Below are 69,781 nucleotides of genomic sequence, written 5' to 3' on the forward strand. Positions count from 1 at the left end.
CTTTCCCCGTGGCCACTCCCCTTCCCCGTGGCCACTCCCCTTCCTCGTGGCCGCTCCCCTTCCCCGTGGCTGTTCCCCTTCCCCATGGTTGCTCCCCTTCCCTGTGGCCGCTCCCCTTCCCCGTGGCTGCTCCCTTCCCCATGGCTGCCCAGGAGCACAGGCTTTCTTGCTCATGGTCCCAGCTTCCCCCACGGCTTCCCAGCGTGACTCCTGGTCCTACTCAGGGACTGGAGGAAGGCCCCCATCTCCTCCTCCCAGGTGAGTGAGCCCTGCTACTCCTCCACTGGGAACACAGGGAAACTGGGCAGCAGGGTCCAGTGGGATGCACCTACGGGGGGGGTGCTGGGTCTCTGCTACCGCTGCTGGTGGACCCGCAGGAACAGTGCACAGGCTCCTCCCCAAGGGTGTCCCAGCAGAACCCCACTCCCACATTCCACCAGGCACCTTCCTGTGGGCTGGCTCATGCCAAACACAGCTTCTTTCATGGTTTCTATACGTGACTCATCCTCTGCTTTCCTGCTGGGTGTGTGGAGGTAGGTGCCGGGGCTCCGGCACGGACAGTGGAGCAGGGCCCTCACCCTGGGGTCTCTATCAAGTCAGAGAGAATGACAACGGCAAGGGGTAGGGTTGTGAGGCTATGGTGGCCCCACGCAGTCACCCTGCACCTCTGAGTGCCTCCCCCAGGCCACCTGAGACCACAGAGCCACCTGATGGCCCCAGCCCCACCTACAGGCCCCTTCTTCCTCTAGAAAGCTCTCCTGCAGCTCCTGCCCTGACCTGGGGTCCCCTCTGCTCTCCCCTCATCCCACACTCGCCCAGTCACCAGGCCCACTGTGCCTACCTATGGCCCCAGGTTGTGCCCCACTAGCTGTGGATGCTGTGACAGTCCCCTCCCCTGGTAGCCAGAATCCTCTCCCTAGCTCATCAGTCTGGCCTTGTCCACTTCTGCTGAGAACCCTGAAGCTCCCCACCCTTAAGCCCCCCGGAGTGACTTGCAGACTGCTCTCTGCTTACTCCTGTGATGCTGGACCACTTGTCCTGCCCCTGATCTGTGCAGCCCACGCAGCCAGTGTGTCCTCCGCCCCACAGACCTGACCTGGAAGAGATACATTCCTCCTTGGGGCTCCCATGGGGCTCTAGGAGTGTGTGGGCCAGGGTGACACACACATCTATCTCCCCCAAACTGGTGCTCTGTGAGCAAGGCCACCTAGTCTGGTCCCTGGTGGAGTCCCTGGCACCCTGGGTACTTGGTAAAATGGCTTGAATGAGTATGTGAATGATGACTCTGGGGCCCCTGGGCCCTAAAATGCCAGATTCATGGCTGCTGTGGGTGGGGGACTCCCAACCTCCACCACCCGTGAGGCTGCTCCACCTTGCCTCTGCCCCAGGCGTCCCCTTCAGACCTCTGCCCTCCTGCCTCCAGAATCTGCAGCTGGGCCCCCAGCCCCTGTATGGGGCACTGGGGAGTGCTGGTCTGGCCGCTGCCCTGATGGCTGGTGACCGGTGAGCCTGCCATTGTCCACGAGAGGGCGCTGACAGCCCGCCCATGGAGGCTGGGAGGCTGGGTGGCGCAGGGAAGGGGCGGGAGGAGCCTGAGCAGGTTCTCGGGGCCTGAGCGGGATGTGCAGGTATGCGCTTGTCTACACAGATATGGGGGTCTGAGGGCGGTGGGCCAGGGCAGCCAAGGTGGTCCATGATGGGCGCAGGTCAGGAGTGGGGTGGGCCCGGGGCAGGCGGCCCCCTCGGCACTGCCCTCTGCATGGCTTTAGTCAGGGACCCCACCGGCCTCCGTGCTCTGTGCGTGGGCCTGTGCTCCCTGGGCTCTGCCTCTGCCCCGCATCCCTCAGCCCCAGCACTCAGGGGCACGGCCCTGCTGCTTGTGGAAACCCCAGTTCCTGGGCCCTGGGGACCCTGCATCTGTGTTTGGGGCTCTCCTGGGAAGACTTGCGGCCACTCCTGGACATCCTACCAGGTCCCCGAGCCATCTGATCCCCGGGGATGCGGGGTGTCAGGCAGGGGAGGCAGTGGGAGCAGGGTCGAGGTTTAGCGGTGGTTGACCTGGGGCACAGAGACTGGCATCTGGAGGTGGTCCAGGCTGAGAAGTGCTGGTGGTGGGTGGGGTGGAGGAGGCTAGGGGGCACAGGGGCATCATTCCCAAGCCGAGTCTAAAGTCCTCCAGGAGCAAAGGAAACCCGAGGATGAGGGTGCAGAGGAGGTCCAGGGTGTGGGTCGGAGCGAGTCTGTGGGTGAGACAGACAGTGGGGTCCTCCTGGAAGCAGGTGCGGGGGCAGGTCGGGAGCCGGCACTGGATGTGGGGGCACCCAGGAGATGGGCCTGGGGTCACAGACTCTGGGGCAGCTCAGGGCCCCACGGTGCAGAAGGCCCAAGGTGGATGGCGGGTGAAGCACTCAGCACGCTGTCAAGCTGAGCACTTGGGAGGGGCCACCACCTGGGGGGTGGGCAGGGATGGGTCCTCGCCCTCCACCACCAACCTGTCCCCAGGGTGCGCCCCTAGCACATCTGTCCTCTTGTCCCTGGTCACACTGCCACTTAGTCTAGGTCAAGGGTGTCTGCGTCCCCCTACACCTGGTCCCTTCCTGGTGCAGCAGCCGCTGCGCTCCCCTGGCCACAGGCCACTCCGAGACCCCATCCTGGCTGTCGCCCCCATCCTGGCTGTCGCCGCCCAGTGTCTGCCTGCACCATGTCCATGTGCCTCGGCCCTCCCTGTGCCTGCTGGCCTCTCCGGCCTCCGGGGCTCGTGCTGTCTCTCTGTCACTCTCCTGGGGGCAGTTTCTCGGCCTCAGGATGGGCTTAGATCCAGGCCCATCTGCTTTGCCCGTACCTGGCATTTCTCCCTGTGGCCTCCATGTAATTACAGAGTTGTGCATGCGCTCCCCGTGCTGGCTGCCCCCCTGCCCCTGATGCAGTCTACGGGGTGGGGGTGGGGCCGTCTGCTCTACCCAGCCCCAGCCCAGCCCCCAGCCCCAGCCCCCAGCCCCAGCCCCCAGGCCCTAGCTCCCAGCCCTCAGCCCCAGTCCCCAGGTCCCCCAGCCCACAGGCCCCCCCGGCCCCCAGCCCCAGCCCCCAGGACTCCCAGCCTCCAGCCCCTAGCCCCCAGGCCCCAACCCCCAGCCCTCAGCCCCCAGTCTCTGGCTCCCAGCCCCAGTCCCAACCCTGGACGAGGTCTGTAGGCCCACAGAAAGATCTGTTGAACGAATGAACGGAGAAGCTCCCAGCGCGGTCAGCTCTCTGAGCCTCAGTGTCCCCACCTGTGAAGCTATGAGAATGTCATTTGTTGTGAGGGCCGAACAGTGATCCGGGTGGAGGCTTATGGCAGTGCCTGACCCTCAGTGCTCAGCAGCGTGGCCGCTGCCACCGTGACCTCTCCCACCGCCAGCACCGGCTCCCGCCATGGCCCGAGCTAGGAGTGCTGACCACGTGCCAGCTACTCGCTGGGCTGTCCTGGGGACGAGGCACCTCTAGGAGGCGGGGAGGGCCATCCCACAGTGTGAGCCCTCGTGGCCGTGGGCAGAGTGGGGACAGAGCTCCTGGGAGGGGCTGAGGGCCCCCGCTGGGATGGGCCCTGGCCCCGCCCCACGTGTCCCTGCTCTGTGCTTGAGCCAGAAGTGTGTCGCTCCCTAAAAACTGACTTGGCACCGGGCAAGCTAGAATAAGACAGCGCCTGCCTTCCCCACTGGGCTGGATTCCTTCCGAATGGAAGACAAATGCATTTTAATTTGTTCCAACTTGACACAACTTCCACCCCACCCCCACCTTGAGAAATTGGGTCACCAAGCAAAGAAGTCCTTAGCTGGCTCAAACTCACAATTTTTTCCCCCATGAAATGGCCCTTGTGCCTTTTATTACACAGAAGGCTCCTGTGGGGCTGACCCTCTGGACACTTGGTCCTGGGCTCAGAGAGTTCTAGAAATGGATGGGCTTTGGGGAGCTGTAGGGCAGCTCAGGAGCTCGTTACCCCGGGAGCTGGAAGAGGCCTCAGACAGGGCTTCACCTCTGCTCGTGCACTTAAGGGGAGTGGAGGACGGGGTGCAGAGCAGGGGCTCACCCCGGGTCCCTGGGTGTGGTGTCGCTTCCGGTGCGAGGTGCTTGGTCAGGAGGCTTCGGTGCCAGGGCTGGGAGTGGCTCTCGCCTCCTTTTCCTCATCACACCTTAATGAAGACAGGGCTGCTGGGGCCTGGGGGTCGCGCACGCAGGCTTAGTGACTCCGGGCTCCCACTCGGCCTCCCGGGGCGTGCAGGCCCCGGCCTCTTGCCCTGGCTCCAGGCCTAGGATTATCCCTCGGCTGATGTGCCGTGGTCTCCAGCCACCAGTCGAAGCAGCCATATACCTTTCCGCCCGTTGATCCCCCATCCATCCATCCTTCTGTCCACACTTCTGTCTGTCGGCTGGTCTGCCCACTATCCATCATCCATGTGCTCATCCGGCCCTGCACCCACCCACTCGCCCGCCCACCGCTCCCTCCTCCGTCGCCCCCATCCATCCATCTGTCCCTCTGTCCCCTCGTTCTATAAATGTTTCCCTTGGGCCAGTCACGATGCCACTTCAGGGCCGTGAGCAGGGAGGGAGGGACCCCGGGGGGACAGCCAGGGACCTGCCCTCACAGAGACAGAGGCTGGTGTGGACAGCGAGCCAAGTGGCTGCACCCGGAGGGGTCGGGGAGGGGCCTGGCGGAGTGAGGAGCCATGCCCACGAACCGGAGGGCTTCCCGGAGGACAGACAGCTGCGCGGAGATCCTGGAGGCCCGTCTCCCGGGCCACGCCGGTTCTCCCCACGGCGTCTCCCAGTATGTGTGGAGGAGGCAGCAAGGAGACGTCTGTGTCGCCCGCCCTCACGGGTGGCGCCACCAGCCTGCCCACAAGCCATCTGCCTCTTTCCTCTCCCGGGTGAGTGCGCTGGAGCCCGTGGGCTGCCTGCCTCCTGGCACAGTCGCCAGCTGCTCACGTGGGCCCTGGATCCCACCCCACGGAGCAGGGAGGGGGTCTCTCTTCCCGGTTGGGACGGGGCTGGGCCTGCAGAGCCCAGCGGCACCAGCGGGCTGCTCTTCCCGGGGGCACCGCACTTCACAGTTTAGGAGGTTCGCTTTTGTGACAGTCCGGGGAGAGGGCAAGGCAGTGACTGCGGCGGCCTGATGCAAGTGGAAACTGAGGATCTAGGAGGTTGGCGGCTTGCGGCCAGCACAGAGTCCCCAGGGACAGGCCGGAGGCTTCTTCTCCACGGGATGTGTGATCTGTGCAGCCCGGGCTGGGGGTGGGGCTTGGGGGAGGGCGAGGGGCACAGAGCTTCGGCGGGAGGGTGGCCTGGGGTAGGAGCGATGAGCCCTACCCTCTGGTGAGCTTCTCACACGTGTGTGTGTGTGTGTGTGTGTGTGTGTGTGGTCACAGGGACCCTGCCCGTAGCAGGAGGCCATCACTCAGCACTCAGTGAGGGTCGGCTCAGTCATTCACCACTTGAGCTCCTGCTGTGTACTTGGTCCCGGGTGGCCAGGCTCTAGCAGATTTCTCCCCCTCGGCTCTGTTGCTCTTGGGGGCTGGTCCTTCCTGGTCGTGGTTCCTGTGTATTGTAGGGGGGTGAGCAGCATCCCTAGATGCCAGGACATGGCCGAGTGTCCCTGGTGGTGAGCAGGGTCCCCGTTGAAAACTGCTGGTCTATGGCGGTGAATACCACAGAGCCCCGGCTGCCTTCCTGGAGCTCGCAGGCCGTGGCGGATATGGGAACACTCAGCTCGAGCTGCAGGGGGGCCCCTCAGTGGTCGGGCCTGAGGGCTAGCAGGTGGTGGGGCAGGGAGCTCTGGATACAGGGTCGGGGTGTCTGGAGAACAGAGCCTCTGCTGAGCCGGGGAGGCCAGGGGAGGTGCCAGGGTGTCGTGCACGGTATCCTGCATGTGGAGGTTCCTGAGTCCAGGGGGCAGGGCCTCGCCTTTTCCCTCTCTTGCCAGGTCACCTCTGCTCTGGGATGCCCCTGCCCTGTCTGCACAGGTGGGAGGCTGTGGAGGGGGGCAGCCGACTGCCCAGGGATCACTGAAGGTGGTGATCAGAGGCTCAGACCCAGAGCCTCATTAAAAAGGACACACAGCAGAAAGGCCCTCCCTGGGGAGCGTGATGAGCCTCCCGCCTCACGGCCCGGTCCCCGGATAAGGGCCACTGCCACAGTGGGCGGGCAGCAGGCAGGCTGGTCTGCTGGGCTGGGGTCCACCAGGCCTCAGGGGCATCTCAACACCTCAGGCTCCTCTGAGGAGCCTGGAGGGGTGTGGAGGGGGCAGAGAGAAGTATAAGGCAGGCCCCAGCTGAGAAGGAGCCAGGGGGAGGCTGGGCTGCAGGTCGTGGAGACCAGGGGCCCCTTCTGGTCCTGGTGATGTGATATCCCCTTCTGAGCTGCCGTCCCATCCCTCAGGGCTGTCCAGTGGAGATAGGGCAGGGCCAGCGGACTTTGGGGGACACCGAGCATTGGGGTTGTCCACCGCAGTGGAGACCAGATTGCCTCATTCTGCCTCCCGTCTTCCCTCCCGAGAGGACACAGGGTTTGCACAGGAGGGCTGCTCTGGGATCATGGCCTGGATCCTGGGTGGGGAGCATGGGAGGAAGGAGATGAGGGCAGGACACAGGTCGGGCGCCTGTCTCAGATGCCCCATGTCCTTACGCGCAGAGGGACAGAGGTGGGCAGAGCAGCAACCAGACATGGAGGCAGCGCGGTCGAGGTGCCAGGGGTCGGTGTGGGGGTGGGGCTGGACTCTGAGAGGGGATGGGTTTGGGGCACCGGGCTCTGGAGTTGTGGCAGAAAACTGATTTGGGTCAGTTCAATCTTTTCTAAGTATAAATAAAAGTCAGAATTTCTTCTCTTAATTAATTTTGGCTGTTGGACTGTGAGTCTTTGAGCGTGACTCTAGCCGAGACGGGCTGCCTGGGTCTCACAGCGAGTGTACAGCAGAGGGAAAACCTCGGCCAGGCCCAGGGCCTCCGGGAAGGGCTGCTCGCTTGGGAAGGGAGACACGGGCCTGAGCCACGTCTGCAGGGGGTGCTCTGCTTGGTCTGGGGAGGGCTTTCCTTGGTGGGAGTTGGTGTCTGGCGGGCACCAACACTTGGAAGGAGCTCAGGATTGGGGCCCCCCAAGCTGGGCCCAGCACTGTGTGCATTCAACCCCTGAGTGGGGCCCTGTGCCCCCCAAGCCCCCAGGCCAGAGGGGAGGTCTCCTGCTAAGGCCCCCCTGCTGGCAAGTGGCCTCAGCAGGATTTGAACTCAGCTCTGCCACAGTCCCTGCCCTCCACTAGTGGCCATGCCAGAGCTGTGGGCCGGCCACCCCGTTTCCACCTTCACGGCTGCCCGCCAGGGGTTAGGCAGTCTGCCTCCTCTTCCCCAGCCCCTGCCTAAAGCACCACCCATTGCTCCCTGACCACTCTGTGACCCTGCATGGGTCACCTCTCAACACTCCCATCTCTCACCTTTTCTGAGCCTGCCCTCGTGGCTGGGAAGAAGGCCGAAACCTTCCCAGAGGCCCTGGCTTGCTGCTGGGTGGTGCAGGGGCTTGGGAAGGATATCCTTCCTTGCTGGGTGCCGGGACGGGGGTCCAAGGCAGAAGGAAAGCAGGGCCCTTTGTTCACAATTATGAAGGAGTTCAGCATGCAAGAGCAAGACATGGCCCTGGGTGCAGGGACGCATGGCTGCCTGCCTCCCGGACCTGCCCGGCCCTCGCTCACACTCCCCAGGACGGCCTCTGGGGCCTCTTCCAGGGGTAGAAGGGCAGCACGGGACCCATCCTGCAGTCAGCACGGGCCCCACTGCTCCTGAAACCACACACAAAGGGTTTGGACCAACGGCCATTAGGGTGATGCTCAGTGGACCCACAGGTGGGAAGAAGGGTGGGGCCGGGGCCAACTTTTCCTCTGCCTCACCCACAAGGCTGGGGGTCCCCGCTGTGCTGACACAGGGGCTGAGACATGTGAGGCAGGAGCAGGGTTTGAGTTCACACACATTCAAGCCCGTCTCTGCCACCGAGAGCAGTGGGGCCTTGGGCAAGTCATGGGGGCTCTTGGGACCTCAGGCTTTTCATCAGGGAATCAGAAGCTGGACTGGTCCTGTGTGTTGGGAGGCACTGAGGATGACCCAGGAGCCAGGTTGGGTCAGAGCCCTGGAGCCCTAGAGGTTCAGAGCCAAGTCTGTACGAGGAGGGGGCTGACTTCCAGGCCGCCCCTCCCTCGGCCTCTGCTCCCTCTGTGGTCCCAGCTCCACAGGAGCTCTTCCCCGGACAGGACCTCCTGCTCCTCATGGCTCGATGGTCATATTTATTTTATTCTAGGCTTTGATCTATAAAATGCCTGTGTGTACCCAGAAAAATCTCCAGAAGGTGCTGGCTCCTGCCTCACATTTTAGTAGTGAAATATGGGGTTTAAACATTTTACAGGCTGGCGGTAACATTTTACTAGAGAGACCCATTGGCTGGAGGTCAGTGGCTCGGTGTGTCTCTCCTGGGACTCAGGGAGAGGCAGAGCCAGGGGGATGTGGCTGGCTCCGTGTCCAGAGACAGCCGCCGGGGGCCCCACCCCGCAGACCCGGGAGGGGTGGAGGTTGGGTGGATGACACACAGAAGGGCTGGCTGGGACAGCAGCAAGCTACTCATGATGATGCCTGTGATGAGAATATCACTGTGGGGACCTGGGGTTCCTCCCTGCACCAGGGCAGATGCCCCCCTCCCTTCTCTTTGGGGCTATCAGACCCTTCTCCTGGCCCCTGTCTAGCAGGTGCTGGGCATAGGATGGATGCTCAGCTCCACCATGGGGCTCTGTCTTCATGGTGGGACTGTGTACTCCCTCGCTCTGAGCCTGCCTGGCAGTCGGCTCCTTCCTCTGAGCGGCCTCAGAGACATGGGAGCGGTCCCCTGGTTCACCCTGTGCCATTCACCCTCTCAAGAGCACCAAGAGGTGAGGATGGGCCAGACATCATGTGTGAAGGCACAATTTTCAGGACACTGGACGCTGGGCAACAAAGGACAGTGATTTCTGGGGAGTGGAAGCAAACAGGGGAGCCCCTGACGGTGCCCACTCACACCCTGGATGGAGTTTTCAGGCCGTGACACAGGAGGAGCCTGCCCAAAGCCTTGAGTTGAGGAGGGGGCCCTGCAAGCCCAGGGAGACCAGGGTAGCTGGAGCAGATGAAGCAGAGCCCCGGAGGAGAGAGCACGTCCACAGAGGAGGTTTGCGGGGTCTCGGGGCCTTCATCTGAGTGCCAGTCACTGTGTGTGAGTGACGGCAGCTCCTGGGGCCGAGGAGAAGTCCACCACCTGAAGGATGGGAGCAAACAGCCTTGGGAGCCGACCCAGGGAGGAGCGGGGAAGGAGCGCGCCTTCCCACCAGCCAGACGGAAAGCCTCGCAGTTCCTGAGTCCCCAGGCACGCGCTCAGAAGGGTCTCGCCTCAGTTGCCGGGAATAATTAGACCTGATGGAGCATCGTTCTGGTCCTGCATACGAAAGCTTAAAAGGAAGACCAAAGGGTTCAAAGTGTTTCAAAATAAATGCATCCTGAAACAAAGCTCGAGACTGTGGATATGGATAAAAAGGATTCGGCACCCAAAAAGGTCAACGACACGATGCTGGGGGTTCAACAGGAAATGACCAGGCACACAGGAAGCAGGAAAACGTGACCCCCAAGGAGGAGAACCCCAATCATGAAAACCCCTCCCCATCCAGTGTTAGAGTTGGCGGGTGGGTGTGAAATCCACTGCCGGGATGGCTTTCCAGCCATCCGAAAAGCCAGAGGAGAAGCAGCAGCATCATAAGTAGAGTCATGGAAGCTATGAAAGGCCTGAATCAGACTCCCAGAGACAAAACCTGCAAAGTCCGGTGTCTGAGATGAAAAACACACTGAGGAATGAAACATCATGGAGAAAAGATTAGTGAACTTGAAGATGTATCGGTAGCATTGATCCGGACAAATGAAGAGCCATCTGAAATACGAGCAGCCCCTGAGGGGATTTTTGTCAAGTAGCAGAATACACACTCCACGGGGTCCTGGGGGGAGAGGGGAGCGAGGGGGCAGGACACATTTGGAGAAATCACAGCCCACAAATGTCCACGTTTGACCTCACAGATTCGGGGAGCTCGGTGAGCCCCAGGCACAGGAGCATGAAGGCCCCCAGCGAAGCAAATCACGAGCCCTCCTCAGCCCTGGGACACAGGGACGTCTGACAGGTAGTCCATGGGAAGTACGGGGACGAGAAGGGATCTGTCGTGGGAACCAGGAGGGACAGCAGAAGCGGCTTGGAAGCAAGACAGAAGGCTCATAGCCAGGAGTCTCTACCCAGTGAGGCTCCATCAGAGACGAAGGCGGGAGGAGGCCCATCTGGGAGCACAGTGCAGAGGGGGCTGGCCACCAAGAAGCCAACCGCAGGGAGCCCTGAGGCGACTGTCAGGAAGAGGGCCGGTGCCGGGTGGGACCGCAGGCCCAGCCCAAGGAGCCAGGACCGTGATATGGCGACAGCGAGGGTGAGCATCCACGTGTACAAAACGCACAGTGTGTATGGACACCGTCCTCATGGTTCAGGTCAGCAGAGTGCTGCCAGGGGCCCAGCCCCTCACATTCCAATTTCCACAAAACCCTGACAGGGCAGGTTGCAGTTCCTGTCTCCATCCTGCTGCTAAGGAAACTGAGGCTGGAGCGGTCAGGTGCTCTGGACGCCCAGCAGAACAGGCACCGGCCCAGGGATGAATCCAGCCCCCAGCCACCCTGTTCTCTGCTCCTCTTGCATCAATCTGGTCCCTTCTGTCCCCCGGCGCCCCCCATCTCGGGCAGTGTCCCCCCATCCCCCACCATGCTCACAGGCCCCTGGGGCTGGCCAGGGAAAGGCGGGATGCTGGGCCCTTTCCCTCTAGGCCCCACACTCTGTGGCACCGCCAGAGCCCCAGCTCTCCTGAACCTCCAGGATATGAAGTAGGGGCGGGCTGTTGCCATGGCAACCACTCATCACTTATTGATGACCTAAGGAAGCACTTGCTCCAAAGGTGGAGGGCGATTTGCAGGTGCTGCCTCCCTCTGGGCGGCTCCACTGGGGGCCAGCTCTGCTCGCAGGCCCTTCTGGGCTCAGGGTAGGCCCCAGGTGGGTGGAGGGCTGGGGTGGGGGGAGGTCGGAGACCCTGCTCTTGGCTCCTCCTTTCTGCTTCTCCTCCCAGTGCTTGGTCACACAGTGGGTCCCTCGGGATGGGTCAGACCCCCACCTGCGGGCCTGGGTGCACTCAGTACCCCAGGGTCCATGTCTGAGCCCCCCAGACCATCTGTCCATCTGCACCCCACCCGTTCCATGGGGGTGGGGGTGGGCTCATGCGCCTTTGTCCGTTTCCAGCTTAGAGAACGTGTGCTCATGTGGAAAACCAAGAAACAGGCAATTGAGTTGGAGAAGTGATAGTGGCCGGCCGTCAGCACCGGGCCAGAAATAAGCGTGCCCTCATTCGGCACACACGCTTCCAGGGAAGTTTTGACAAAAATAAGTACATGTGTAATGGGTTTATATAATTTCTTAAATTGTGGAAGAATGCAGATAACACGAAGTACACCACTCCAGCTATTTTTAAGTGTGTAGTTCTGTGGCATTGGGCCCGTTCACATGGTTGTGTAACCCTGTCCCCGTGACACGAGGCCCCCGCCACCCCCAGCCCCACCCCCACCCTCCTGCTCCTGCGTCTGCGGATCCCACTCCTTTGGATAACTCCTATAAATGGAATCCTGCAGGATCTGTCCTCTGGAGACTGGCTTCCTTCATTGAGCATGACGTCCTCCGGTCCTTCCATGCTGTACCGGGATGGCCTTCCTTTTAGAGGCTCCGTCACATTCCACCATACAGATCTGCCACATTGTGCTTATCCATTGTCCCCGGGGTGGATGCCTGGGCTCGTGATGGTCTTATTGGAAGAGCCGGACAGGGGAGGTGGGCCTCTTGTGCCTTCCCACTCTTTCCAGGCCAACCTACTCCCTCAGATACTCCTCTCCTTGCCCTGACGTCTCTCGCGTTGTCTGGCCCCATAGTCACACACCTCCAGACACTCATCCGACATCAAGTCCTTGCTTTTTGGGCTGAGGTCCCTCTGGGCGGGGTGCAGTTGCTTCCAGGGGGCTGTCAGCTGATTCTCCAAGCCCTGCCTGGTCTCCCCGGCACCCAGCTCCAGAGAGAGGCAAGGGGCAGAAAGGTGCCCTGGATGGGTGTACCTGTTGCCGGGGGCCCTCGTGTGGGTGCTAGAGAGACCACCTCTGAGGGTCTCTCACCTGTGGGGGATCTCTCCTTGACATGGGGAAGCCCCCTCCTGAGGTCACCTGGCCACTCCAAGTGGTCCTCATGGGAAGGGCCTCTTTCAAGATGACCCAAGCCCAGCTCCCCTCCTGGAGAAGCCCATTTGAGTCCTTGCCCCCAAACAGGGCCATGCGGTCCTGCCACAAGCAGTGAGGACTCTTTGCTCTCTGTCACAGGGGTGCTCCAGACACAGCCCCTGGCCTGGGATAGCTCGCGTGTGGGTGCCCAGCCCGGGGGTCCCCCAGCTTGACTCACAGTGACAGGAGGAGCACCTACCTCCCTGCCTAAGGTGGGGGGTGCAGGACACAGCACATGGTGATGTTTCCTGCAGGGACATGCCCATCCTATTCTCCTAACCCTTGGCAGGCTCCTGATGTCCTCTTACAGGGTCGGAGGTGTGGGAGGGTGGCAGGTGTAGGCCCCTGGCTCGAGGATGTGTGGATCACTTGGAACCTGTTACACAGGGGTTTCAGATGAATGCTCAGGCGATGGTTCCCATGTCCAGGTGCATGTGGAGAGGTCACATCCAGCCAGGAATGGGGTCATGGCACTAGCCAGCCTTGGAGAGAGCCTCACTCAAGAGTGGGTAGGACTCCTGGGGGCCGCAGTGGAGGCTGTGTTCAGGAGACAGCAAGGGTCACACTGTAGTCGCCACGCAGGGAAACAGGTGAGTATTTCAGGAGCAGCAAAGGGCTGGCATGGCTGCAAAAGCCCTGGGGTCAGGAGATTAACTGGGGACGCTGGCCGCTCAGACTCTGCCTTTGGCGCTGTTTGCCTGAGTGGGACTAGCTGTCGGGCACACAGGGTGTTTGTGAGCAGAGGAGAGTCCGTGTGCCGGGGCCGCAGGGCGGCTGGGGCTGAGCTCCAGCAGGCTTCCCGGCCAGCCCCGGGTGGGGAAGAAGACGGCCACCCTGTGCTGTGCTCAGTAGCCGGATGACAAATGAATCTGCAGAAGGGAAGTTAAGGGTCTTCAGGGAACCCACCAGATTTTTTTTTTTGCAAGGAAAGAGCCATAAATTGAGGCTGTAGTTTAGAGCTATTAGGGCCTAACTCCTGCCCTGGTAGGCACATGTGCCCATTCAGGGGGCCGGCTGCGGGTGGGGAGGAGGTGGAGGGGCCGAACAGGAGATGGAGATCCTATGCAGGAGTGGAGGCTGCACACCCTCCTGTCCTACGTGGAACCGAAGGTGAACACCAGGGCCGCTGCCCTCAGGTGACTGTGGCAGGGCGGTGGGCGTGGGGATCCCAGACCCAGATATGTACATACAGCCACACGGGGAGCCCCCAGGGATGCCCTCCATCCTAGATTGGCCGCTCTGCAGACCTGCAGAGGCACACAGTCTGGTGCGGAGACCCAGGGGAGCCAGGACCAGGGGGCACAGGCTGCAGCCCCAGGGCCTGGGGGTCCTTCTGGCTCACTGGGGGCCACGATGGGGTTGGGGGGCCCCCGACCTGGCCAAGTAGCTTGGGTCAGTTACTTGTGCTGCCAGTTCTTTGCTCTCTTCCCATTCATAGGTGGTGTCAAATCCCTAGCCCCTGGGAATCTGGGTTGGTCCCCCTGACTTGCTTGGCCACCAGAAGGCAGAGGAGGCCAGGTTGTGGGACTTCAGAGGCAAGGTCCTCGGAAGCCCCGAGCTCCACCCGGCCTGCGGGCATCCTGCTCTCGTGGCCTGGGCCAGGCCCTAAGACTCATGGGGAGAGGCACCCACAGGTGAGCCGCCCTGTGGCTCACCCAGAGGAGGGCTTCGAAAGGCAGGAGTGAGGGAAGATCCTCCATGAGTGGAATTGGGCACTGCATCTGCTCATCCTCTGTGTAGGAAGACAAGTGGCCCAAAGAGGCTTACAGACAGCGGCAAATGGCCTGGCTGGTTTGCCTGTGGCCTGAGGGAAAAGACTGGGGGGTGGGGATGATGTGTCAGCCTGGCGGGCCAGCTGGCACCCAGGTATTTGGTTAAACACCATGCTAGGTGTGTCTGTGAGGGGTTTCGGGATGGGATTAACTAATTCGAATACATAGACTGAGTGGATCACCCTCCCCAGTGCAGGTGGGCCTCGTCCAATCAGTTGAAGACCTGGCTAGAACAGAAGGTGGGGTAAGGGAGAACTTGCTCTCGATCTGACTGAGCCGGGACATGGGTCTGGTCCTGCGCTCAGGTTGGAACTTATGCCACTGGCTCTCTGAGGCTCGTGGGACTTCTCGGCCTCCATAACCTCACGGGCCAATCCTTATCTATCAATCTATCAATCATCTGTCTCTCTGTCATCCATCTCTCCACCTGTCCTATTGGTTCTGTTTCTCTGGAGAAGCCTGTCCAGTACGACTGGGTCCTAGGAAGTCTGGGGTACGGGCATGTGGGGAGAAGATTTGGCAGTGGCCCCGCGGTCACAGGTTGAAGCCAGCAGAGGAGCCTCAGTATCCAGGAAGACAATGTGACTCAGCTGGGGGATGTCATGCAGCTTCGGTCATCAGCCATTCCAGCATTAGCACAGGGAACGCGAGGACCAGTGGCCGCCATGGTGGAGAGGGAGGCTACCCATGGGCCCTGGAAATATTTAGCTGCCGCCACCCCTGAATGTCCAACCAGCCTGCAATAAAGGTGGGGAGGAGCCCTGGGGTGACACCTGCTCCCTGGGAGGCTGACTGGCCACAGGGCTCGAGTTGACTCTTGGGAGCTCAGCTGAGCTGCGGGGTCACGAGTTCAGAGAGAGGAGCCAGAAGGAGGGAAGTGGCCCCGAGCTTACTGGCTCCTGGCCAGGGTATAAGGAGGGGCTGAACCAGAGAAAGCACCTAGTGGACAGGTGCACCCAGGGAAGCTCAAGCCGGGCCTTGGGGGGAGAACTGGGAGGTGGGAAGGCCTCAAGTCTCAGTGGATGGCAGTGTCCTCCAGGCCCCCAGAGGAGATCTGGGCACAGGGGCCTGGGAGGACCCATGCCCGAGGCCCACTGAGGAGCGTCCTGAGGGGAGGTGGGCAGAGGCAGGAATGTGCAGGAACAGGCCTTGCTGGCCGGCAGAGTCCTGGCCCGCAGCCCCCTCTGAAACCGTGGTGTCTGGCCTATCACCTGGTGTGGTGGTCCCTGGTCCAGCCCCTGTGGTCACCTGCGGTCGGGCCCGGAGAGTCACAGGGAAGGGATGGAGTTCCTTTCTCAATAGCAACAGAGCCCTGTTCCAGGCCTGGGGTCACCTCATCCACCTACAAGGCCCTGCCAGCATCGCTGTCTGAGGATGTTGGAGTTGGTGGCCCACGGGCACAGGACCCCACATAATGTCCTGTCTGACCCGGTGCCCGTTTAACAGCAAAGGAGGTAGAGTGGGCAGGTACTCATGGCCCCTCGGGGATGAGGTCCGGATCACATCGCTGGCAGAGGGGTGGTGGAGGGTGAGGGGATGACGAACAGAGGGTGGGGAGGGGGAGACCCTGAGACCAGCTCCAGTGCTGTGGGCTGTGGTCCGGTCCTCCAGAGCCTCCTAAACCAGCGACTGGTGGAAGGAGGCTTGGGGAGTTAGAGGCCCCCTCAGCTTCTTCCTCTAGGTGCCTCCAATCTTTCCCTGAGCTAGAAAAACCCAGGCTGAGATCCCAGACTGACCGTCCTGACCCTAAGGTGGACTGTGCCTGCTGCCCAGTCACAGCGAGGCTCCCCCTCCCGGCTCCCAAGGAGGGGAGCTAACTGGCTGCCAGCAGGTGTGGCTGCAAGTGGATTTCAGGGTTTATGGCGCTGAATCCCCTCCCTGACCTACCTGACCCAGAGCCTCCCTTAACCCCCAGCTGTCCTGCTCTGATGGAGGTAAGCACAGGTCCGTGTGCCGTGAATCGGAGAACTGGCAGCAGGTGACTTGATGTCCTGGTGCAGACCATCGAGAGCTCGCTGCTGTCACCCACGCTGGCAGGCGGGAGGGTGTATTCCGGGCCCTGAGATGCTCCAGGCCTCCAGGGTGACTCCCCAGGTCATCTCCAGCCTCTGACTTCACCCACCAACTCCCCTGTTGTGGGGGGAGCATCCAACTTTGACACCACTGGATGCACATTTCAGTAATGACCCAGGTTATGAGGCTTCAGAGCCTTACAATTGCATTATTAAAAAGAACTCTCTGAAGGCGCCTAAAATGCATCAAAGTACTCAATATTCCACATCTGATCATAATTAAAAGTAAAAAATACGGCCCAGAAGGGGGCTGCTTGTGACAGATTTGCTGCATGGGGCTAATGGGAGCATTATTAACGCGCGGAAATTGCCGGAGACAGGCCTGGCAGGACGCCCGGTTTCATTGTACGCGTGGAGGCGAGAGGCCGGTGGCGATGAGGACGGCTGACCCCCCGCCCCCCCGAGGCTGGGCGGAGTGGCAGCTCTGTCCCTCGAGCTCTGCCCGGCTCCCATTCTGGGGACCCAGGACCTCTGTGCTGACTGGGAATGGGGGTCACCGTAGTGGTAGGCCGTGCATCTCCTGGGAGGGTACCTGGATGAAGGTGGGAGGTGGGCGCTGGTGGGCAATGGTGGGTGCTTGCGGGTGCTGGCAGATGCTGAGCCATGCCGCCTGGGGTCCCCCTGTTGCTGCAGTGCCGGTACTCAACAGCGGCCCTCGGGGGTCCCTCTGCAGACTCGCCCTTGGCTAAAGAGAACAGCCTGGCCCAGTACCTGCCTTCTTCTGAGGGCAGCCAGCATCCAGCCTGGTGGACGTGGGGTGCGGACAGTCTGGGCCCCTCACCCGGGCCTAGGATGGCTCTGAGCCCTTGCAGGGTGAGCTGCTGCCTGGGTCGAGATTGTGCCTTGAGCAGATTATGCTGCCTGCTCCATTCTCTGCCCGATCCTGCCTCCTGCCCCCCAGGGGCTCATCCTCGGGCGCCCCTGCCGACCCTCCTGCACACCCGCCTCTGACTCATGGACAGTGGCCGGGCAGCTGACCTGTGGCGGGGGAGTAGAGCCATCCTGGGCCCCGGTGGGAACGGTATCTGGGCAGTGGCTCGGGATGGCCAGAGGGAGTAGGGGTCAGGAGACCCTGGCAGGGGCCTGCCTTACCTGATCTCAGCCTCTGACAACAGGCCAGGGGGGCGAGTGGCTCGTTTCCGTGGGCCCCACCTTAGGCACCTGGTGCTCAGAATGAGCTTGCATCACTCCTCATAAGCCCAGCACGGCTGCCTGATTTCGGCTTCCCCGTCCCAGCTCCCAGAAGCCGAACCAACAGTGCCGACGCCGAGACGGGTGGCCTTGTGACCCCCCCTTCCCCCACCCCCATGCCCTGTGCACAAGGGCCTGGCACGTGCACAGATCCTAAAGCCAGAGTCCCGGTTCAAGTCCCACCTCAGCCACGTGCCAGTTGTGTGCTCCTGGCCCAGGTATGTTACTTCCAGCCTCAGTTTCCCAGTCTGGGGTATTATACGGGATTAAATGGTGAGGATGAGGAGGGTCATATGGGGAAGGGGGAGACACACGGTGAGTGCAAGGTCCTGGTGTCAGCTGCTATTGCTGTCAGCACAGAACTGAGGCCTGCATCCTGCTCTGCCTGGAGGTGCCCGGGCACCAGACAACCCTCGCCCGCACCCTGGGACCCGGGGGTCTTGTTAACACTCAGATTCTGATTCAGGGGATGGGTTGGTTTCCTGGGGCCACAGTAAGCTTGGCACACTAGGAATTGGAGATTTATTCTCCCTGTTGTGAGGCCACCAGTCGGAACTCAAGGCGTCACTGGGACTGTGCTCCGCTGGAGGCTCCAGGGAAGGGTCCCTCCTTGTCCCCTGCAGCTGCTGGTGGCTTGGGGTGTCCCTTGACTGGGGGCTGCAACCCCGCACTCCCTGGCCTCTCTCTGCTCCATCCTCTCGTGGCTTCTCCTCTCTGGTGTCACGTCTCCCTCTGCTCCCCCCCCCAACCCGTTAGAAGGACACTGGTGGTGGCAGCCAGGAGTCACAGTCACAGGAGGACAGGACTGCGTGGGGCGGGGACTCTGTGATGGGAATCAGATGCAAAGATACACAGTGGCACTGTGCCCTCTGAAAATCGGGGGGGAGATGATTTACGACCACAGCTTTCCTGGCGGCTTGTGTCTTTGCTGAGGCTCCTGGAAGTGGATAAACAGGAAGAGGATTTAATTAGGTGCCAGGAGCTGAGGAGTGGTGATTAGCACACGGACCCTGTAATGCCCGGTGTTACATGCAGTTAATTACACAGATTGCAGGGGAATTAATGTCGGGCCTTGCTAATGATTTTTTTTTTTTGGAAGAATAATTTTATTTACACAACATGGGCTGAAAGACTTATTGAAAGGAGAGGACTGGGGACAGCGGGGGGCCAGCTGCTCCCAGGGAAGCGGTTCTGCGGTCAGACAGGGCTGGTGTCCTCTCAGCTCGGCCACACCTGGCAGAGACAAGGTGGCCCCAGGTAGATGCCTGCCTGACTGGTGGGCGATGCTGCTCACCGTCCTGGGTTTCTCCAGGAGCTGCCCAACTCAGGTCCCTCCGTCCTGCCCCCTCTTGCCACTAGCGGGCATGTGTCCTGGGCGCCAGCACCTGCAGGATGCTGGGGAGACCAGGGTGGGAGAGCTGCAGTCCTGCTCGCAGGGCATTTGTTTTGTAGCCAGAAAGATACAGAGAGATACGCTGCTCGGTACGGGTGATACGGAGCGGTAGAGACAGAAGCAGGTCTGTGCGGGCAGATGTCTCAGGGGAGGGTGGGGTGGGGGGCGTGGGGTGTCTGGGTCCGCAGGGCCCTGCATCAGCGGAGCTCAGTCAGCCAGGCCTTGTCCCCAGGGAGCCCGTGGGTGAAAAGGCCGCCTCAGTGTGCAGCGGTCCCCAGCCCCGGCCTTCCCTACAAGAGGCACAAGAGGGTCTGTCTCTGCTGCTCGGGATGGGCTGGGGTCTGCAGGCTGAGGGGTTCCTAGGAATGAGGAGGAGCCCAGGGCCAGGAACTGACCCAGGCTTGGTTACGCTCCCGCCAGAGTCAAACAGAGCACCAGGGTCACCCTTGGGCAGGACAGGCCACAGACCTGGGGCAGGGTGGCAGGAGAGGGGCAACACCAGGGCCAGAACCTGGCGCCCAGAGGTCCAGACAGGCACGTGTCCTGCATCCCTGAGAAACAGCCTTCCCAGGGGTGCAGTGGGGCCAGGCTGGGAAGCTAACACCCTGTGGTCTGGGCCAGTCCTGCCTGGGGTGTGGCCTGTGGCCATGAGCACATCCACGGAGCTGGAGCCGGCCGCTGTGATGTTCTTGCCTCCAAAGGGAGCAGAGACGCAGGGAGGAGGAGACGCTGGCTGGAGCCAGAGCTGGGAGCACCTGCCAGAGCCCATCCAGTCCCCGGCCCTGCTGGCCAGTGCTCCTGCCTATCCCAGCTCTGGCAGGTTGGGTGAGAAGGCCTGAGCAGGTGGGTGTTCACCCCTCCTTCCTCTCTGTGTTCTCTGTCCCTCCTCCCCTCCCTCCATCCTCCCCCTTCCCTTCTCCCTCCTCCCAGCATCCAGCCCACTATATGGACACTGACGGGACCAGGATTCTCTCTTCACTCACCCCACCGGGGTCCCCCCACGCTGACTTTCCCCCACGCAACCTGGCCCCGTGACCACTACCGCCCTCTGCCCTGGAGCTCTGAGCGGGGTGTGTGTTCCGTGTCTCAAGTGGCATGCTCTGAGCCATAGCACCCACCCAGGCAAGTTGGGTGGGCCACCTGGAGGGGCATCTGGTGTGTCCTGGAGTGCAGGCTGCACCACCCCTGGACTCGCCTGGTGTGGTTGTGGTGCATCCCTCAGTGGCAGTGGCAGGAGGGGGACCCAGCAGCTGTGACGCCCTGCCAGGTACCCCTCCAAGGGTTGGAAGGAGTACCCCTGGGGGCGGCTCCTGCCTGGGGGACCCTCTTCCTCCTCGGAGCCTTCCTGGGTCTGGCTTGCCTTGTCTCTGCCCAAGTACGAGGTGGAGGCATTGCTCAGGAGCAAGCCGAGAAACACAAATCAGGTCATTTCTGTGGTTTTACATGTGAGTAAGACGCTCGGATATAACAATCGGAGAAGAAAGAAGGAAGAATGGTCAAAACTCATGCTAGTAATTTACATTTAGGATTTTTCTCAGAATGACATTAAATAGCAAAACACATTGTGTGGAAACCAAACAAAACTCTGGATTTCAGCCCCACTAATGGCCCATTTTCCCACTTTGTTGGGCTGGAACCCTGCATTTTCATTTTGCTCTGGGCCCCTGCACATAGGCCTGACCCATGTCCCCACCCTGGGCTCACCCCTGTCTCCATCCCTCCCCACTCTGCCTCTTTCCTCCTTAGGCTCCTGCTCCATAACCTTTCATGGTTCCTCCCACTGTCTGGCCTCACTGTGAGCCCTCGAGGATACCTTCCAACAACACTGTGCTCCACTTCCCGCCGCCTCCCTGTTGACCCCTGGACCCCACAATTTATAAGGGAGAAGGGCCCCTTTGTCCTCCTCATCTCCCAGACAGGGTGGGATTTGGCAAAGCAGAGAAGGGAGCCCGGGACCTGCCTGGTGGTGCTGGACACGAAGGCTCGTGTCCCTTCTCTGCACACATCATGGAGGAGCCCCTGTGGTATTGGGGCCTGGCAGTCTCTGCACATCTCCACTGTGTGACCCAGGGAGCCTCCCCCAGGACACTTAGCCTGCTCCGTGAACGCCCTCCTCCCAGGACCACTCTGGGGCCTCCAGATCTCGTGGGAGGCCGCACATGGTGCCCCTGGCTGCCCCTTGGGGGCCTCTACTACTGGCAAGGAAAGAGAAACTGGTAATCGGTGCTCCCAATGTGCATGGCAATGCCACTGGCTGGCCAGGACCTGCTCCCGGCGTTTGAAAGGTCCCCTGAGCTCATCTGCTTGTTCATTTGCACTGTCTATGGAGAAAGCAAATGTCAACTTGTGCTGCCCAGACCGCTGCTTGCACTCCCCTCATTAGTGGTGTCTGAAATCATAGAGTTTCTCTGTGTTCTCGTTATGTGCAAATGACCTCCCAAAAGCACTTCCGAGGGGCATGTAGACCCAAGACGGCCCCTTCTAGAGGGGCTTTGGTTCTTGGGACGAGGGTGCCTCTGCCTTGGGGAGGGACTTCCAATGGATCGAAACTGGAGGGAGGGACCCAGCGGGGGGTGCCTAGGATCCCGAGTTTGGGAGACCCTTGTGGGCACACCTGCCTTGAAGGGCCGGGACCTAGGGGTTCCCACACAGCTGTGAGGGGAGACAGAGGTGGCAGGTGCAGGCTGATTCCCACCCCGGGGAAGCTCATTGTGGAGGCACACGTAGCTCACCGTAGCCCCTGCTGCTCAGCTACGCTGGATATGCCCAGTCTGCGCAGGGCACTTCTCGCTCTCCACTTAAAAGGATGCGTTTGGCAAACCTCAGGATGTCGTTAAAATTTCATGGGCTCCCCCTAAGCGGAGGACCATCGGCCGTAACCTCGATCGAGTCAGATCTGTGCCTGGTCCAGGTGTGTCTCCTGTTGGCGAGCACATCTCTCCTCGATGTCACAGAAATGAGACACCATCCCGGAGCTGGCAGGACAGGTTGGCCGGGCCCTGACTTGCTGGCGGGGACACTGTCAGAATGAATTCATTTCCAAATAAAGCATTGTTAACACTGCTATTAAATGCCTGATGACTCTCTTTTCCTTCTCCAAACTATATTTCAGGGCCAGGCGTATGCCAGCCATGATGAATATTTCATTGTAAAGTGAGCTCTCGCCGCTCCTGCAGCAGTGTGCACATCATGAGGCGTGGGGAGGCCACGCCAGCTGGTCCTGCTCCCGCTGCCCTGAGTGGGGGGCCACCGGCCCACAGCCCGCATGATCTAGATGCGGAGGCCCCCACCAGCCCCCTGACTCTGTGGCCGCCAGCCTGCACCGGCCACCTGAAGGGCTCACTGTCATAGGTGCCTGGGCTCTGCTTGCCACCGGGGGTGCCATCCACCAATCCTAGGGCCGGTCCCAGCCTCCCCATCCTGGAGTGCAGAGCCCCCTCTTCAAGAAGCACTCCCAGACCCTCCCGACCCTCCCACAGCTCAGTCCCTCTGAGCCCCAAGTGAGCAGTGGGGTTGAACACACGTGAGTGCCTGAAGTCTGTGGATGCGTTGATTCATAAATAAGCGTGTGGGCTCATTACGAAGGTGCTTGGCGCATAGCAGACGTTCATTAAACACTTGAAAAATGCACCCATGGCCGATGAATGAATGCACGAATATGAATTAGTTAATTAAAAGGCATGGATGAGCAACTGGATGTCTGTTTGTCCTCTGCAGGCAGTGGTCACCAGTAAACAGTGTTATGGGCTGGGATGAATGCCAGCTGACCAGGCCCGTGACCCCCGCCACTGCCGAGCTGCCCCTGCTCCAGCTGGTGGACCCACTCCTGGAGGTGTTCTGATGGGTGCCAGTGCCCGGGGAAGGCCAGGGGCTGCCCCTCCTGGGGGCTGCTTGCCTAATTGACCTGCTCCGGGCTGCTCCTCTGAGCAAGAAGCACCTTCCTGGCAGGTGGTGGCCCTGCCCACTGTACTGCAGACAGCTTCTCTGAAATATTTCCCCAGTAATGAGAATCTGCAAAACCTCATTAATCCTGACAGCCATAATTAGGGTTCACAGACATCGTGTCTGGGCCTAGCTCAAGCCACTATTTGCTTGCTTCTCAGACAGGAAAGGGCTGACTGCAGGAGTCTGTGAATCAAGGCCAGGCACTCGGCCGGCGGGTGCTCCGTCAACGCTCTGAGAGAAGGAGCATGCTCGGGTGCCTGGGCACCGACTAGGGAGGTAAGTGAAGTCCTTGGAGAGCTGTGTGGTGGCTCTCGGGTCCTCTCACCTGGGTCCCCAGCCCTCTCATGGTCCTCACGGGAGACTGCTTGATGGAAGACATTCCAGGCCCACCTGGGTGGCACCAGTCTTGGGCAGTGCAGAGGGCCAGTCACCCACCTGCTGCCTGAAGTGTCACCCCTCTGGCTTCTTTCTTTTGGCTTCTTTCCTACAATTTAATTTAATAGACTTGTGTGTGTGTGTGTGTGTGTGTGTGTGTGTGTGTTAAGCAGTCTTGAGTTCACAGAAACATGAAGGCACATTTATAGACGGTTGTATGGCGACACGCACCTGTCACGACACATCACAGGGATGGCTTCTCTGTCCTAAACACCCTTGGTGCTCCATCTATCTACCCCCGGAAACTCCTAATCCTTTCACTGTCTCCAAAATGTGGCCTTTCCCAGAATGCTGTAGAGCCACCAACACACATGCTTGGCCTTCCCATGCTGGTGTCTCAACAATACACTCGTGAGTTTCCCCCATGTCTTTTCGCGGACTAATCGCTCATTTCTTTTTAGTGCTGAGTACTATTCCACTCTCTGGATGGACCACGCTGTATTTATTCACTCACCTTCTCAGGGACATCTTGGCCACATCCAAATTTGGGAAATTGTAAGCAAAACTACCATCAAATTCCACGAATGGGTTTTTTGGCAGATATGAATTTTCAACTAATTTGGGTGAGTGCCAAGGCGAATGGTATGGGAATAACACTGTCCAATTTTGTGAGAAATTGCCAACTCGTGTTGCAGAGTGCTGGAGAGTGCTGGCCAGGCTCCGCGGGCGCCCCACGCTGACCGTTTGCCCCTCGCAGCCAGCATTCTGGAAGCTGGCTCTTCTCAGAGGTGCATGGTGGGGTCTCGCTGTTGTTCTGGTTTGCGTTTCCCTGAGGACGGTGACGTGGAGCATCTCTCCACGGGCTTGTTGGCCACCTGTGTATCTTCTTCACTGTCTGCTCAGATGTTTTGCCCATTTTTAATTGGGTTTTCTGTTTTTCCTCATTGTTGAGTTTGAAGAGCACTTTATCAGACGCTCTGTGGGTATTTTTCCCATCTGTGGCTTATCTTCTCATGTCCTAACATCGTCTTTTGCAGAGCAGAAGGTTTTAATTTTAACAAGGTCCCGCTTTCATGCAGAGGCGGTGCCTCTCATGCTGTCGCTGAGAAGTCATTGATGTGCCCAGGGTCTTCTGGGTTTTTCTTCTCTGATCTAGAAGTTTTCAGACCTTACGTTGAAATCTGTGATCCATTTCAAGTTGACTTTTATGAAAGGTGTTAGGTCTGTGTCTAACTTTCACTGTTTTGCATGTGGGTGTCCAGGGCTCTCCTTTTAAAATGTGGTCCTTGCCCTGCCTGCACACGGCCATCCTGCTCCCGGCCCAGCCTGGAGGCCGGGGAGGGGGCATGGGTCACAGCCTTCCCTGGGGGGCACGCCTGCACCCTGGTGCCTGGTCTCTGCCCCTCAAGATGAGAAAAAAGCCCAATCACCAGCCCTGTGCTCAGTCCTCGTGCACACATGTGGCTGGGGCAGTGGACCCACAGAAGCCGGTGTTTCGTTCCTGTTCCCTTCCAGGCAGGTGCCCGTGGGCTGTGCAGGCCCTCATGCTGATGATGCTGGCTGGTGGGGTCCAGGCTGCCAGCCACTCTTCCCTGGGCCAGGCCCCTGCTTCAGGCCACAATGGGTCTGCGGAGGAGACACTCAGCTGTGGCATAGCCTGCTGGGGACCCCGAGAGGGCTCAAGGATGTGGGGGCGCAGACACAGATAGGAAGCCATTTGGGGGGGTAGGGAAGGAGGAGGAGGTACCATCCAAGGGAGACTTATGGGCCAGAAAAAAATTAGTTGAAAGTATCGGTGAGAAGAGAGGGGGACACGGAGACATCTCAGTACTTCCCTGGAGGAGGGTCCGGCAGGAGCACATGTGGCAGTGCCACAGGATATGGTGTTGTTGGCTGCTTCTGCCAAGGGCCACCAGGGGTTGTACAGCTCTGGCTCATACTGGCATTCACAGTGAAGAACCCACATGCCGGGGGCCTCTGGGGCGTCCCCGCACAGGGTGTCAGAAAGGGCTAGTAGTGGGACTCAGGCTTGTGTTAAGTGATTCTGGGAGGTTCAAGGAAGTGGGGTTTACTCTGCATTGGGTGCCATCAGAAGGCAGGTGGGGGGGGGTTTTGCTTGCAAGTGCAGTGTTGCACTGCAACAGTGTTGCAGTGTTGGGAAAGGCCGGGGGGCCTGGGATGCCTCTGGGTGGTTGGGGGGACCCCGAGGGCCTCAGTAGAGCTGACCAGGGGCAGGGAGCACCAGAAGTCCCCTCACTCTGGGGTGGAGTCCCTGTGTCTAGGTTCTGGGAGCTGTAAGGAGGAGAGGCTCTCGGGGCCTGCCTAAAAGCAGCCACCTGGGGCCTTGCTCTCTGGGACCAGCTATGCAGCGTCAGGTGCCGGAGACACAGTGGGGAGCTGGACAGAGCCTGAGCCCTGGGCTGAGGCTCTGCGTGGACACTTCAGCCTTCAATTCCGGCATAGTTTTATTTATTTTTATCTTAATGCATTTTTTTTCATGGTTGAAAACACAGTCTCATATCGCCCACCATGAATTGGCCCAGCAGGTGTGGTCATCGGCCTCTCTGGGGTCTCCTCTCCTGGAAGCTCAGGGGCACAGTCAGGCAGGCTGGGCAGCTGGGTCCCAGGGTGGCCATCCTCACCCTTCCATCGCCAGGTTCCCCAGTTCTCACTATCCCTCCCCCACCCCCGTGTGCCTGGAACCCAGGACCGGATGGTTCCACACTCACATCCCGCACCCCTTCCTTTCTTGTAAAAACCAACAGTGATTGGGGCTGAATGGAACTGCACTGGGCACTGCGTGTGACATCCTTGCTGTTCCTGCGAAGGTAGGTGATGCCTTCCCCACCTTACAGATGAGAACACGGAGGGTCGGGGTCGAGAGTTGGTGCCCAGGGCTCTCTTTCCTCTCTGCACTGCCTCTTGGGCACAACTGGTGCTTTGATCGTACCTGAGGCGGGACGAGGGGGGCACCCTGTCCACCCCAGAATCCCTGGTGTCCCGTTTTTCCCGCATCGGGGGGCACTCCTGGGGACTTGCTTCATGGCTTCCAGAGCTCAGCTGCAGGGGGGTGAGGGCTGTGGGGGGGGTGAGGGCCACGGGAAGGCAGCCCTGACTCCGGGCAGCTGGCAGCAGTTCCCTCCAATTAGCAGGAATGAGCAAGCGTGGCACACGAGGGACCTCCGTGGTTAGGAGGTCATTATCTTGTTCCTTCTTTTAATTACCTGTGGGCAAGGGCTGTGGCAGCAACACCAGGGAGGGCTCTCTGCTCTGAGGCAGGCCACATGGAGCGAGATCTGCGGGCTCAAACCTAGGTGGCGCTCTACTGTCTCCCAATGTGGTCTGGGTGGGGGAGGACGCAGCTGGGCACCTCGGGGCCACTTGAGGCCTGAGCCTCAGGGCTGTGGTTGTGAGACTCTGGCTGGGCCGTGGCCTGATGAGGCCTCAGAGGCCCCTTAATGCTCCTCTTGCAATGACCTGTCCATCCAGGCCCTGTTCTCAAGGAAGCTCCTGAGCTAAGGCGAGCACGAGTGTCTGGGGAACATGTGGGCCTGGAATCATGTGGATGCCTGTTTGGAACCCAGCCTGTGCCCGGTGCTTCCACACGTGGACACTTGTCTTGCCAAGACTCAACAAGCTGGCATCGTTGTCATACTTGCCCAGAGTCACCCAGTTATTGACTGTGGAGGACCAGATTCCAGCCCACGTCTGTGTGGCCCCTTGAGCCTGTGTTGCACGCGGTGCCACCCACAAGTGAGGGCAGTCCTGTTTGTTCCACTGGCTTTGGGACCCCGGGCAAGGAAGCCCCTCCTTGGGCACTATGGCTGACAGTTGCTCCCAGGGATACTGGCTGGGACTTGATCTTGGGGCCTACAGGGACCTCAAGAGCTGGTGTAGGGACCCAATGACTCACCCTAACAGGGTCTGCAGGGCTACACCCAGGCCACGCCCCCCCCCCCCAATTCTACTCCTTGGTGTTACTGAACCCAGGAAAGCCAGCACTTCTACTCACGAGGTCACATGCAAGGTCAGTGCCGAAGTCTGGCCCACCCATCGCGGGGTGGGGCCCCAGTAGGGCTGCTCTGGGGACGCCGTGGCTACCCCGCTGAGGCCCGAGTGACTTGCCCAGGGCAGTGGGTCAGCCCTGTGCTGACTCTCCCCACCCCGTTGGCTGATGGAGTTGGCTAAGCAAACAGCGGCCCCAGAGAACCCTCTGGAGTTCGGAAATTCCGATAGCATTTCTGTAAAGTGTCATAGCTGATGCAGCAGGTGCCTCTGATGGTTTCAGGGGGAGGAGAAAGTAATTTGGAGCAGAGAAATAGCTATTGATTGAGGCCAGAAGTTACCACCGCCAGCCATCTCCGGGTCCCTGGCTCAGTCTCCCGCTGCAACACCCCCATCCAAGGGTGTTCCCAACACAGGCACGGCTGTGAGGTCGGCACATGCCGTGCCAGCCCCACTTCTTAGGCGAGGAATCCAAGGCCCGGTGGGCTCTGCTCTCCCCGCACCTACCTCTCGGGTCCTCTTGCGCCAGAGACGTGTTGACCCGATGCACCCGGCAGGTCTCGGAGGTTTGACACTTGAACTGGAAAGGCTGGCGTCCGTCTGTGTGCACGGACAGCAGGCAGTGGGCAGCACAGCAGCCCAGTCTCTTCCCGTAATGTTCTCCACATATGCAAACCACAGGTGGGTCCAGGGTGGGGGGTGGCATGGAAGCCTCAGCAGGTTCTCTGCGGGTGGGGGGTGTGGGGAGCCCCAGTTTCTGCTCTGCACAAGTTCAAGTTTGCATGATGAGCTGAAATATCTTCATCAAGAGCAAAGGCCGTGTTCTTGGCCCATGAGGGGGTCTCTCAGGGTCTGTGCTGCCCTGGCCGTGGGTGGGGAGGGGCAAGGGGCGCTGGGCTGGGGGCAGCGAGGAAGGGTGTGTCAGGTCCCCCTGCTGCCTCTGCATTGGCTCCTTTAAACAAGCATGACCCAGAGGCAGGAGGCACCACAGCCCACACGGGACACTCAGGAGGGCAATTGCAGCTGGGAGTGCAGTAGGGAGGCACTGGGGCGGGGGGGGGGGGTGGCACCCAGGACTAGGAGGTGCTTGTTTCAGGGCCCTGGCAGAAGGGAGCTGCTGTGGGGGCATCACCTTGACCCTGGCCTCCTCCGGGCAGGATGGGGGTCCCTATAGGCTCATGGTGATGCCAGGGTGTCCACCCAGATTTCCTCTCTGGGCCCCAGCACCCACCCCCCCAGCTGCGGGCAACACCTGCTGACACTCCTGGTCCAAGGTCACTACCCTCTTGGGTCGGGGGGATGGCAGTCTGTGCCAATGATGCACGGGGTACAGAGGCCTGTCCGCCTTGCCTCAATTCGGGGTGAGTCTGGGGGGGCCTAGCTCCAGAGACTGCCCTGGGCCTGTGTGGTTGGCTGCAGGCCAGCTCAGCCCTCTGCCTGCCCTGCCTCCCCCAGCTCCTAGCAGGTGAGCCTCCAAGGACCTGCTCCCCCAGGAGCCTGCTTCTTGGGAAACCAAGAGGGGACAGGCCCTCCGCCAATGGGCAGGCTCCACTTGTCCTCTCCTCCCCAGAGGGCGCAGGCCCAGCTGGGAGCCTCTGCCTGTCACCCAGGAGCTTCTGCACACCCCAGGCTGCCCTGGGCTGTGCCCTCGGACTCTGCCTCCCTGCTCTATCAGACTGTCAGAGGAATCCCCTTCCCTGCCTCGCCGGGGGACATCTGCAGGGGTCTGGAAGCCTGTGGCCCAGGGTGGAAGTCCCATACTCAGCCATCCGGGACCCTTTGCCACATGCCTGGGAAGGCAGGGTGGCTGGTGTGCGGGGCACAGCTCTGCAGATGACACCTTCCCGGGTCTCAGTGCCCCCATCTATAAAGGAGGGACGCCTGACTGGTGCAGGGGTAAAGGCAAAGGTCCCCCTGAGCAATCAGTAAGCGCTCAGTTAACGTCAATGATGTTGCTCTACTTGCTGCTGTCGCTGGCCCTCAGTGTAGTCTGCGTTGCCATCAGGATGGAGCACCCCGGCCTCATCCCCCTGCCCGACCCGGGGCTGCTGTCTAGGTGGCAGGTCCTGACTCTGTCCCTTGCAGTCTCCTTGGCAGGGCCATAGAGGGGAGGTGGGCCTGGGGCTCGGGCTGGCGAGGAGGGTGCCCCAGCTCAGGCCGGGCCCCGGGTGTTGAACGGGGCTCTGTGCCTGCTCCCAGTGCTTCGCGCTCCTCGGGAGGAAGCAGATGGGGCTGTCAGCTTTGCTTATGCCCAGCCTTCCCAAAACCAGCCAAGCGTGCCCCGGAACAGGGGAGCGGCTCCTCAGAGCAGCTGGTGGGGCTCCAGGCTGGCATCTCTTGGGGCCCAGTGACGCTGATTAGCAGGAAATAATGTGCAGGCAGAGGGAGCGGGCCCAGCGAGGACCTGCTGGCCCGGGGCCCAGAGCTGTCATCCGGGCCGGTGTGCCCAGGAGGCCGGGGGGGTGCGCAGCCGGCTTCCCTCACCCACAGCTGGCCCCTTCCATCAGCGTCTGCCTCGGGCCCGCTGGGGCTCAGCCCCAGACCTGGGATTCCAGGAGGGATTTATCACTTACATTTTGTCCATGACGGAGGCCCCGAGAGGCAGGGGGGCCAGGGGGCCCCACGCCAAGTGTGTTCTGCTCAGCTCTGCTCACCCGGAGCTCACTTTGTGTGCTCAAAACAAAGCCACGTTTCTGTGCGCTCTGGCACTTACCTGTCTTCCCCTCCTGCCTCCTGCAAAATGTAACTCACTCCAGTTTGATGTACCGGTCACACAGGTCATGATACAAAAACCAGAGAATCCTCAGAATTGGAAAGAAAAAGAGGAAGGAATCCTCCCGAATCTCTTGTCTGGAAGGGGACCTTGTGTATGATGTGGTGACCTAGCTTCCATGCACGTGAGGCAGGTGACTTTATGGCACCCCCACGTGCTGTTTGGTACTCGCTGATATCACAGCAGTTTATCAAGAGCCCCACACCCGCACCACAGGAGCGTCTCCACCACATGGCTCGGCCTGAGCAGCGTTCCGGGAGTGCATGCGTGTGTGCCCACATGTGTTCGAACCTCTCTCCTTCGACATTTAAAGTGGTTTTTAAAGCATTAAACAGCTGTGTGCACAGCCTTAATTATTTCCTTGTGAACAATTCCTAGAAGTGAAATTGCTAGGTCAGAGAGGGTACACATATGTGTGTGTTTTCTGGAATAAAGTGTTATTGTATGGGGTTTGTTTTAAAAATGGTTTTATTAAAAAAAAACGGTTTTATTGGGACACCTGGGTGGCTCAGCAGTTGAGCATCTGCCTTTGGCCCCGGGTGTGATTCTGGGGTCCCGGGATGGGGTCCCGGGATTGAATCCCGCATTGGGCTCCCTGCATGGAGCCTGCTTCTCCCTCTGCCTGTGTCTCTGCCTCTCTCTGTGTGTCTCTCATGAATAAATACATAGTATCTTTAAAAAAAAACAAACCAGTTTTATTGAGATAGGATTCATGTGCACATGGTTCTGTGATTTTTAGTGTCTTCACGGGGTTGTGTGACCACAATCACAATCAATGTGAAGACATTTTCATTGTCCCCAAAAGGGAACTCCCATCCCCACTGGACTGCCTTGAACCCCCGTGCCCGCTGCCCCCTGCTGTGCCATCCATCTCTGTGAACCTGCCTGTTCTGGACGTTCCTATGAATGGCATTCTGCAACATGTGGTCCTGCGTGCCATTCTTGAGCTCATCCGTGTCATAGTGTGAACCAGAACCCCGTGCCCTGGTGTTGCCTGGAATCTCCTCTGGAGGTGGCACGAATGTTTTTCAGGCTTCACGGTGCTCCCCAAAAGCTGCATCCCCTCCAACGGCTAGCGGGAGATGGGGGTGTCCACTGGGCCTTGGTCCTGTTGGGCTTTCTGCGCTGGCGTGCAGACAGGGTCCCAGCTAGGGTCACATAGAGCCCCGGGAAGGCCATCACTCTCTCCACACTGTCACAGCAGTCTTTAGAAAAATCTTCAAACCAGAGAAATTTTAATTCACTTTAATTTTAAAAAATGCCGTGGGATAGAGCAGCCCTTTTTGGGGGGGTTGGCATTGGAAAAATTGACGTCAATCTCATCACACTTAACACAATAGAAGGTGGGATACTTTTTTAAAAACTGTAGTTGCTATGACAACATGGGAGGAGGCCAGTTGCATTTGCTGCCTCTGAGGGACTCAGACACTGCCCCTCCTTTGAGGCCATCCAGTGCTCGGCAGCCTTAGGGGGGCAGGGACTGCCCCTTGGAGGCCGTCATCCTCTGCCGGTGCTGAGGCCCGCATCGCCCCCCTCACCAGCCTGCACGCTGATGGTCAGCTCTGCAGCAGCCTTACATGTGACTCTGTGCCTCTCGCGTTGTCAGGCCAGCAGTTCACAGGCAGGGAATGAGGCCTGAGGAATGGCGTTCCCACCCCGGAACCCTGACCCCACCTGGAGCTGGCCTACCTGGACTCCTCCTGGCCCCAGAAAGACAGGCTCCTGGGCCCCAGTCAGTGGAGACGAGACATCAGCCCTGGCGGGGGCTGGCCACTGCACCTGGAACCATCCCATCCTGCATGCCACCGTGACTGGAGCTGGCTGGAGGAGGGGAGCACGTGGGTTGCCAGCTGAATGAAAGGAAGAGAATGGTCAAGTGCTGGAGGGCTGCTCTTGGGGTCTGGAACGTTCCAGGCTATGGAACAGGCCGTCTGCGTGGGCACCTCGCAACAGAAAAGGCAGCCTCGAGCCCCACCTCCCAGGACACAGGACCCCCCCTGGATGGAGACCCATGAGAATGGGTGCTGAGCTCCCCTACACTTACAGGGATCTCCCTCTTCTCTGGAAGTGGACTGGGAGAGGGGCCGCAGTGTAAGCCAGCCGCAGCCAGAGGGCCAGGGCCCCAGGGAGCAGGGGGCTCTGACCTCGTCGCAGGGACAGGAGTCTCACCGGTCACTCGGCCACGTGAGAGAAGGTGCAAACAAACCTCTGTCTCCGGTCGGGGCCTGGGTGCGATTAATATTTCATACCCCAAGAAGGCGCTGACATTTTGCTGGATGGCTTCAATTAGCTCCCGAGCCTCGTTCCCGTGCTGATAATCAGCCTGCTTATCATAATGGTTTATTAATCTGTTTCGCAGTGTGAACCAGTCACGCGGCATGCTTCGCGGGTCCCTCCTGCTGCCGCCTGGAGTGGACAGAAATGGCTTGGGCCTGCGGTTGCTTGTTAAGGGCGGGGGTCCCATTCTTGGAGGGCTGGGCCAGGGAGCGGGTATGCAGGAGGCTCACAGCATTGGGGAGGGGGCTGCCCCCGTGTCCCTGAGCTCAAGGGGCCCTTCTGGACCGAGTGCAGGGATGGGAGATCCAGGCCATGGTGTACCCCTCTCTTTTCTGCCTCTGCCCCTTGCTGCCACCCCTTGACCCTCAGGGGAATGCTCTGGAAGAAATCTCTACATGGGAAATTTGAGATGGGGTGAAGTAGAAGGGGAAACAGGAGACAGTGGGATCATTTGAGTGGGCAGCTTTTTGGTTCTAGAAAGGATTTTTATGCAGAGGCTGTCACATTCTGTGTTCTGTGGACCTGCTATCCCGGCCAGGGTGGGCCGCATGACCCCAAGGAGCCCCTGCTAGACACGCCACGAGGGCTGGAAGCAGGGCCTCCCGGGGCAGCGGGTGTTGGGCTCCCCCTTATGCCACGTGGCCAGGCAGGGGGGTGAGGGTCCTTCCTCCTGTGTCTCCCTGGAGCACCTGTGAATGAGCTGCTTGCGGAGGGACAGAGGGCCAGAGGGACGGTCAGAGAGCTCTGCTCAGTACCGGTGGGGGGCTCAGGGCGTGGGGGAAGGGCTGGGAAAGGCAGAGGCAGGGCTGAGCCACTCGGGGAGCGGGCGGGGGCCAGGGGGGCCAGGCCAGAGTCCAAAACAAAGTGTGGCTAAGGAGGTGCTTTCTTCACTTGGAGTGATTTCAAAATAAAAACAGAAGTTGTAAAGCAGGACGGGGATGCTCTGTATGGCTCCCCTGTCATGTCACAGTCCTAGGAAGCACGAGTAAGAACTGAGTTGGTGTGTGACAGTCTGGAGGCCTCTGAGGTCAGGGGTGGGGGTGGGGGTGGGAGGGGCTCACCTGCTGGGTGCCGGGTCCCTTCCTGCCGGAACGCCTCCCGCCCTAGTCCCACCTGGCCTTCCTTTGGGGCAGCGCCGGTCCCTTGTTCTATAGAATGTCTCACAAACTGGGTTTGTCAAACACTCTTTCACGACTGGATGGACACTCTATGTTTCCGCAGGAGGACGGGGTGGGTCGGGGTGGGGGGAAGCCAGGGGTCCTTCTCGGGGTGGGGGAGACGCCGGGGCCATGTGTCTGTGTGCCATTCCTTAAGCTGCTGTCTTCTGGGCTTCTCCACTGCAACTTTTTCTCTTGAAAAATTATTTCAAAATATTTTCTCTTAAAAAATACTTTTATTTTTCTCCTTATAATTAATGAAGGGTTTGAGGGAGATGCTTCAAGCCTATACAAATGCATGGCTCCTTCCCAAACCTTCATTTGTTGTTTGGGGTGCCCGTAGGTGGATCTTGCTGGTGGCCAGTCTTACCGTGATGCTTGGATGCTGTTCTGCTCCCTTGTCCCCTCCACATTTAGTAATTAGAATCTTCTCTAAGGAAGAGCCATCCCTTCCCCTTGGTTAATTATTCAGGGGTTTGTTTCTGCCAGGACGGACCAGTGGACGTGTATTTTGCTGTGGGGTAAAATGTACCATTCTCCATATTTCCGTTCTTGCCAGGATCGCTCCAGCCTTGGCCGCAGCAGCTCCATGGCTCTGGCTCCCGTGCCCCAGCAGCACGCCTGCACCGGATTTGTGCACAGATTCCCCGACATCACAGGATGCTCCGAGCTTGGCTCCACCCCTGGAACCTGCCTCTTCTCCAGGGAGGCCAAGGGGATTCTAGAAAAGGAGGCCAAATGTTTAGCTTCGGATCTTCTGCAGTACAGCTTCCATGCCCCTGCTTCCACCCGGGGGTGTTACCGAGTCACCAGCCAAAGTCCAGGCCCTGTCTCGTCCAAGGGGCTGAGTCCCTCATTTGTGTTGGCAGAAAGGTGGAGAGAAGGAAGCCGGTCTGGCAGGTGGAGACAGAGAATGGATCTAGAGACTCAGGGATGGCTGGTGGTGGCCAGTGGGGGCTGGTGAGGGGTCTGGTCATGGGCAGTGGGGTCAGTGGGGGCTGGTGGGGGGTGTGGTGGTGGGCAGTGGGGTCAGTGGGAGCTGGTGGGGGGGTGTGGTAGGGGTCAGTGGAGGTCAGTGGGGGGTGTCAGTGGGGGCCAGCGGGGGGTTTGGTGGTGGGCAGTGGGGGTCAGTGAGGGCTGGTGGAAGCAGGAACTTGAGGCAGAGAAGACTGGCACATGGCTGAGCCCCTGTGAGAGGGTACTGGGTGACCTGGCTGTGGGGGTAGTGAGTGACCTTGTCAGACTGAGGAAGGGACCCTGGCTGAGTACACGGAGGAGAGTTCTCCCGCCCATGAACACTGCCCCACGACACTGCTTTGGCCACGGCTGCGCTTCGCACGGACCCTCCTGCTCGGTTCTCTGGGCTCCTCGGAGGCTTCATCAGACCTGAGCTCAACCTTGGGCCCCAGCAACTGAGAACTCCAGGTGGAGCCCCTGTCCCTCCCCGTAGCTGGTCTCTGACCCTTCCCTCTGCTTGAAGCCTGAGCTCCTGACCCTGCTGGCACTTTTCTTAATCACCAGTAAATCCCTGTCACGTGCAAAGCCTTTCCTCATACACCTGGGAGCACGCACCTGTGAGCACACACCTGCAAGCTCTTGTCTGTCCACTGCTCCCTGGGGACCCCTGAACCATTTTACTCCTGACTGACCTGTGGGGTTTCCCTGACCATGCCTGTTCTGATGCCAGCCCGAGAGCCCCTCCCGATGCCTGGCTCCTGCCCTCACCTCTTAGCAATGTCACCAGACTCTCCTTCCACCCCAGCTTCCACCACTAGACCACCGGGGGTCCCCCGGGGCTCTGGGAGCTCATCTCTGTAACCAATATCCTTCCTCACTGCTGTCGACTTGCATCTGACTTTTAGTGCCAGGCTGCAAATCTCGGCAAAGGCCGCCCATAAAAGCCACCGAGGCTCCTGACAGTAGCTTGACAGCCCTCCTCCTCAGGGCTTTGCAGGGGAGACGGGAACAGGGAGCTCTGGCTGTCCAGAGGATAGAGGGAGGGGAAAGGAGTGGCCCCGGTCCAGGCTTGTCTCGGGATGGGATTGAGGCCACCCTGGCCTTGGCACATACTCTCAGATACTGGGACTTGGGACCTGACCAGAAACTGGGCGTCTGAGTTTGCAGAGAGAAGGAGTAGACAGGGAGGTTTGGGGAGGGAGCCCAGGGTGGGAATCAGTGAGGCATGGAGGGCCAGGGGAGCACACTGGGTCCCCCCTCCCTGAGCTTTGGGTTGCCCATCTTGAGTGGAGCTGTGTGCCCAGGCTGCTGTGGTGGGGAGTGGGTAAAATACTGTGGTGAGTGTGGGCAAGAGACCAAGGTCAGGCAGCTGTCAACAGGGGTGATGCACGACCGCGCGGGACTCTTTGCGGGCCAGGCTGGGGACAGGGCCTGGGCAGGATGGCACGGCAGCAATTCCCTCTCCCTTGCTCCCATGCATGCAGGCCCCTCTGGTCTCCTCTTGTCCGGACTACAGCGAGACCTCCTCCTTCTCCCATCCTGCCCATGGCTCATGACCCCCACAGCCCCAGGGATCCTTCTCTTGCACAGCAGCTCTCAAAGTGTGGTCTCTGCCCAGCAGTACCAGCTGGGAGTGTGTTAGAGATGCACCTCTCAGGCCCCACTGCACACCTGCTTAATCGGAGGCCCCTGGGTCGGGTGGGGGGCTGCGCTCTGGGGATCCCGCCACACACTCTGGAGTGGGGGGCACTGTGCCGGCACAGGTCAGGCCAGCTCCGTCCCCAAGGGATCCACCATGGGTTCCCATCACAGCAGGGGGATTTATCAGTGCTTTCCATGGGCTGGGAACCTGCTCCGTCTCTGTAAGTCTCACAGATGGTGGACAAATAGACGTTGTATATCTCCTGTAGTGGGGTGGTGGAGACCCAAGGCAGAAGGTGGGGGCGGCGGTGGCATGTTCCAGGTAACCCAGCTGGCTCCTCCTGTCCTCCTGGGGACCGAGGCCTGGAGGGGAAGGGGCAGCCCCTGTGTTCGCTCCATATGCCTAAGGCTGGCCGCCCTCCCTGCTGCCCCAGCTCCGACCTTCACCCGAGTGGCACAGGATGATGGGTTTAGGGCTGCATTCCGTCTCCCCACGCAGCCCGCAGAGACAGCCCCATGCCGCCTCCTCAGTGTCGCAGGCATTTAAATTGCCGTTTTATTTAAATTTATGTCCGAGGATACAGGCGGAGAAAGGGCCATTTCAAAGTCAGTTTCTGCTTTATGGCTTTACAGGGGATCACATCGGGCAGCTGTTGGAAATATCTTGCTGCTCCCAGCACAACACGGAATCACGTGGCTCGCACAGGCTCTAGCGATTCCCGGGAAGAGATTCCACCTCCCAGCCGGGGAACTCTTGCTCTGTACCCCAGCTCCAGCCTGACACCTGTTCCTCCCTCCTGCTGAGCCCTGACCCCAGTCCCAGGCTTGGCCCTGACGTCAGCCCCAGGTTGAACCCTGACCCCAGGCCCAGGCTCAGCCCTGAACACAGCCCCAGGTATGGCCTTGACCCCAGCCCCAGGTATGGCCCTGACCCCAGGCCCAGGCTCGGCCCTGACCTGGAGTACATTAACTCTTTACAAGGCCACGTGATTGCATGTGAGGGCAGTAGGGTCAATGGGAGCTGACACAGTTCCACAAACAGCTTTACTTATTTATTTATTTTTTAAGATTTTATTTATTTATTCATGAGAGACACAGAGAGAGAGAGAGAGAGAGAGTCAGCGACACAGACAGAGGGAGAAGCAGGCTCCATGCTGACGTGGGTCTCGATCCCAGGTCTCCAGGATCAGGCCCTGGGCTGAAGGCAACACTAAATCACTGAGCCACCCGGGCTGCCCCACAAACAGCTTTAGACCGACCTACTATGCAGAGGCTCAGCCCAAACGCTTTGCGGTTCTGGGCAGCTGATTTCCACAGCTGGAGGAACATCTGCCCACGTACCCCGAGCTGATGAGGCTGCACACGGTTGGCCGCTCCGGACTCCCCTCCCTCGTGCGCGGAGCAGCAGCTGCAGCCCACGGGGCCCGGCACCCGGGCAGCCAGGCTGAGACGGGGCTCGGTCTGCACCTTGCAGGCAGAGTGCGATCACATATGGGGGAGTGCTTCATGAGCCCCGTGAGGGGGGCTCCTGGAGTCTGTCTGGCACCTGAGAGGAGGGAGCATGTGGCAGACGCCAGGTCACGATGTTCCAGAGGCGACCTTGGGTTCCTCCAGCGCTCTGTAGCAGAAGCGCGTTCCTCCAGCACCTGTGAAGGGTGTACCCAGGGGCAGGGGGCTGGTGTGACGCACGCTGGCGGAGGAGGCCTTCCTAAGGCGGGGTCCTCGCCCCGGGCTCCAGACCCCATGCTGCTTCAGCGGCAGGTGCCTCAGTGTCCCTGCCTGTGGAGTGGGCGCAGCCCGGGGCAGGGGCAGTGTTTTCTTCCTCTGACCCAGGCGTGGGCTGGCTTGGGTGAGGAGGCCTCCCTGCACGTATGTTCCTGACCCTGGGCAGCCCAGCTTGTACCCTGGGTGGGGACTGTTATGAATCTGTCCCCCCGGCTCTCTGAGCTCTCCCCTCGTCTCCAGAATCAGTTCGGCGCCTGACCAACTGGGGGCAGGACATGGACACCTGAAAGGATGGTGTAGACCAGGGGAGGCCCGTCAGAGGCTGTGAGCCTTGGGGCAAATTGTTCCCTCGCTAGTATCAGGGTCCGTGCACCGTACACGCACGTCCCTGCTGGTCGGAGGGATGCAGGAGGCCTGGTGTCCCCTGGAGCAAGGCCAAGTGCGTTCTGACCCAAGGGCCTCCTGCACCCCGGGCTTCGGGGCAGGGCTGAAGGCCTGCTGGCCATCCCGGCTCATTGTTCTGCCTCCCCTGCCTCCCCTCCCTCCCACTGATGATTCCTGACTTTGGTCCCAAAGATGCGGCTGCAGAGAACCAGAGACTCAGTTGGCACCTGCACTGTGTTCAGATGAACCTAGGAAGGTGTGAAATTTCCTAGGGGAGCCCTGCAGGAGATGTGGTGGGTGAGATGCAGGGGGAACTGAAGGTGGGAACCCACAGCTGTGCTGCCCGGTGACCAGGCCTTCTGGGAGGAGCAAGGGGCTTATCCTGGTTCCTAAAGAGGGCAGTTGCCTGGGCACCAAGACCCCTGTGCCCTGTCCCAACTGGGGCAGGGTCTCAGTTTCCCTATCTGTGGTTTTCAGCTCAGGGACTGGTGGTAGGGATCTGAGTGCCCCTCCCCCCACCGCCACCACCCTGTGTCCCCAGGGTTCCCTGGGTGCATCTCCTGGGGGAAGCCTCACTGTGGGTACTGGAGGCCCTGGGCTGGGAGCCCAGAGTCTGGAGGACCAGGGGCCAGAGCAGCAGGATCCATCTTGCACTGGAACCCTGGCTCTGGCCTGGCCAGCTCTGGCCATGCACGGGGAGGGCACGGGGATTTGAGGGGTTCAGCCCCACACTGCCCTGCCGCAAGCTCTCTGAGCCCAGGGGAGTTTCTCCTTGGGCCCGCAGTCTTGAGGCTGTTCACTCCTCCTTTACTCACTCAAGAAACATTTGGCAAGTGTCTGTTGGGTGCAGGACGCAAACCCCTGGTGGCACGGAGCAGAGACTCTAGTGCAGGGGAGAAGGGAAGAGGACACAGACAAAAGCAGAAGGGAGTCTGAGGCCGCAATGGACAAGACCCTAAGGCCCGGCCCGGTTCCGAGTGTGGGGCCCGGGCCTTTGCCGAGGACTGCGTGGGAGAAGGTGTCACCATGCCTGGGTTGGGCCATGTGCCTGGCAGGGAGGCTGAGTAGGCCCTCCCCTGCCCCTTGCCCGTTGGAAGAGTCGAGGGAGGCCCTGGGGCCCGAGGTCTGGGAGGGGTCCCGACAGTGGGAGCTGGACAGATTGACCAAGGAAGAATTCCCAGTCCAAGCCGAGATGAGAAGGTACATGGAAGCGTCCAGTATGTTCCTGGGTCCTGCAGGTGCTCTGCTGGCCTGTTCGTGCTCGGTGGTCTGTCCTCACCATACTCCAGCCTTTGTCCATGGATGGTGGGTGGTGGGTCTGGCCCGGAGGGTGTGCTCACTCACAGTGAAGCACGTCTGCAGAGCACCAGGTGTGCCCGCTGCAGGCCATGGGGGGAGGGACGTGACCGGCCCCCTCTGACGGCTCACCCCAGGAGCATCCCGCTGATTCCGGAGTTGGGAGCACACCAGGGGGAGGCCACCGCAGCTGAGTTCTGGAGGACACTGGTGAGCTGGGTGTGAGGGGGAAGAACTCTGGCAGAGGGGACATCGTGAGCAAAGTCTGACCGTGGGAGTGAGAGTGGCTGCGGTCAGGGGTAAGGACCATGGGGTGCTGAGGTGCCAGGAGCAGGATCTGAGGCTGAGGGGTCTGGCAGGACACAGGGTGTGTCCTGAGAAGAGGGGTGCCCAGCAGGGGAGCAGCAGGGAAGGTTTGTGCGTGATGGGCTCCCCACGTGGGTGGGAGGGGACAGGGTGGAAGCAAGCAGGGGTGATGGGGATGGGGAGGGAAGGGACCAGCTGGGCCTGAGAAGGGGGCCAGCGGAAGAGGGTGATGGCCTTGGGGGTGGATGGTGGTGACAGGGGAGCAGCATCTGGACTGTTGGGTCTCTGTGAGGAGGAGGAGCCCGAGGGAGGGTCCTGAGCGGAGCCCCCCACAGAGGATGATGGCAGGTGGAGATTCCCCCAGGGGGAGGGGCAGCCAGGCGCAAGGCCCCATCTGGGGACGTCACCCCAGCCCGCAGAGGGGTGTGCCGGCGGTCATCCTGGGACTTGGGCAGTGTGGCCGAGGGGGTCCAGAGGGCCAGGGCAGCTGCCTGGAGACAAAAGTGCTTGGAATCTGGAAGCCAGATTGGAGTGGGCCGCGGAGTGAGGGGGCGGTGAGAAATGAGACAGTGGGTGCCGCCAATCCTTCTGACTTTTTTTCTTTTTTCTTTTGTAATTCTACTGTTTTATTTACACGATCAGTGAAGGGCATATTCTGGAACACCAGCTTTCATCCTCTTCAAATCCTTCATTAGTATAAGAAGCCAAATGATAGTGAAAGATTTCAAGCCCCTGGCATGGAGGCAGGTGGCAAAGTCCGATGCCCGAGGAGCAACTGAGCCAGCGGCTGCCTGCACACAGCCTGCGTTCACCGGGGTCATCAGCGCTGCTGCACCGCGTGCCCAGGGCCGCCTTTTGCAGCAGCTCGTAGTCAGGGCTGCCTTGCAGATCGAGGCACAGAAGACATGATCCATGGAACAGATCCTGTGGGTCTCCATGGAACCTCGGTACTCGGTTGTGCCAAGGGGAGGAGGGGCAGTGGCAGGGTGGGGGGCACACATGGCTACAGGTGAGGTGCTGGGGTGGGGGGCATTCTAGGCTTCACAGGCTCCAGCGCCCCCACCTCACAGGGTGCTGGGCCTCCACTTGGAGCTGCTCTGAGATTCATATGCTTGTGCACAGGTGAGTGAGTACACACACCCATCCATGTGCATGCACACAGTTGTGCACACATACACACACGCACAGGCACACACAGGTACCGCCCCCCCACACCCGCACACCCGACTGCATGCACAGGCACCATGAGCAGGCTCTCAGGCCCAGACCTTGCAGGGGGATAGATGAGCCTCATCAATAAGCCCCTCTTTCCCAGAACCAGGGCTGAGACCTGCCCCTACCCCAGGTCTCCCAGCCATTTGCCCCTAACCAAGCAAGTGATGTGCTAGCCTCTGCTGTGACCCCAACAGGACATGAAATGCAAGAGGAAAGGGATCAGCTTTCATTTTCCACTACATGTAGGCCACCCTGCCTCCCCCAGCCCCGCTTTAGTGCCAGACAACGAGGAAAGGGTGGGATCTGGTAGGAGCGCCACAGGCAGCGGGCTCTCAGGTCTGGCATGTTAACATCTTTGTCTCTAATATCTGACAGTGAGACAACCAGCCCACGCCCATCGTGTCTCTCCTATCGAGCCTGCTGGTATCAGCTTTCCCCCATGTCTCTGAGGTCCCCGAGAATCGCTGGGCAGCGCATATGTGGGACCATAGCAATGGTATCTGAAGGGCGTGCTTACATTTGCACAGGAATGAGGGTCCCAGAGGTGGTGGGTGTCCCACCCGTGCTAGAAGGCATGCCAGGGAGGGTGCCCCACCGTGCCCCATCATCGATCCCCTCTCTGCGCCCATAATGGTGGTGAGGAAGGCCTAGAAAGGCGGGCCCAGGGTCTCAGGGTGAACACAGATGCTCCCCGCTGGGCTGTGCTGGCTCAGAGGCCCTGGGCCGCCCACAGCCCTGCAGCCACTGGCCAAGAGTTGATGGCTCGTCCAGGGGAACGCCGTTGCACTTGCTGCTCGAGCTCCCTGTGGGGGGCCTGGACACCGACCCAGACCGCTTCTCATCTGAGAGCGGGTCCTTCTCATTCTCTGCCCTCCCTCTCCCAGTGACCCAGTGGCCAGGGTGCCATGATTTGGCTGGGACCAAGGGAGGGGACAGGGTCCTCGACGCACCTAATGCCTCATCCACCTAGCCCTGGCTCCCAGGCGTGTGACCAAGGATTTTTAAAGGATCAAGTTTTAAATTAGGGAGAAAAAAACCCCACACTAGTCCTTTCAAGCACTCAGTGTCAGCCCCGTGAACAGACCTCAGGGCTCCATTGACCTGGAGCCTTATATTACTGTCCTGTGGTTTGCAAGGTTCGTGTGCCAGAGAGAAGTGGGTGTTGGGCTGGCTGCTGTCTGGTGCCCTGGAAGGACGCCGGTTCCTGGCATTCTCAGGGCTCTTCTGTGCGGCTGACCAGGGCCAGGGCCACCCCCACCCCCAGGCGGTGACATCCCCGCGGCCACCTCCCCTGTCTGCCTGCAGGCCCTGCTGCGCCCGCAAGGTGGCGCTGCCCCACGCCCATGTCCTGCTGACCCAGCACCCGGAAGGCGGGGAGGCTGGTCTCTCAGGGCCTCGGTGGCCTGGCGGGGACAGAGCCCCCTTTCCTGGGGGGTGGGGTGGGGGTGTGAGGCCACATTGTTGTTCAATCCCGCTGGGAGAAACAGTTCTGACCAGGACACGCCCTTCCTTGTCTTCGGGGCTAGGATGAGTGCAGGTGTGCGTGCACCTGTGTGTGCATGCGTATGTGTACGTGTGTGCAAGTAAGAGGGCTGTAGGCATGGGAGGCAGTGCACTCTGGGCCAGGCCAGGGTCCATGGTGTGGGCTGGCCTCACCGAGACTTTTCTCACCCTCCCTGAGACCTCTCTGAGCCTCAGATTACTCACCTGTAAGATGGAGGTGCCCTGGACCTGCCTAGCCTGCTCCCCAGGTGTGGTCAGGCCCCCACTGAGGCCATGGGTGGGGGAAGGGCCTCTCCAAAAACTGTAGCATGATGTAAACTGCAAAGTGACACAAAGAGATGCCTTCTCCACAGTGATCAGGGGTCTGATGCCAGCCCTGAGCTGCCAGAGGGCCTGTGGCATCCCACTGTTCTAGGGTGCTGGACTGAGGCTGGGAGAGCCCCAGCTTGTCCCCAGGGCCCTTGCACGGCAGGCCAGAAGGGAAGAGGCATACAGGATGCCCCCTGGGGTGGGTGCAGAAAGCTGTCATCAACCTGATGGTCCATCGGACACGTGGCCTAGGCTGGCGCTGGCCTGCGGGGGACTCATTCCCCCAGGAGCACCCCCTGGCTCCATCACCCCCAGGCAGGGACCGGCTCAGCCACACAACCTCCTGGAAAGGCCAGACCCCTGAGGAGGCCAGCTAGCGTTGCCATGAGACTGGGCCTCTGTCCAGAGGTCGGCTTATCCTGGCCCAAACGTGGGGACCCCACAGCAGAGCCGCCCTCATGGGTGGAGCTGACTGCCAGAGCCTGGGCTCAGCAACACCCTGGTTCTCCTGCCCCTGCGGCTCCCGGATGCCAGTCAAGGCCCCTGAGCCACTTTTTTTTTTTTTTTAAAGACTATTTATTCATGAGAGACACAGAGAGAGAGGCAGAGACACAGGCAGAGGAAGAAGCAGGCTCCACACAAAGAGCCTGATGCGGGACTTGATCCCAGAACCCCAAGATCACGCCCTGAGCCAAAGACAGACGCTCAGCCCCTGAGCCACCCAGGTGCTCCCCCTACTCGAGCCAGTTCTAGGAGAAAACAGAAGTTCAAACCCAGAGATGGGTGACTCTGGAGGGGGGTCGAACTGTGTGGGAGCAATACATGACCTCTGTGGGGTTGGTCCTGGGGAGGCCTGACATCAGGCTTGGCCATCTTGAGGGGGCAGGGAGGTACAGATGCATAGATTTCCTGGTTAGATAAGCCTTATCCCCTGTCCGCCCAGCAGCTGGGGTGTCTGCAAACCATCCTGAATGGGCATGGCCCAGGTTGTCTGGCCAGTGGCATCCTCACGCTGCCTCCAGAGCCAAAGCCAGCCAAGTGTCCCTGGGCAAGGGGGAGGGTGGACAGACCCACTAGGCACAGCGGAGGCAGTGCCCAGGGCCCATGAATGTCATGGGGGTGGACCTGGGAGTGCCTCTGAGGAGCTGGGGAGCTCTGATGCCGTTGGGTGGGAGGTGGGGGCGGGGCAGGCCGCCTTTCCTAATCTGCACAGAGGCACTATGAGGGCTCCCCAGGGCCCCTGTCCAGACAGCATGACACATGGACGTGACGTGTCCTCAGTTCCTTGGAGTGAGGGGAATCCAGAGCCCCACGCTGTCCTCAGGGCCATCCCCTGCTTTGGAACCACGGGCTCTCGGGGAAGCTGACCCCTGCCCTGGGTCCTGCTGGGCTGCGGTGGCACAGAGGAGAGGAAAGAAGCAGAACACCGGGAGGGTCCTGTCACTACCAAGCTGGGCCACGGCAGTGTCCTCCAGTCTCTAGGCAGCTCCCCTTGGGGCTGGGGCGGATCTGTGATGATCCCATTTTATGGAAGATAAATGGAGGTGCCCTTCTGAGGCCCTGGCTGCTGGGAGCTTGAGGGGATCAGCTCATCAGTGAGAGAGCAGCCTCAGGGCCCTCCCTGCAGCCCTGCTGCCTGCACCCCGGGCCTGCCCCGCCCGTCTCACCCCGGCCCTGACCCCCCTGTGCCCTGGGTGGCAGGTGTGCAGGGAACGGTGTGGATGGACCAGTCTGCACAGATGGGAGGCTTCTTGTGCACATCCTGGCTTCCCCATGGGTCTCTGCATCTTGTCCTTCTCCAACCCCAGGCCAGGACCCACATGTGCCCGTGCACCGCCTCCCTCTCCCCCCATGCCTGCCAGCAGCCAGCAGCTCCTTCCAAAACCTTCCATCCCAGATTAGGTTTTATAAAAGCCTGTACAGGAGCCGGCTGCCTCCCGTACAAACAGGCCTCCATTAGAGACTGCGGAGCAACAGCATCTCCCCGCTGCGCGCAGGCGACACGTTTCCCCCATGGAGCCAGCGTCCCCAGGGAACTGGCTCCTGGTCTGACAAACACGGCTCAGAGCCGACTTGTCACAGTTTGCAGCATGCCTGCCACCATCGCAGCCGCAGGTCGGCCCTTCTCATCTTCTGCGGGGCTGCCGGGTCCAGCACCTGCTCTCAGTGCCCGACCCCCCCGCTCCCCGCACGCTGCAGGGCAGCAAGGGACTTCAGGGTGGCAGCCACACAGCACCCAGGCCAGACGGGCCACCTGCAGCTGAGAAAGCACTCATCGCCCCTGTGGCGGCAGTCACGCCATAGGATGCCCTGTGCACGGCACCGCATGGGTGCCAACAAGCCCTGGGCCCCTCGATTGCTTCCTGGGGACACCGCCAAGTGGTGGAGGGAGAGGCTGTGGCCTGGGTGATCCCGGGGTGTCCGGGGGCCCCCACAAACCTGGTCACCGGAGCAGGGTGGCGTCCAGCAGAGCCACGGGACACAGACCCCTGCCACGGCTTCCAGGTTCCGCAGGAACCATGGGGGTCCCCACTCTGGAGCCTGCTGGGACCCACCTGCTCACACTGGGAAACCATTAAATGGGATTTCTCAAAAATTCATACTTCGATGGCATCTCTTCAGGAAGTTGGATGGGTCTTTTCACTAGTTAAACCAAAATGAATTGCCCAGGAGTTTGGTGTTTATGAATTTTTAAAACGACACGTCTGTATTTATCTGGCATTTATTTTATTTTAATTTTCATCTTCCTGCCTTCCTGTTTGGGGGCAGTGCAGCTGCGGGCCGGGCTGTGCCTGGAACCTTCGGCTTTGGCTGTCTAAATATTTTATTCGCCAGTTGCAAATGGGAAATGTAATCAGAAGCCCGATTCCTAGCCGCACCAGGACGGGGGGCTCGGCCGGGCCTGGTTCTCTTCCATCTTTGGAGTTTGCAGCGTTCGGATTACACAGCCACAGGGAGCAGCAGGCTTTTTATTTTTTATTTTTGACTAGAACAGAGGTGAAGGTTTCTGCAGATATGAAGTCCCCTGAGGGGCACCCGGGGGGGTCAGCCAGTGAAGCCTCAGCCCTTGGCTCAGGTCATGGTCCTGGGGTCCTGGGATGGAGCCCTGAGTCAAGCTCCCTGCTCAGCGGGGTGCCTGCTTCTCTCTCACCCTCCACCCCTCCCCTCACTCATGCTCTTTCTCTAATAAATAAATAAATAAATAAATAAATAAATAAATAAATAAATAAGTAAATTCTTATAACAACAACAACAATAACCAATAACTCACACCCATGATCTGAGAGCGTCGGATCCAGCCCCTTGGGGTTGATTCTGCCCACCAGGTTGGAGGGCACAGAGGCAGAAGGCAGGAGCAGAAGGGGCCAGCTGTGCAAGGGAACTTTCTGGAAATACTGAAAGGAAACAGCTGGGAGCCTGCCTGGGGCTGATCATTGTCAGCAGCCCCAGAATGACTTGCCCTCCTGCTTCCTTCATGTGCCTCTGGGGCCGCAGGGCTGCTTGTCCCTCGCAGAGTGTCCACCCTCGGGGGAATCTTGGTCATCCAGGGGTGACACTGTCCAGGCTGCTTCTAGACATGAACTCCTGTCTCTGTCTGGGCGTCCAGGTTGGACACATGCTTCATTCACGGCCTCGTGAGAATCAGTTGTAAGCCTTTACCATCGTTCACACGAACTATCTTTTGTGGCCAAAGGTGAGGCTGTTTCCAGTTTTTACTTTCCTAAACAACACCAGAGTGGACCAGGCTGTGTTCCTGGATGTTGGCGTGCTTGCCCGTCCCCAGAGCATCGTTGGAGGTTGAAGACGGTGCCTGAACCTGCTGGAGTGGCCGAGGGGCCTGGGGAGGGGCTTCTCAACCAGGGGTTGCTGCGGGAGCTGGGACACAGCTCATCTCAGGGTTTCCATGTATGGCTGTGCAAGTTGCACACTGCGCTTCTCTAGTGATCACCATCTGCTGAGATGTAGCATCATTGGTGTGGCCTAGGTTGTGCGCAGTGGTGGCCCAGCTAGGAAAGGCTGGGTGGGGAGGAGACCTGGAGATTCCTATGGCTTCTGCTGATGGGATTGTGAGCCCAGGGAGGCAAGGTGCTGGCTGGGTTGACCACCCTTCCACCCCAAGTCTGGATGATTGTGTCCCTGCCTGGGTAGTGTGAACATGTGTCTGGAAGTTGTTGGCCTTACAGGTATGGAAGGTTCTGGGGGAGGAATGAGGGCCCTCTGGTTTCCACGTGGGCCTTCCCCTCTTTTGGCTTTTGCTGCAGCCTCTATCCTGGATGCTCCCCACTCTTGACTCTCAGCCAGCTCTGGCTCACCCTCCAGACCTAGACCAGGGCCCTCCCAGATGGGTCGGGGACGCCCTTGGAGTTCTGAGAGCTGAGGTGTAGGAACCTGGGGTCCTCCTGGACTACCAGCTTCTCCAGGTCCTGGGCCTCCTCCCCGCCAGCCAGCCCCCCAGACACACGGGTCCCGGGAACATGGAAGACCTGGGTCCTGCCACCATCACACCAGTGACTTTGTGTGCATTTCAGTCCGGCTACTTGCGGCTATTTGAAGCCTCCAGGAGGCCTCCTTCGACAGATAGACTGGTAGTTGGCAAGTCAAACCCCCAGGCTCAGAGACGTCTTCTGCTTCTATGGAAACGACCTTGTGCCTCAAGCACAGTAAGTGCTGAGCCAGGCTCTTGGGCAGGTGAACGTGACCCACAGCAGTCTCATTGCTGCCATTTGTCTGGCTGGGAACTGGACTCCCTGGTGACCATGTAAGAGCTCTTTCTTCCAAGACACTTAAATGGCAGCTTGGCACTTGCCCAGATATTTACATATTTCATGGAAATTATTGATCTTTGGCTGCTTTACAATTGCATCATTGCTAATCATGCCCTGTCAGGGTGGACCTGCTGAACCAGAACCCTTGATCCAGGGATAGTTACCAGTTGGTCACTGGTGCTATCACCCTCACCTCACTAGGCCTTCCCTACCATTCTTTGTGGCTAGGATATGGATCTTGATTGAGCACTTGTCCATCCATCCATCCACCCAGCCAATCACCTTTCCATTCATGCACCCATCCACCCATCCACCCACTATCCATCCATCCATCTGTCCATCCACCCATCCACTCATCATCCACTTGTCCATCCACCCATTCAACCATCTACCTATTCATCCACCCATCATCCATCTGTCCATCCTCTCGTCCATCCAACCCCCCATCATCCATCTACCTATCCATCCACTTTCCCCCGATCTGCCCATCCATCCATCTGTCTATCCACGCATCCAACCACCGTCCATCTGTCCATCCATCCATTGAAACCTCCTTTAAGCAACTAGTCAAACCACTTCCTCTCTGGCCTTAATTATGTCATTTGTGAAAAAGGAACAAGGATACCCAGCTCACACAATTGTCATGAAGGTAGATGAAATAGCGCCAAGTCTATAAAAGACTTGGAACAGCACTTGGCCATTGTAGCATGTAGGGTGCTTGAGTTATTATTATTTTTGGAGGCATCCCAGCATGTCAGCACCTGGCATGGTAGATAAGAGCCTGGCATTGCAGTGGGTTTGTCTTGGCTTTGGCAGCTGGCCAGTGACCTTGGTAAGTTCTTGATCCTCTCTGAGCTTTGGTTTCTATGCCTGGAAAAGCCTCTTCAAGACTTGGTGAGACAAGTAAATGAGGTATTGAAGGTGCTCATCCCTGGATCAGGCACATATGGATTGTTCTTCATCATCATCATTACCATCATCATCGCTATCTCAACAGAAATTTATTGAGTGCTGTTATGGACTGAATGCCACCCCTCTGAAATTCCTATGTTGCCTCCTAACCCCCAGAAGCTGGGAGTGTGACTCTATTCGTAGATGGGGTCTTCAAAGAGGAGATTCAATTAAAATGAGGTCATTAGAGTGAATTCTGATATAATGGGATTGGTGTCCTTAAAAGAAGAGGAGAGTGAGACACAGACATAATATAGGAAGACTGTGTGGAGACACAGGGAGAAGACGCCATCCACAGTGCCTTTGGAGGCCTCTGAAGGTGCCACCCCATAGACAGACACCTCAATCTCGGGCCTCTAGCACCCAGGACTCATGTAGTGCCTTCCTGTTGTGTCAGTCCCAGCCTCCCGTGCTCTGTCACAGTGACCCTGGGAGACACATACAAGTGCCTACTGTGTGCATCCCCCATGCGAGGTGATGGTGTGCAGCCATGGGTGAGACCCACCCCTTCCCTCCTCAGCGTGGGAAGTTCCGACATCCTGGCGTCACTAGGGACACTCATGTCCTGGAGGATGTCTTCCCCACCCCTGGAGAGTGAGCTCCTCTTCACAGATGAAGGAGGATCATGTACAGATTTTCCCAGCACTGCTTTCCCTGAACACACCTTCTGGGCTCCAGAGACAGCACCACCGACCCAGCCCTGACCTAAGGTTTTTTTTTTTTTTTTTTTAAATTTTGTTTTATTGTGCTTCTAAGGCTTTCCTTTATTGTTTTAAAAGATTTATTTATTTATTCATGATAGAGAGATAGAGAGAGGGAGAGAGAGAGAGGCAGAGACACAGGCAGAGGGAGAAGCAGGCTCCATGCCGGGAGCCCGATGGGGGACTCGATCCCGGGACTCCAAAGGCCGGCACTAAACCGCTGAGCCACCCAGGGATCCCCCCTGACCTAAGTTTTAACAAGCTGGCCACAGAGCTCAGAGGGACGGGGTCTGAAGGGATAACTCACGATTGTGTTCAAGAGAAGGAGTGTGCTGATGCCTGGCTCTGCCAGTTTCCTTGCTGGTGGCCGGGGGCCAGGTGTCATTGCCTCCCCCCCCCCCCCCCCGCCCAGCCTGAGGTCACTGTCTGACCACAGGGGCCCAGGTGTGACCTTGAGCTGCCCAGCTCTCCTGCCATGTTAGACATCACAGACATGGCAAGAAGAAGGTCTTGAGCAGTGCTGGTCCCGGGGCTAGGGAGACTCACAAGTCTGGCTCCCGCCTTGGCCCCTCCCCTCTCTCCTCTTCCTGGGGCTTGGGCCTTAAAGAATTGCCCGAGGTGGCTGGGGCTCATGGAGTTGAACCCCTGCCCATAGGCCAAAGCAAGGCTGGGCCACACTGTGCTCTGTCCTCGTTGCACCCGGGCCAGCAACCAGAGAATCTGCTCCCTGGGACGGCCCAGCCGCCTGCCCTCTGGCCGAGGAAAGGTCCATGTCCTGAATGCTGCAGGGGCTGAAGCTGTGTCATAGCCCGCTACCTCAAGACCGCCTGAGCAGGCTACCTAGAAATTCTGGAAGCTTCCACCTGCCCAGAGTCACATGAAACTCAGGTTTGGAGTGTAGCTCTTACCCTTCCACGTGGCTGAGATCTTGGAGGAGAAAAATGTGCAATCTTTGCTCCAGAAAATGCCTCGAGTGTGAGCCTCATCTGGTGGGAGCAGCTGAATGGCCCGGAATGCTGGTAATAATAGTAACAAGCCTTCCAGGACACATGCCACGCCTACTCACCCATGTGCTGTCTGTACATTAATCTGATTTATTCCTTGGTACAAGCCTGAACTAGTTGCGATCACATCCCCATTTTACAGATGAGGAAACCCACACAGAGAGCTTGCCGGGCCCAAGGCCACCCCCACTGCCACTGGGGTCACACTCACTGCTCCCGGCTGCTCTTAGGCTGCAGAGGGACACAGACTAGGCTTCTGGGTCTCAGCCTGGGAGGAGCTGCCCCAACAGCCGCTGGCCACAGCGGACTCAGGCCAGAAGCCAAGCTGGGTAGTAGGCCACGAGATGTCCGGGGTTGCCTGTTACCCTGCATAACCGCCCGGTCCTGATGAATCTGCTGGTGTCCATCCAGGGACCTCCTGTTGGGACGACCACGTCTTCTGATGCTTCTGGTGAAGCTGGCACAAAATGGACCCTCTTTCCCCGGGAGTCGGGGGGCCAGGCCCAGGCTCCACAGGTATGGGAAACAGGACAGGGGAGTGTCCATCGGTGATGTGAAAGTCGGGGCTCCTGTGGGGACCACAGGTATCAGTGTGAATGTTTAAAAGATCCACAGAGGCCAAGGGCTGCCCGGACCCAGCCTCCCCACGAGAAGGGCTCCTGCCTACAGTGAAGAGAACCGCCCAGAACAGAGCCACAGGGCTCAACCTACCCCCTCAGGATGCGCAGACCCGCGCTCGCACACCATCTTAGAAGTGGATCTTTCTCCCTGTTGGCATTAAACACCTGAGCGGCCTGCTTACAACGCTGATGTGTGGAGCCTGCACATCAGCACCTTGCTGTTGGTGGAGACGTTGGTGGGATTGAAAGGGTCCGAAGGCAAACCTACCACCTTCATTAGGGATGATTTATTCCAGATTAGATCAGAGGAACAGTTTATGAGGTTTAAAGACAGACATGCGTACGTGCACCCGCTGGTGTGATTACCATGCGCACATATACAGGTATCTGTACGCCATCGGGGGGTGGGAGATACTCTGCAGCATGTGGAAACACAAAACCTGTGGGCTTGCAGGCAGCTGCTGGGGAGGGGGCGGCTGGCCTCGGGGCTCGGCGGGTGGAACTGAGGTGCTGGGTTGATGGTGTAGTTGTGGCTGGGGGTGTAGACGTGGGCAGGGGCGCAGACATGGCCGGGGGGAGAGCTGGACCCACAGTCCGCAGGCTCAGTCATCGGTTGCTCTGGGCACTTCCTTGAGCTGCAAACAAATACTGGAGATTTGGATCATTGGAGGAAGTTAGGTGGGAGGCGATGCCCAGAGGGAGGCTTGGAGGAATTGGAGCCTCAGGGGACTCCAAGGGCTCTGAGCACAGGGAGAGGCAATTCTTCCCCTCTCAGTGGCAGCCGGGTGTTTGCAAAGCCCTTCTGTCCCCGTTTGCACATTTATTGGCTCCAGGAACTTTACAGTCTTACAAATGACTGGATCCTCCTGTGAGGGTTTGAGCCCTGGCCCAGCCCAGCATGGCTGTGTGGTCTTGGGAAATTTCTTTAACCTCTCTGTACCTGTTTTCTCATCTGGTCCTCAAATGAGGACCATCCTGATGCCTACCCACCTCTCCGCCTGTTGAGAGGATTAAGGCACACAGCATGGGTGGTGCGCTAGCCCAGGGCCTGTCAGCTCAGGATAGTGGACCATCGCCATCACGATCATTTCTCCTTTTTTACGTGTGTGCTCTGCACTTCCCAGTGAGGAAATGAGGCTCGGAGAGGTGGAGCAAGGTGCTGAAGTGCCCCGGCCTCTGCACGGCCCGTGGTCAGGGGGTCTGTCCCCTGGCCTCACTCTGGCACCACGGCGTGGCCCTGGCCCCCAGCTTGAGCCCCTGGCCTGTTCCCTGCTCTGTCCTCTCAGGATTCAGGACCCCCAGGGAAGCCCATTTGGGCCTTCCCTCTGGGGTGCCTGCCTCCATGCCTGGCTGCTCTGCCAAAATGAGCTCTTTCTCCTCCGGGTCCTTTAGAGTTGGCCACGTGGGACCGTCACCGTGCAGCCCTCAGCCTGGAGGTGTCCTATGTGTGGCCTCAAGCTTGGCTCCCCAGCCAGGCCCTGTGTCTAGTGGGCGAGGTCAGCTGGCATCCAGCGACCCTGCCTCAGGTGGCACCCGGCACATGTGTGTGTCTGTGTGTGCACATATGTCTGTGTGTGTGTGCGTGTAGGTATCAGTGTGCACATGTATATGCGCGTGTGTGTTGTGTGTGTGCAGTGTCCCTCCTGGCCGTTCCCACTGTAGCCAGGCCTGGGGAGGGGCACGGTCCCGAGGGGCTGAGTGAGGATCACCCTCGGGCAATATTCGGGACCTCGCTGCCAGAGCAGAGCTGGCCGTATGTCACTTCATGGAGGAACAGGGCCTCCGTCATGGCTGCTGAGAATCCTGGTGTCCACCAGGCAGAGGTGGGGACACACTGGCATGTCTCTCCCATGGCTGCCCCCTCTTGCCCAGCTCCCATCTCATTCCAAGGCCAGAAAGCTGGGAAAGACAGGGGGGTGTTGGTCCCCAGAGAGGGGATGCGGGTCCTGAGGCAGGACAGGGACTTTGCCTCATGGAAAGACAGCACACGCTCTGATGACCCAGAAAGGCCACTCCTCCTTGGCCCAGCTCCCCGAGTTCACCTCCTGCTGCCGCCGGGGCCTCCCGGGCCCAGGGGGTGCCCCCTCGCAGGGCTGTAGACGTTTATTCAGTAATGATCACACCAGGTCTGCACACTCGACACAAAGCACTCAAGTAGTCAGAATACAGTCTTTTTATGGGCAGCAGATTGGAAATCCATCAGCATGTACCCATCTATCACCAGCGCTGACAGAAACCAGCGGAAAGAGAAAAACAAACATAAATAAGCTTTGTCCAACTGGGGTTTGCTGGAGGCCGCCAAGAGATCCCAGGGGGCTCCCGATGCCTGCGCTGACGCCGGCCTTGCTGATGGCCTCTGGCCCCACAGTGGGCTGGAGGCCTCGGGGTCAGGCCAGGAGCAGCCCGCTGGCCCCCCACTGCTGCGCCTGCACCCGGGGGCCCCGCTTCCTCCAGAGTCGGGTGGGGATGAGCTGACCCGCCGGGTGCACCCAAGGCGGGGGCCAGGAGTCCAAGCTGCCTCCCGGCATCCATCCTCTCAACCCAATGTCTTGGAAGGAAGCTCTTCCCCAGAGGGGCTGTGTCCCCATCCTCTTTCATTAAGGTTCCAGAATGTTCCCATCTTCTTGCAGAGACAGGAACAGTGACCACAGGCACGGTGGGGCACAGGCACGTGGTGTTGTGTTCCCCCTCGTCCAGTGCCAGAGGCCAGCCAGCCATCTACCGGTGCCCTCCTGGGACTCAGCCTAGAGCACGCTGCCCTCTGCCCTCCCTGACCCTCCCTGGGTCTCTGCCCTCCCTGCCCTTCCTCGGGTCTCAAGCGGAGACTCAAGAGGGCCCGCACTGTCACCACCATCCCAACACCGAGATTCTCCCGGCATCTGTGCTGGGAGATCATCACACCCACGTGGGGTCAGTGGCCATCATGACTGCAGCCCTGGGCCTGGGCCTGCGGTTGGCGTCAGAGCTGGGGCCGAAGCCAAGAGTCCTGACCCCGTCCACAACAACCGGGAGAGACGGAGGTGACTCAATACTAATAAACTAGAAATCAATGCACACATTCATTCATAACTCAACGCGTCCGTGTGGCAGCGTGTGGCTGCCCGTGGCTCCCCGTGGCTCCTCCCGAAGGCTGAAAAACATCTCATCCTATGCCTAGACTACGATTTGCGTGTGTTCAGCTACTGGCAGACCTGTGGGTTGATTCCACCCTTTAGCTCCTGAGGACGCTGCTGCTGTGAGCACGTGCACGGGATGTTTTCGCTTCTCTTGACAGACCCTGAGAAGTGGGGCTGCTGAAGCCAGTGGTGACTCCGCACCTAACTTTTTAAGGAACCGCCACTCTGTTCATCGCGGTGTCTGCACCATTTTACATTCCCGCCAGCAACGAAGGAGGGCTCCAGTCCCCCATGAACCTGCCAACTCCAGTACCTGTCACTTTGATGCCTGCCAGCCTGGTGGTATCTCACTTGCTTTCGATCTGCATTTTCCTGACTACCAGGGATGTGGAGCTGCTTTTTGTGTGCGTGTTGGTCACTCGAGTGTCTTCTCTGGAGGAATGATTCTTTGGGTCCTCTGCCTGTTTTACGGCTGGGTTATTTGTCTTTTTTTCTTACAAAGTTGTGCAAGCTCTTCATATCACATGGGTATGAGTCTTTGGTCAGATATATGCCTGGTCACCTTTTAAAATTGCATGTGGGGGCAAAGGAGGGTGTGGAGCTCAGGTTCTGCCCCAGCCAAGTCCCGCGTCCTCGGGGAGCGGCTCCTCATTTCCAGCTGAGCCTGGGGATGGCTCACATCTGTTCAACCTGGAGAAGCCCCTGTCCATTCCAAGCTTGTACCGTCTCCCACCTGGATTAGCGCCTCTCACCCCCTACACCGCCTGCCCTGGCTTCCCTCTTGGCCTTGAGACAAAGCCACCTGCTCTGAGGGCTCCCAGGGCTCTCTCCTTCTGGACTGGGCCACCTGCTTGGAGGCCCAGGCTTCCCCAAGCTTCGCCACGTGCCCTGGCCGTGTGCTCCAGCCACACGGATCCCCAGCCCCCAAAGCCCTTCCTCCCTTCCTCCCCAGCACTCGCAGGGGGCCGGGGTCCCTTCCCACCTGAGGTGAGGGAGCTGCAGCCCTGAGCCCAAGCCCAAAGTCATGCGGCCCCCACAGAGCTGGATTCAAATTCAGGTCGGGCTCCAGCCCACTGCTCAGCCTCGGGAAGGCTGTGGCCTGCTGCCTGTTGCCTCAGGCAGGCCCCAGAGAGCATTTAGCTCTGTCGGCAAGAAAATGACGGGCCAGGCGTTTATTTTTCCTCTCAGCCAGAGCGGCCCTGTGTCTGTCACAGCTGAGCAAATTTATATTAGCAGCTCAACTGGCAGACCCACGCTGCACACGGGCTTCCATGGAAGCTGTCCTTGCATGGCTTTCAGCTGATTAATAAATTAAATTAAGCCCATCAATCCGCCCCACAGCAGCTAGCCTCCTTCCTCCCCTCCTCATTAGATGCACTGCCAGCCTCATCGCCGCGGGGCGCGGGAGGACAGGCCGGGCACGGCGGGCGGGGCCGGGGCCGCCACCCCAGGAGCATTTAGGGCTGACTGTAAGTGATGCCGTGGCGTGTGCGTCCCGTAGCAGCTGGTTCCAGGACAGGACGGAGGCCCCAGGATGAGATTCGGGCTCGTCGGCCGGATGCGGCCGTCGTGGGGCAGCTCTCCTGGGTGTCGGGAGGCTCACCTGTTCCCATGGTTTCACGTTTCCTTTGGGATCTCACAGGGCTCATCCCAGCCACGGTCCCGACTGTCACTGATCCGTCTTTATTTGAAGATTTTGATATTTATTCATGGATTTTTTGGCATTAATTTTGACTTAAAATGTCTTATGTTAAAATAGTATCTATTGTGTTGATGGTCTTTGTGGCTCTTGCTTTAGTTCCTTGCCTGAGGTATGTGCGTGGCTCTGCCCTGCTACTCGGGGTGCTGTGTGTGTCCACGGCTCGTGGTCAGCCTGGGAAGTGGATGGGCGGTGGGCAGGTGGAGCCCTCAGGGGCTTGGTGCTGTCCCCCAGAAGCCAGTGACACTACAGGTCCTGCAGAGGAGGCTGCTGCCTTCCTGGGGAGCGAGGCTCACCCTGGCCCTGGAGTCAGGGACAGGAAGAGGAGGCGCTAGTGCCAATGGGACGTGGGGACCACGGGTGTTCGCGTGCTGGCTTCCAGATCGGTTACGCACAAGGTCGCTCAGGCCACGCTGGAGTCCTGGGGACGAAGTGCAGCCAGCAGGGCTGAGCAGGTCCAGTGCTGGCACAGAGGGTGGGCGATTAGGAGATGGAGCCTCAGTCATGGCCACAGGGCTGCAGTGGGTCAGAGAGGGCTCCGACTTCAGGCTGGCCCCTGGAAGCCCAAGAGTCACCGCATGATGCCAATCCCTAGGTGGCCTCAGCCTTGTCATGCGTGGGGTGGCACCTGCCTGCTTGTGGGCAGCATAAGCTCCCTGAATGCCCAGCCACTTGGCGGCTCGCTAGCCGACCACCGGGCCATTATGCCCGTTCTTATCACCCCTTCCTGAGTTGCTGGCTGCCTTCCTGCAGGCGACCCTCCACCCAGCTGGGGGCCTCCCTGACTCACCTGCGGGGCTGGCCCCGCCCCCCCATCCTGTGCCCATGACCCCCAGCAGGTACAACCTGCCCAAGGTGGCTCATGAAGACGGTGTAAGAGCTTGGCCTCTCCCCCTGCCCTCCATCCCTCTGTCTCTCAACAAAATAATTTGAAACAAAGTTGTAAATCTCATAACATGTGAAGAGTCCGCCCTTAATAGAAGACTCCACAGTGTATTATCCCACCTGGTTATTAACAATTCCCAGCCAGAAGCTGGTCCACAGATGCCCGACATGTCCCCACATGTCTCTTTATGGTCATTGTTTGAACTGGAGCTCGGCTACGGTTCACAGATTTATTTGTCTATGCTTCTTGGGTGGCTTTTGGTGCTGGGAACGTTCACCCCCTTTTTGGCATAACATCGACTTTTCTATTTACAAATGTGATTTCTATTTTCTAAAAGCCCAAAACTGTTGCTTACTGACCAGGTACATGAAAGGACACTGGGGTTCAAACCCTAGAGGATGGAAGCTGTGCACTCAAGATACGAAACCACAGCCTCACATTCTCTTTGCAAAGAGCACCGGCTGGGTTGGGTCTCCGGTGGGGCTGAGCTGTTTCTCATCCCCATGCTCCCTGAGTCACGAAGCCACCCGTGAAGCCTCTGCCACATTCAAGTGGCCCGTTTCCAGCAAGAGGACTGGATGGGACTGGCTCGCAGCCATGCCGCACGCGTCAGGGTGTCCAAATGCCAATGCTAAGTGTGTCATGTGACTTGGTCCTTGGAAAGATGTGATTTCCTTATCACCTTGGCAAATCGTCTGTGGGGTGATCCTTATTTTTCCCCATTTGATTCCATTTTGTTTTGGGGAAGATGTAGATCAGAGATACGTGAAATGTGTTTAAGAAAGGTGTATTTGGAGGATCTTTCCCTTCTCCTGCCTCTTCGCTCCTGGGAAGCACCACCGTGGCCATGCACATAGCCCTTGGCACCTTGCCTGGCAGTTGGCCCTCACTCAGGCGAGCCCTGCGTTGTGGTCATCCCTTAGCTGGGTTGGAAGCTTCCAGGAGCAAGGCAATGTAGTGTTTGCTCCTTCCTTCGTGCCCTCCCCTGTCTTCTCTCTGCACCTGTCACCCCTTCCCTACCTGCCTGGTTGGACACAGAGCAGGTGCTCAGAAGCCTGAGCATTGGGAAGAAGCCACAATGACCCCTCTCACCTCTACTGTTACTACCACACTGCCAACAGCCTGGTGATGGGGGACGTGCTTCCCACAACTTTATCTCTCCTCTTGCCACACAAGACAGACGCTGGAGAGGCAGGAAGCCTTGGGGCAGAGCAGCCCCAGTAAATGGTGGGAGTGAATGCAGGGGTGTCTGACCCATGCTGACACCACCCCAGGAAGCCCCCTGCACCCCGATGGACCCCTCTGCCTGACAGTGGGGTTTGCCTAGGCAGTCTAGGTCTGAGTGGTATGTCTGGGCACCTGCCTGCCTGTGCTGGGGAATAGCAGGTGCCTGTCCTTTGGCTGTGCATGTTCCCCTGCATGTGAAGGCCATCTGGGGTGTCCCAACTGCTGGATGTTGGCATTAGTGCCAGCCACAGTGTGTGAAGCAAGGGGAGGGGGACTGGAGGAGGACAGCATGGCAACATAGCTGTGGTCTTGCTGAGGGTGCCCTGTGTGGGGCTGTGGGGGCGCATTCTTGGAGGTCCATCCCATTCCCACGCGGTGGCCCAGGTGTTTCTCACATGGCCAGGCGGCAGACATGTGGGGCAGGTGAGGTCTGGAGCTTTGGTGCCAGCACGTCCCTGGGGAGGTGGGGTCCCTGGAGGGACCATGCAAAGTTGAGCAGAAGGGGATGCCAAATCCCCGACTGCCAGAGCCCAGCCCCTTGCCCCTGTCCGGCTATGGGACATGTGTGCCCCTGGCTGCTTCCTCACCTGCGGGACACATGGGCGGGTGGGTGGGATAGAGCGGCCTTTCACCTGGCCCGAGGGGACACCAGCCAGAACCCGCATCACCCACGGGGAGGGCTGGGTGGGTGAGGGGCCGCCCGCGAGGCCCGCTGGCTCTGGCCTCTCCCCGTCTTTTTCTCTCCCGGTCTGATTGGCATTTTTCGATTGAGTACCAGACATTTTGTATGAAAACTTGTCGAGGCTCCGGATAAAATTGTTGGGGCCTGGTGTTTTCTTTGGGGGAAGACAGTGAATTATGAATCCGGTGTCTTCCATGGTTAGAAGGCCATATGGCTTTTCTATTCACTGTGGAGTCAGGTTCGGGAAGGTGATTTTTAATCTACAAGATTTGCCAAAGCTTTCAAATATATCGGCAGAAAGCTCCTGGTTCCTGAGAAAACATCCTCTCAGCTCAGTAGCAATAGTCACACAGGCAATCGTGTGTTCATCCCTGATACTTACCTGTTTCATATCTTCTTTGATTCTGGGTCAGTATTTGCAAAGATGTGTCTGCTTTATTATTACTTTTTCCCCACAAATTGGTTTTGGTCTTTGTAATGCTATCCGCTGCCTGTTTTTCTGTTCTGTTTGAGCCCCGTTGTTTTAGTCTGTTGTTCTTTTATTTATTTATTTTTAAGATTTTATTTATTTATTCATGAGAGACGCAGAGACACAGGCAGAGGGAGAAGCAGGCTCCATGTAGGGAGCCCGATGCAGAACTCGATCCCAGGAACCCGGGATTAAGACCTGAGCTGAAGGCAGGCATTTGACCACTGAGCCACCCAGGTGCCCTAGTCTGTTGTTCTTTTGATAATATTTCAGACAGATGCATTTTTGTCTTTTCTCTTTCCCGAAACAACTGCTCGGTGCTGCACACCCGCTTGTACCTAGAGCCACGGTGCTCCTGAGTCATGGAGTAAGCCCTGATCCCATACCTGCTTCAAGCCATGTGAGAAAGCGAGAGCTTCCCAGTGGTTTTCCCTGAGTTTGGGGGTTTCTCTCATCCCCGACTGCCTACCTCATTGCTCTGTGTTCAGAGGATGCAATCCTGGCGTTCCTGGAGCTCGTTTTCCCACGTCGCCAGTTTTTACAAGCATTTCCTTTTGTGCCTGGGGAGTTATGGGAGGATCGTGTCTGCCGCCCACCAGGCTGCGCGTGTGTCCCTGTCATCTGAATCCCCTGCATCCCAGGGACTGTCCCCGGTGCTGGGTCTGCCAGTGGCAGGAGGCCTGTTGGTGTCTGTTTCCGCGTCGTGGATGGCGGCACAGTAATGCCTCTGTCACGGGGACTGTCACGGCCTCTGGAGGCGAGGCCTTTCTGTCTCTGGCGGCGCCAGCTGCTGTGAGGTCTCCATGGTCTGGCGGGTCTAGTGTCCGCACTGTTTGGTGACGGGTCACTCCAGGCTCCAGCCTTCCCCTGAGTGAGTGTCTCTGCATCCCGAGTCCCACAGTGTCTCCTCCATACAGCGATGTGCAGCCACTGTGTGCTCTGGGGACACCAGTGCCTGCCAGTGTGCTGGGCTCCCTTCACCGCCAACCTCTCCTCCTGTCTTTCATCCTGCTCCTTTCCTCAGCTTCCTGCATCTGTCGGCATTCTCCCCCAACCCCTCCCCGGGTTCTGATTTCCTGTCTGTGTGTCTGGGCGCAGTGCTCTGTGCTCTGAGCTTCTGTTCTCTGGCTGTCTGGTCAGCTTGCACGCTGTAGCAGCGGTGACGTCCCCATGACAACTTGGGGTTCAGTGCCCATGTGCTCTCCTGCTCTTGCCTGAGCCACGGCTCCCATGTGGCTTTGGGTTCGGGTGGGCCCCAGACACATCCTGGCTGTGGATATGCTCCCCGGGGTCGCTCGGGTCTGGCCCCTGGCAGATCACATGTCTACCTGGGACCGCAGCCTTCCAGGAGGGGAGGGGAAGTCATCCTCTAGAGACAAGACCAGGGTGAAAGTCTTCCAAAAAACTTTTCCTGAACCCGAGTCTCTCATAAGAGGAGGAAATTCCTTTTTCCTTCACTCCTACTGTTCTAGAAGCTTCTCTGGGAAGGCAATTTCCTTGCATACCATGCCTCCCACAGTCCTATGGGTCCAGATCAGTCATCCTCAGGAAAGCATGAGCCGGAGTTGCCTCCCTTCTGGGTGGCCGTGTGGCTGCAGGGCAGTCACCCAGCTCCTGCCTCCTGTCCCCTGGAGGAGACTCTGCCTCCCGCCACCTGCTTTCAGAGCTTCCTGGTGCTCTGGGCTCCGTGGGACGGAGGGCCTTCTGTGCTGCCTCACCTACCGAGGACGTTCCTGGAGAGGAGGAGGAGGATGCGGAAGCCGAGGCTGGCAGCATGAGAGTGGCAGCCAGAGGGTGAGCAGGCTGCAGCCCCAGGTGTCCGCATGGCCAGGTGACTGAGTAAGCAGAGACACAGAGGTGCATTCAGTGTGAGGCCTTCTGCACAAACGTCGAAGTGCCCAGGGTGGTGAGACATGGTGTTTATGGATACACATGCGTGTGGCGACAGCACGAGCCCTTGAGACAAGAGACACGGGTTCCCACAGAGCTGGTCCTTTAGAGAACCTGGGGGGACGGGCAAGGGACAGGTGCCGTGGCTAACGCTCTGTTTCTTTCCAAAGAGAGAGAATTGGGAACAGATGGCAAAATGTTAACATCTGTTAAATCTGGGTGGTGGGTGCATCATGGGTGTTTTTCATGTTCATTCCTGAGCACTTGAAGTATTTTGTGATCAAAAACATTTTAGAAGCTTTGAGGGGGAGAGCAGAGGGACGGGGCCCCACTGGGCAGCAGCATCTTAGGTCAGTAACCGTGACGCGGCCGAGCTGGGCCTGGGGACGGTCCACACACCTGGGCAGAGAGAGCATGTAGGGGCTTGGCGTTCTGACCCTGGCTTTGCCCCCCAAGTCCTGGGCCCTCCGGGCAGGGTCCTTGGCTCTAAGCCTCGGTGTCTGTAAATTGGGGCTGACCTGGAGGAGCAAATGACACGGAGTCTGTGGAGCGCTGGGCACAGGGCCTGCCTCTTGCGGGCACATGAAGGTTGCAGTGGCCACGAGACACATGTAAAGGGGGAGGCCGTGCTACCTCCCTAGAAAGGACGACGTCCAGAGGCTTGCAGATTACATCGCAGGGAGACGTCCTTACCCCTTGCTGGCTGGCATGTCTTACAAAGCTGGTGTTGCCTGGTGAGCAGGAGGGTTCAGTCCCCACAGAGGGGGCAAAGGGCCATTTGCCTGCTGTCCCCTCCCATGTCACCTTGGAATCATGGTCCCCAGGGTGGGATGTGCTGGACACTCCTGGGGACAGCACCACATCATCGACACCTCAGTTGTGAAGGAGGGACGTTCCCGGGGAGTGCTGTGCCCATGACTGGGGCTGAGAGGTTGAGCATGGTGGCGACTGACATTCCAGGGGACCACGTGCACGTATGATGGTGACATGAGGACACAAGACACTGGTTCTAAGAAACACACGCCGGTGTTTAGGGGTGAAGAGGTGTCATGCTGAACAGTTTGCTTCCATCCATGTGCTTCAGAAACGAGCCACGCGTGGAGGGCAGAGCAAAACCCTAACCTCGTGTGGGGCCCACATGCGTGTGCAGCTACTTTATGGGATCCTTGCAACTTTTCTCTGAGTTTGGAATTACATCAAATACAAATCCCAAATAAAATAAAAAGTTATCAAAGAAAGAACAGATGATGACAGAAATGGGAGCATCATAGGGCTGGAGGGTCGTTGGGCAGAACTGCATGCTGGGTGGGCCGTGTGTCTGTCTGTCTGGTGACCTTCTGGTGGCCACGGGAGTGCAGGGGCCGTGAGAACGGGTCACGATCCCCTGGCGCCCCCCTCGGTGGAGGCCAGACTGCCAGCTGTGCCCCGGGGTCCCTGCAAGGGGGGTCGGCCGGGTGGGCTGCCCGGGGTGGGAAGGGCTGGGGGCCCGGGGAAGGAAGGCCCTTCTTGGCCGAGGCCCAGGGTCCAAAGCAATTCCCAGACGGGCTGGTTTTTGGAGGTCCCTGAAAGTCATGTGACATGCCGGGGAGTGACTGGGGGATGTCACCCTGCCGCGGGGCCCTGGGAGTCCGCGGATGCCCTCCGCCCTCACGGCTCAGCCCAGCCGGCCCTGGAGAAAGCTCTCTGCTTCCCCAAAAGGGAGAGGCCTCGTTTTCCAGGGGCTTGAGAAACAAACAAACAAAACAAACAAACAAAAAAACCCTGTATCTAAAGCAAATGTTTGCAAAAGAATCAGTTCCCTGTTGGTTTCTCTTAGGATCAAAAGACCAGGCTCCAGGGAAAACAGTGGTCCTCACACCTGGGGGGGGGAGGTGGGGCTTCAGTCCGAGGCCAGCGGCTCCCAGAGGCCCGCACGTGCCCTGGGGACAGGCCTGGGGGGGGGGCAGCTGCCTTGCAGGGCCGCCTGCCCTGCTGCCTTTGGGACTTCCTCTCCTCTGTGGCCTTGGATGCGAGCTTCCCAGTGACAGACCTGCCCACCAGGCACAAGAGTGACGAGGAGGTAATTAAATGCCAAGTCTGAGAAAAGCCTCCTCCGCGGGCCTCTGCGGCTCTGGGTGTTTGTGTGCTCTTGGCAACAAATGCAGTGACCAGGAGGCTTGTCAGGATTTCAGAGGAAGCAGGTGTGACAGGGAGCGGAAGGGACAGCCCGGGATTGACACCCCAGTAATCACCAGCAATGAGGTCGTCTGTGCGTGTCTCTGCACCTCCGTGGAGGTGGCGTCTGGGGCTGCCTGGAGCTGCTGACCTGCCGGGTCCCGGATCCCGGGGGAGAGCCAACACCCCCCCAAGACCCTCCTGAGACACTGCCCTGTGCCCCCAGGCCGTGGCGGCCCCTCTGTAGGGTCTGGGAATCCCGGAGTCTCCTTCCAGCCCGTGAACCAACTGCCCTGGACAGCTTGTGTACCATCGTGCACCTAATTCCTCATTTCACTCGGTAAACACAGCCCATTAAGTTCCTGACAGGCCTCCTTGCCCTCCTCCCTCCCTGGGGGGACCAGACTCACTCCCTATTTTACCCAGGAGAGAGATAGGGAGATAGATAGATGAGATAGAGGGAGAGCTGGAGCTCTGATTTCTGCATTCACGATGTGTGGACTCCCGCCACTCACACTGCATCCCAGTGTAGACGTGGCTCCCAGGAGGACAGGAGCAGGAGGGGCTGCCTCTGTCCCAGCGCTGGAAGACCTTGGAGCACCTCCGGCCAGGCAGTCAGGCCCCTGGGTCCCGCTTGCCTCCTGGATATGGAAGCTCTGACCCCATACCTGGGCTGGGGAAGGTGTGTCCATCCTCCTGTGGCAGGTCCTGGGATGCAGGGCTCAGGGATGGGGTCTGAGGGCACTGGGCTGGGGAGTGGGTGGCAGGGGATGGTGGGGAGGGACAGCCCAGGCCCTTGGCCGTTCTCTGCCTCTCACCGGCTCAGATCAGAGGACCCACTTGGGTTCCAGTGACTAAAAGAACATTCCTTTCTTGCTTTCCGAAGGGATGCAGACTTCTGGTATTTAGATTTTACCTGCCAGCTGGGGTGGAGACTTGTCTGGGACTCTCACCTTGAGGCACAGCCTCCCCTCTGACAGCCCCCTGCCTGCTGCCGAGGATGGGCAGCTAGGCCCCGGGCTTGCCCTTCCCTGTCCCTGTGTCCCTCTTCCCTAGAGATGCTGACCTGGCAGGTGAGAGATGCCCTGCAGACCAGGGCTGGGACCATCTGCCAGGGAGGAAGCCCAGGTCAGGGGTCTGCCCACAGGGTGGGCAGCGCAGACTCCATCTGGAGGTCTGTCCCAGGTGCCCTCGGGGGTCTGTCTGGCCTGTGCACCAGTCCTAGGCCCTGCCTTAGGGGTGGAGGCCTACCGTCTCCCTGGGATGTCCCTGCGGACTAGGTTGACCTGGATGGACAGACGGAAAGCACAAGCTCTTTATTTCTGTGATGTCAGGAAGCACAAAGAGAAGCAGAGCCCGGAGTCCAGGCATGGGGAGAAGAGGGCTCGAGGGAGCCTGACTGATGTAGGGAGCACATCTTCTAGACCCACAGGTGTGTCCTGTTGGGACCTGAAGGCCGGCCCAGCTGTGTGGGCCCCTTCATCCCTGTCCTAGCCTGAGGTTCCTGCCTGGCGCCTTACCCAGGACCAAGGGAACCTGCTCGAGTTTCCTGCCTGAGGCCTCTCCGGGGCTCTGAGTGTGGCTTCTGCCTCCTGCCTGTGGCACCTACGGCTCCATCCATACCTGCCGGCAGGTGATGGGCAGGCGCACACCTCCCTGGAGCTCCGGCCCTGCGGATGCCTCTGGAGCTTCAGGAGGATCACAGGGTTCAAAAGTGAGCTTCAGCTCCCTCCCCACACTGTTGTATAGATTTTGGCTAATCGATGCCCGAGTGGGGGAGTGAGCAGGCCTGGGTTCTTCCCTTAACAAGCTCCTCGTTCTGCTCCATCTGTTAAAACAGCCCTCGACAAGGAGCCACCCTGGCCTCCTGAGGGAAAACAATCAATCCTTGTTGAAGTGTCCACACCAGACCTCAAACATCAAACAGTTTAATTCCAGATTAAATACAGCTACAAGGTTTCAAGACGGCCATTTGCTCGTTCAAAACTAGTCATTCGTGATCATCTGGAGAGCACAGGGCATTTGTCCTCATCTACGGGAGGCAAACGGCCCAGGTGGAGACGGCAGGGTCGCCTCCACATCTGAGGGTGGTTGCTGCATGTGCTCACCGGTCGGGAGCCCACCGAGGCCTGGGGTCCTGGGTGGTGGGGCTGGAGCGGGGGGACCCTTGCAGATCACCAGCTCCAACTGCCATTTTACAGATGGGAGAGCCGGGCCCGAGGAAGGCCAAGTTCACACACTGTATGAGGGTGGGGACCCATCTACGTGCTAGCTGGATGGTGTTTGGCCACAGGGCAGGTGTATGGCAAACAGAGGCAGGCACTGACCCATTTTTCAGCACTCAGGGGGTATTTACTGAGTGCCGAGGACTTGCCCAGCAATGGGGGCAGGCAGGTGATGCCCAGAGTCCCGTGCCCACCCCCAGGTCCCAGCCCTTTGTGGATGCATGACACAGCCCACACTTTGCTCATTCTCCCACTGGGGCACTTTGGTTCTTTCTGGTGTTTGGCAGTAACGAGTAAACCTGCACACTCAGGTACAGGCCTCTGTGTGGACCTACACCTGCTTGTCTCGGGCAGCCACCTCGGAGAAGAATTGCTAGGCCACATGGTAACTCGGTATCACCTGATCAGATACTACCTGTTTCCCGAAGTGCTCATCCCAGCTCTCTTGCATACTAGCAGCATCTGAGAGCCCCGGGGGTCTCCCAAGTGTACTAGGTGTGGACAGGCTTTAAACTGTGGTCATTCTGGTGGGCCTGCTGCCCTGGACCCTTCAGCATGGTCATCGCTCAGTAGCAGCAGCAGTGGAAGCTGAGGCCAGGCAGTCAGGCTATGTGTGTGTGTGTGTGTGTGTGTGTGTGTAAGCACCCACATGTGAGTGCCTGGGGACCTGGATGTGACAAGTGGAAAGCCGCCACCTGCTGTTCTGGACCATCTGTCTGCCTGGTTCCAGCCCAGGGGCATAGCAGGCTGTCACCTCACAAAGGGGCCAGCACTGCTCTGGGTGTGAGTCGTCGTGTCCAACAGGGCATCACCTGGGTTGGGGAGGGACGTCCTAGGCCCTGGAGAAGGCCCCGGCTCTGGACAGAGGGTCCCCACTGGGAGGCCGACTTCTCCATCCAAGCCCTGGCCTGCATAAGCACCCGGTGGGTGAAGTGAGGGCCTCTGTGTGGCTGGACAGGTGCCAGGAAACCTCACAGTTTTGGACAGGTCATTGGTGCACAAGAGGGTGGGGTCCTGCCACTGCAGAAAACTGGACAAGAGTCTGAGGATGGGTGTCCATGCTCTGATCCCTGGACTGGCCCACAATCCCCAGGGCCTTGATTTGCTCTTCCTTAAAATGGGAATATCCTGCTCTTTCCTGCTTATCTCTTGGGGTTAGAAAGGCAAATGCACTGTTTTCAAGCATAGGCCATCCTGTTGGCAGGATGGTGGGCTCCTCAGCAGGTGAGTCATTCCAACCAGCGCTATCCAGGGTTGGTCTGTGAGCCACGCAAAAAAGCCACAGAAACGGAAAAAGTCTTAGAGTTACTTGACAAGATAACTTGTCTATTGAGCCTAAACACAGAACATTGGGACTTTGATTGATTGATTGATTTACTTTTATTTTTTTATTTTTATTTTTTAAAGATTTTATTTATTCATTCATGAGAAGCACAGAGAGGAGAAAGAGAGGCAGAGACACAGGCAGAGGGAGAAGCAGGCTCCATGCAGGGAGCCCAGCGTGGGAATCGATCCTGGGTCTCCAGGATCACGCCCTGGGCTGAAGGTGGCGCTAAACCGCTGAGCCACCGGGGCTGCCCTTGATTTACTTTTAAAGATTTTATTTATTTATTCATGACAGACAGAGAGAGAGAGGCAGAGACACAGGCAGAGAGAGAAGCAGCCTCCATGCAGGGAGCCTGACGCGGGGCTCGATCTCGGGTTTCCAGGATCACACCCTGGGCCAAAGGCGGCGCCAAACCACTGGGCCACCGGGGCTGTCCGGGACTTATGACTTAAGGGGCTTTTTAATGATTGCTTTTGGCTTCATTTTGCTGGCATGGGTCTGTGTGGGAGGGAGAAAGTACCACTCGTCTTTGCCATGGGGGCTTTGGGAAGCACAGATTTATACCATCAAGAATAAACTTCTCTTTTTAAAAAGGTAGTTTGGAAGAAGTGTTGCCGAGCGCAGTGAGGGCCGGCACACCTTCCCGACAGCCATTTGATGAGCATGTGATGAGGGCCCGAGAGAAGTGGCCGTCCTTCAGCGCAGTCATCTGAGATGAGGTCACAGAAGTGACCCTGAGGACCCCCAGCACGCACGCTCTGCAGCCGCTCAAACCCGAGGTGTGGGGCCTCCAGAAGGAGCTGAGGACGCAGCGGTTCAGCCACACAGTGGGCCATCGGGTAACCGTCCAAAGCGATGTAGACACAAGATCTCAGAGGAGTATGGACAAGATGTTCCATCTTCCACGTATTTGTTCGATGAGTGTTTACTGATAATCCACAAGCGCCTGGCAGGTGCACTGGAGATGGATGTGTTTACTGACAGGAGCAGCCCTCGGAGGCTGGTGCCGCGGGGTCCCAGGGTACGTTGGTGCACAGAGGGAGACGCGTGTGCATGAGCACGGCCTGGCCTCTAAGCCGGGGCAGGGTGGTACGCTTTCTGTTTTCCTTCAGCCTCTCAGTGTGTCCCATGATGTTCTGTGATGAATATATACGGTTCACTAAATTAGATTTGGAAATAAATGCAATTTAGAAAGTCTCCATTTGCATATAAACAAGGGTGTGCAGCAGGAAGCGCCCTGTAAGTCACTGGATTCTGTCTCCAAGACTCCTCCGGGGGCCTCGGTCCAGGCCTCCCCCCGCCACCGACACTGCAAGGGGTCCCTGGCATACATGCCTGGCTGCCCCAGCGCCACCCCCGAGGCCCCAGGATGCTCTTCCATCTGTCTGTGTGCCCCCAACCCTCCTGGGGAGCAGAGCCTTCAACTGGCTCTCCGGGCCCCCACCGGGCCCCCACCCGGGCTCCACCCAGGCCCCCAGCCCTCTAGCCTGCTGGCTGCTATTGGCCCAGGCCAGTGTGGCCTAGAGCCCTGCCCCAGGTCCTCCTGGGTTTCGGCTGCAGCCCCCCACCCCCCTGACCCCTGCTCTGACTCCAGCCCTTGATCACTGGACCCTACCTGGTGAGTGGGGATGGTGCTGCCCTTCCCGGAGGGGCAGGAGGCTGTGGTTGGGCTGGGCTTGACCCTGAAGCCCAATCCTCCTGCTGAGGCTGCCCTGGGGACAGTCCCTGCCCAGTCCTCATCACCCTGCTTTGGCCAGGCCATACGTCACTCAGGTCCTCGCTGAAGGGAGCTTGTGTTGCTGACTTTCATGCAGCTAAGCCACTCTGCCGAATTCAGCATGGACGCCACCGCCTCCAGGAAGCTCCCCTGGCATCTTGCCCTTGCAGCTGGGTCAGGCGCTCTTCTTCTGTGCCTGCATGGCCCACTCCTCCCCAGTTTCAGGGCTCGCTGCTGCCCCCCACTCATGGGAGTTCTCTGTCCCCCCATTAACGGCTGTTCCACAGGGCGAGGCCCCGAGTGTCTCAGCCTCACTGAGAGGTGTGTGATGGGCATAAGGGCAAACAGTCCCTCGGGGGCTGTGTGGGGAAGGATGGGCATCTGCGGGAGCCAGCGAGCCACCAGCACTGGGGAGGCCTCGGGGGAGCCGGTTCTGCGGGCGGTGCACCTGCAGGGAAGGGCTTGCGCCTCTTCTTGCCACCCTGTCTGCCCCACGCCAAACATCCGATGTGCCCTTTTGGCCACAAAACAGTCGAAGCTAGGCCCCCTATGCTGGGCACCCAAGGGCCATAAACAAATCCTCAGTGGCTCGTCTGTGAGTTTTTAAGCATACTCTCGGCTCCCCCTAGACCTGTGCTCCTGCATGTCGGGGACAGCAGAGGGGGCAGAGGGGTCTGGTGTCTGGGGCTCTGCGGGGTCTCCCTCATCTGTCTCCTTGCCTTGGAAACTCGAAACTCTGCTGAGTCGTGGGCCAGATGCTGTTTCCATGGCAACCCTCTCTCCTCCCCCAGCAGCGATGCTGGAAAAGCCAGTTTTCAGCTTAATCTTCCTGGAAGTCTGCCGGGCACCCGGGTGCTGTTTAGGAGGAAATGGGGGCCGTTCGGCAGAGCAGCCCTGCCTGGGCCTGCCTGCTGCTGCCTCGATTCCAAGGTTTAAAAAGTTATTACTGCTGTGTTGTTATCCTGCCCAATGCAGCAAGCAGCCATCTCTGAGTGGAGGGATGGGGTGTCCTCTGACCTCTGTTTTCCAGGTGGGCAAAGGGAGCTTGCCCACAGGCAGGGGCTTGTCGGGGCAGACTTAGACCCGGACCCAGCGTGTGGCTCCTGAGGCTGGGCCTTGAGCTCCATGGGGACCATCCATGCCTCACATCATGGCCCTACACCCTGTACCCTGACCCCCTGGAGGGCTCCCTCCAGCCTCCCCAAGGCCCTGAGCCAGGACAGAAGCCAGGGATGCACCCCAGGGACACGCCTAGGCCGCCTGTTGGCATGAAGGCCCTTCCTGGGCTCCACAGGGCCTCTGGGGTATCAGACACGCACTCCCGCAGCCGGCCTTCGCATGTGTCCATGCAGATGCCACTGATCCTGTGGCCGGAGACTCTCCCGGCCGACCTGGGGGGGGGCTGGGCGGCTTCCACGCGCTGGGGTGCTCGTCCGCCTGCCATGGCAGCCAGAGCCACGCTGTCAACAGGGCCGCAGGAACCAGGTGTCTCCTTCTATCCCAATGGATCTGCATTCAATGCACTTACACGTTCTGCTCCTCGTGGCACTTGCAACGTTTCAGAGGCTGAAGAGCCCCACATGGCTGCCGTACTGGCCGGAGCAAATGTACATTTGCTTGTGGCAGGAAGTTCTGCTGAAGAGCACAGACCTGGGCAGCTAAGTCTGCAAAGAACTGTTAGTGTTT

General features: G+C 59.1%; 1 long non-coding RNA gene across 2 annotated transcripts; it reads left to right on the plus strand.

Annotated features, from left to right (window-relative positions):
• Positions 1-1,602: 1,602 nt before the first annotated feature.
• Positions 1,603-21,812, plus strand: LOC144285738 (uncharacterized). Of its 2 annotated transcripts, none has more exons than XR_013353971.1 (3): positions 1,603-1,628; positions 19,495-19,636; positions 20,540-21,812. It is a non-coding gene; the product is annotated as an uncharacterized LOC144285738 (long non-coding RNA). The 2 variants fall into 2 exon arrangements; XR_013353972.1 differs by lacking the exon at positions 1,603-1,628 and adding an exon at positions 3,140-4,904.
• Positions 21,813-69,781: the final 47,969 nt, after the last annotated feature.

This window comes from Canis aureus, chromosome 16 (assembly GCF_053574225.1).
Source record: "Canis aureus isolate CA01 chromosome 16, VMU_Caureus_v.1.0, whole genome shotgun sequence".
In the NCBI taxonomy this organism is placed as follows: domain Eukaryota; kingdom Metazoa; phylum Chordata; class Mammalia; order Carnivora; family Canidae; genus Canis; species Canis aureus.